The sequence below is a fragment of the Electrona antarctica genome (assembly GCF_951216825.1).
Source record: "Electrona antarctica genome assembly, chromosome: 17".
NCBI classification, from domain to species: Eukaryota; Metazoa; Chordata; class Actinopteri; order Myctophiformes; family Myctophidae; genus Electrona; species Electrona antarctica.
Window position 1 is genome coordinate 40,907,158 of NC_136798.1, and position 72,089 is coordinate 40,979,246.

At 44.3% G+C, this 72,089-nt stretch overlaps 1 protein-coding gene and 1 pseudogene across 2 annotated transcripts; one reads left to right on the plus strand and one right to left on the minus strand.

Moving 5' to 3' along the window:
* Window positions 1-18,060: 18,060 nt before the first annotated feature.
* Window positions 18,061-39,166, plus strand: LOC306941129 (high-affinity choline transporter 1-like; annotated as a pseudogene). Its single transcript, XR_013792574.1, has 8 exons — window positions 18,061-18,243; window positions 19,216-19,329; window positions 21,236-21,391; window positions 24,838-24,986; window positions 26,782-26,949; window positions 28,501-28,654; window positions 29,838-30,055; window positions 38,606-39,166. The product of XR_013792574.1 is annotated as a high-affinity choline transporter 1-like (transcript).
* Window positions 39,167-42,276: 3,110 nt separating this feature from the next.
* On the minus strand, window positions 42,277-59,815 carry LOC306941130 (high affinity choline transporter 1-like; the record flags this gene model as incomplete). The annotated part of the gene is made up of 9 exons (XM_079526443.1): window positions 42,277-42,294; window positions 42,684-43,151; window positions 44,867-45,084; window positions 45,486-45,639; window positions 45,759-45,905; window positions 51,588-51,736; window positions 52,414-52,569; window positions 53,135-53,248; window positions 59,632-59,815. 9 exons carry the CDS (start codon window positions 59,813-59,815, stop codon window positions 42,277-42,279), a joined length of 1,608 nt encoding a protein of 535 aa, XP_079382569.1.
* Between the last annotated feature and the right edge of the window lie 12,274 nt (window positions 59,816-72,089).

Consider the following 72,089-nt stretch of genomic DNA (forward strand, 5'->3'; position numbering starts at 1 on the left):
TAGGCGTGTGCATCCCTGGCGAATAACGCACCTGTTTCTTTGGGGTCCAGGGTTTTGCAGGAGAATTATCCGAAGTAGGCCTATAACTGTTACTGCAAGCCTGGGGCTGCTGCTCCGCCTTTGGCTCTTTGGCGGGCATGGTTCTGGGGCAAAGGTTGGCCGAGTGGTTAAAGGAACCGCAAATTTGGCAGGCTAGCATCTTATGGCCGGTGAAATGTCTACTAATTAGAGCCAAATCAACAACTGCCCAGTCCACGCGCTGGTTAAATTTCTGGATATGCATGGCTGCTTTGGCGGAGAAAGATTTGTGGTATTCGTAAAACAGAGACCCGCCGTATGTTAATGCTAGATCTGAAATAATGGCCAGATAGGTATCCAGCTCCTCTCTGCGCTGGGGAAATACATCGCATATACAGTCTCTATAGACACCAAAGGCAGAAACAAATTCGGCTAGGGTGAGGGACTTGGTCAGCCTGGGATCCGATTCTTTTAACAGAAAGGAGATATCTCCACATTCCACCAGTCTCCTATCAGAAGCATCCGCGTTAATCAGGATCTTGACCAGGTTAACGTCAAGCCCTGTCGAAAAGCGGACAATTAGAGGCGCGCTTTAATACACAAAAAGCTTATGCAGCTAAAATAACGCTCAGCTCAATGCTTTACCTGCGAGTATATGGCTCCTGAGGCCCTCGGGGATAGCGGCAGCTGGAGGGATGAAAGGAGAGCCTGCGAAGGGGGCCGGAACGGCTGTTCCCCAGGTTTTTGTGTGGACACACGCCGGTGAACGAGCTATGAGTTGGAGCAGCAGGACTGACGGGTTGGAACAAAAAAGGCGTGGAGATGCTAGCGGCTGCCGGGGAAGCTGTAGCCGCTGGGAGGGAGCCTGCGGGCGGCATAGGTGGCCCGGACAGCCCTGGGCTGATGTTGGCATTCTCGAGTGTGCTGATCCTGGTGTTCACTAGATCTAGCGACGATTTTAGGCTTAACAGGGTGGCAACGATGATGTCATCATTATTCCTGCTGGTCACTGGAGCCGACACGGATGGAAAACTTTTGCTCTTTTTTGCCGCGGCAGCGGGACCGGGGGGGCGGCCTGCTGAGCGTTTTTTCACGGGGCCTTTCCCTTTGCCAGCATACGTGGCGGTGGGTGCCGTGGCTTGCTCGCCGGCAAGGTTCTCCTGGACCTGATCCTCTTCTGCGATGACCAGAACCTGCAGGAGGTCTTCGTGGCTCAGGCCTATGGGGGCGGGAACGCTACGGGCGTAAAGGCTTTCCAAAATCCGTTCGACCGGCCAGTCGGCTAATTTCTTTTGCACCAAGCGGGAGCTGCGTCTTGGAGCCGGTTCTACTATTTCGACCGCCGTTGCCGTGACTAGCGACGGCGTTGAGGTTAATTCGTTACCGGCATCTTGATCTTGGCCATCAAAAATAGCGTCGGGATCAGGATCGATTATTACGCCGTCGTCGTCCGACTCGGAATGAGCGGAGGACATGACGACGATAAGGATAACTAGAGCTGTAGACAACAGGCGCATGCCAACAGACCGGGGACAATGACAGCAGGAAGATGACAGCAGGAAGAACAGAGACTGAGGTGAGCTTAAATAACATAGCAATTGGTCAGCTGACTGCCACGTCAACGTATAGCAGTAGGAATGAGCATGAGTGTAGTACCTTAGTAATACACGTGTATATGCGCCCGTGGACGTGGCAAGAACCCCCTTGAGTGTATCTGCCTGAACTAACTCCGCGAGCTACGTCTCATTTATGTGTATAATGTTCCACTGAGCATAATAATGCATTATGACCAGCACTTATGATATGTTATAAACGTGGTTATAAGTTGTTATACATGATTACAAACATTTATAACGAGCGTTTTAATGCCTTATAAGCGCATTATAATGCATTATAAATTAGCTTATAATGCATTATAAAGGCGACCTTAATATAAAGTGTTACCGAAGATGCTTCTGAACATTTATTCCACTCTTTAATCTTGGCTTGTCAGGGGGCACCACCGCAGCAGAGGGGTGCGGCAGCCCCAGCCCATTATGATGATCTCCATGTTGAAAATGTCTGGAACATGTCTGTCCTGTGTCCTGGCTCCCTGGGACACAGCAAATGGTCTCTATTGGCACCCAAAGTACTGTCCTACAATGCACAAATCCACAATGCATATACTGTATTAATTAATATATACTTTATATATTTACACAACACAAAAACACATACTGAATTAATATTTATTTACATAACCTTTTAATTTCAAGGACCCCCAGATTGGTATGCATTAAGTTCTATTTGTACACCCTCTACGTTCTACACCTGTAAGAGTTTATTTTATTTTATTTCTATTCCCAACTATCAATAATTTAGCTGGGGGGACCTCCTGGAACCACCTCAAGGACCCCACTTTGAGAACCACTGATTTATTCCTGAGGAGAACTTTAGCCGAAAATAGCAGAGCTTGTAGATCTGCTATTTTCGACAAAGAGGTTTTGGTGTGGAGGAGGAGGAGGAGGGGGACAGACCAAGTACAGAGCTGGTTAAATGTCTGAGAATACACATTCATCCATTCCAACATACACTGATGATAGTACTGTCAAACAGGACCTAGTCTGAAGCCATCTATGAAATCTAAAGTGCTAAGTGGACTAAAGTATTTCTAAACACACAGTGTCTCAAGATAGAATAATGGGTATAAGTCTGTAACTGACTGTATATATAATACGTATACAACTACAACAGGTCCATTTGGTTCCATTTATGTAGTTTGTATCCTGACTGTATGCAAATGGAACCAAATGGACCTACATTTTTATACATGCAGTCAAGAGTAACAGGGAGAATATTACTATAGGCCTACTTTCATGATCGTAGACCATCCTTAATTTCATTACTTTCTGCCTAGTAAAAAATAAATGATCTTGTTATGATGTGGTTTAAGCTTTTATAACATGTAACAATGCAATGTGACTTAACTCTGTTTACAAAATGCCGTTTTTATTATATTTTGAGTTTTTGACACTTGCTTTGGCAATGTAAACGTATGTTTTGAATTGAAATGATTATGAATAGGGGTAGACTTATATAAGCAGAAATTATGTAGTTATTTTCGAACTGTATCTTCAAACATAATTATTCTCACTCTTTATCTGGCACTGGCATTGTTTCATGCTACAGTTATAAAGTTCTGATAATTACAAACTGTGTTGCTTTTTGGATATAGCTGTCTTACAGTGAACAAGTCCCCATTTATGCCTAATGATCTTATCACAGCATCACAGTGCATATTATGCACTGTTTAACAAACGTGACTGACTGAAATAATCAATGAATAGCATGCTAGAAACATGTCTATGATACTAATGTTATCTAGCCTGGCCATATAATTTAGCTGAACTACCATTAATCAGATGGACTTACTGGTTGAACATAAGTTGAACAATAAAGCTAATAATATAAACATTTTATTTATGCCAAAGAAAACAGAAAGCTGGAGAACGGCCACGGGTCAAAGCAATGTTGATCAGGCTGGATGTAACACTGCTAACCACTGCATCACTATCAACACAGGCTATTTTCTTACAATAAACATGAACTAAAGCTAGTTATATAACAAATCACTATTCACAAAATGCTGTAATTTCATCAATTTACCTGCAAACGTGCGTCTGAAAAAAAGCTGTGAATGGAGTGGGACGAGCGAGCAGTGGAATGTTTAGACTAGAGCTTCAGGACCCTCCTTCGGGCTAAATTGTGACGTCCGCTTTTCAGCCTTACAATGGGAGTCAATGGGAGTGTCATTACTCTCTTACTAGGTCTCGACCATCATCCTCGTCCCCAAGAAGGCCAAGGTGTCGGGCCTTAATGACTACAGACCCGTCGCCCTGACCTCTGTGGTCATGAAGGTCCTGGAGTGCCTTGTCCTGGCTCACCTGAAGAGCATCACAGATCCGGTGCTGGACCCACTGCAGTTCGCATACAGAGCCAACAGATCCACGGAGGATGCCGTGAACATGGCTCTACACTACACCCTACAACATCTGGACACTGCAGGCGACTACGCCAGGATCCTGTTCGTGGACTTCAGCTCGGCCTTCAATACCATCCTGCCATCCATCCTGGAGCACCAGCTGTCCCTGCTGCAAGTGCCGGACTCCACTCGGAGGTGGATTACGAGCTTCCTCACCAACAGGTCACAGCGGGTGAAGCTGGGGAAGAGCATTTCCAGCTCTAGGTCCACCAACACCGGTTCCCCGCAGGGCTGTGTCCTGTCCCCACTCCTGTTCTCCCTGTACACAAACAGCTGTGTTTCCCTCCACCCATCCGTCAAGCTCCTGAAGTTTGCGGATGACACCACCCTGGTGGGCCTCATCTCCAAAGGGGATGAGTCAGCCTACAGGAGGGAGATCGAGCGGCTGCGGAGTTGGTGCAGCAACAACAACTTAGAGCTCAATGCTCTAAAGACAGTGGAGATGGTGGTGGACTTCAGGATGAACGCAGCCCCGCCCCCTCCCATCATGCTGGGAGGCACCCAGGTGACCCCAGTAGAGTCATGTCAGTTCCTAGGCATGATCCTCTCTCGGGACCTGAAGTGGGAACTCAACATCATGGCCCTCCTGAAGAAGGCCCAGAAGAGGCTGTACTTCCTCAGGCAGCTGAGGAAGTTCAGACTATCAAGGACCATGATGGCTCAGTTTTACACAGCCATCACACACTCCATCATCACCTGGTTCCCCGCTGCAGCTGCAAAAGATCTCGCCAAGCTGCAACGGGTGATACGCTCTGCGGAGAGGGTGATTGGCCGTCCTCTGCCCTCCCTCAAGTCCCTGCATGACTCCAGGGCATTGAGGAGAGGGAGAAAGATTATGGCCGACCCCTCCCACCCTGGCCACGGCCTCCTCACCCTGCTCCCCTCTGGGAGACGGTTGCGGCTGCCGAAGGCCACAAAAAGTCCACCACAGACTGAGCTTTTTCCCCTCAGCTGCCAGGCTGCTAAATGACTCTGGTTTCCCTCCCACTTCCCTTGCACTATGTTCCATAAACTCTGCACTTTATATTTATACTTCCTGCACAGTGTTGTTTTTGTGTTGTTGTTATTTTTGTTATATGTGAAAAAATAAATAAGGAATGCACACACGCAATGTCAAAACAAATTCCTATGTGTTTTACACAATGGGAAATAAAGGTATCTGAATCTGAATCTAGATTACTCTGGTCATGCAGTGTTCCACTGTTGATAATGGAACGTGAACGATTGAATGACTAGCTTGCTGTGCAGGGGACATCCTATTTTTTAGACGTACTGTATTTTTGGGTAATCTGGGTAATCAAAGTTCGTTCTGTACTTGTATGGAATGACAATAACACTCCTTGAACCTTGAATACAGGTAGGCTACATGGTGGTTTTGATTCTTATCTTTCTTTTACCAAACAAAATAGTTTTGGTTTAAACTGGTAGAACTTGATCTCCTGACGTCAAATCTGCCAGTGAAAAAAAAAAAAAAAAACAGCCCTCAGCCCTGTATGCAAATACAGTATGGGGCAGGTTTATCTCCAGAGGCATGGCTCTGGCTCCCCCCTATTGAAGCTATAAAAGAAGTGGACCCCAGAGCCGTGTCAGTCGATCTTCATATTCATTCAATGCTAGTGTTTATCAACAGACTAAGGACATAATCTACAGGATTTATACAATACTCTGTCTCTCCAGACCTTTTTTAGGATTTCTACATTGAAGCAGGTAAGATGCTCAGACCTCTTGTATTTTAGCCATATTTTCAAGTTAAAGTTCATGTGAATTAAGCTCTTCATATAAGCTCTTTATTTGCTCTACAATTCGAGTGCTGATGAAGTTACTGTAAAAACAAAGAGGAGCGCACACCAATAGTGGGGGAGGTGCTGACCACAGGAGACAAACTTGAAAAAAGGACAGGTCGCATAGCTCGTAGTCACGATGCAAAAATACTTTTAAATTTACATTTTGAATTAAAATGTATTTTTGTATTGGTGGAAATAAAAGTAGACTGTGTGTGAAGGAGTTGTCTCCACTATCATCTCCACTCCAATAAATTAACCCTCTGAAGTTGGCAGAGGGAGAGTAGCGCCCAGGCAACTGGCACCTGGTGAAAAATGGGTTACAAAATAAATGAAGTTGAATGAATTACATAAGCGGCACATATTGATATACTTTACTAATAGGCTATGTCATTTTTATTTATTTACTGTTTATTAAATTCTTATAAATGTTTTTTTTTTTTTTTTTTTTTTACATATTCAGGTATACATTTACAAATGTTTTCTTATAGAAATCAAGATGAGATCACAGATCCATAGATGCTCTGGATGCATGGTACTCAGTTGACCAACAGTTGAATTATTTTCTATCCTACTAAACATGAGATTTGACGTTGGTTTGGTTATACATCAGACTTCATACAGACTGTATATTTTTATTGAGGCATATCCACATGCAGCCAGCCAGCCACAGCTAAACACAATCATTGATTCATTTAACATTCATAATGTCTTGTTTTTTATTCAGAATCATATTTCAAATGAGGGACTAGTCCTCCCAGGGCCCTGTGAAGAAAAAGTCCCACGAGATGTCTATCCCTCACCATTTACTAATCCTTTGTAATAATATAGACTAATATAAAATAATTATTTGTCAGGTTTTGAATTGTTTTTTTATATTTTTTGTGCAAGGATAAAAAGTAAAACATGTCAATAATGGTTCAAATACGATATTACATGCCCGCATGAGCATGCACTCATGAGGAAGAATATTTTCTGTATATTGCCGTATGCCTTCGTCAACTATAGGCTGCATAGTTTGAGGCTATTTATACTGAGGTTAGGGTTATTGATGCCAATTACTATCCTGGAGGACATTGCATGCGTTTAGCAACTTTATAATTAACTAATGATGTGCCCTCTACTACATATTTCGGTGCACAATGTTGTTGAGCAGTGAACATTGCCAATCAATGAGCTCAGATGCAGATGTGATGTGCTGGGAGGTTGTAGATCGTGACACTGGAGCATAATTCTGACTTAAAAAAGCACTTGTCTTACAGCCTCACAAATGTTAATATTTTGCCATTGCTGGGTTTGAGATATCCCTAGTGTCACTAAACCTAACCTTAACCCTCTCCCAACCCTTAACGCACCCCTCACCAACCTTAATCCGGTCGTCTTCACGCACCCCTCACCAACCTTAATCCGGTCGTCTACACGCACCCCTCACCAACCTTAATCCGGTCGTCTTCACGCACCCCTCACCAACCTTAATCGAGTCGGACCAATGCTATGTCTAACCAATGGTATGTCTAACCAAAGTATGCCTCCCCAGGTGGAGTGGGTGAAATCATCCACATTTTGGTAAAAAAAATTAAATAGTTCTTCAACCGTTCTTAAACATTGATCAGAAGTGTCAAAGTGATCATCTAAAATAGTCTCCTAATTGATTTACATTGCATGGTGAAACAGCTTTCAATGTATCTTTAGCACATAAACAACAATTCTGATTATCATAAAACCCTGCAGTAACGAGTAATAATAATAATAATAAACACTATTTTAATATAATCAATACATTTAGAAAAATAAGCGTACATTTGCTTTGAGTAGTTTTGAGTATTTTTCTTTTTCTGTACTTTTACTTTTACTTCGTTACATTTACAAGGAAAAAATCTTACTTTTAATCTGCTACATTAAAATTGGACACCTTTCGTTACAAATTAAAATCGTGTGCGCGCACTGCGCGCACAACATGCAAAATATACAGGGCTCGCTTGATTTCAGTCATTTCACAATCCCCACATTTTCAGCATAACGTTTATAAAGTCGACCTCACTCATTCGTTCACATTCACACAGAGAAGCATGGTGGTGTGGTGAAAAGCTGGACAGGAGCGCCCGTCTCTCTCTCTCTCTCTGGTGCGGTGAATAAACAGCGTGCGGTGTGTGTGTGTGTGTGTGTGTGACTGTGTGTGTGTGTGCGTGTACGCCCACGCTGCTTCTGCATCGGCTCTGTTTTCGCCAGCTCGACAGCTCGTCATCATAGCTGTTATTGTGCATGGATGTGTTGTGGAACATACCGGTACAACACGACTCGGTCACCCACCCAGGTGATGGAAATACTAATCACTGTAGTCTTACCGTAGATTGCAGCAAAACGTCTGTCGAACGGGACGGTCGTTAAAGTTGATAGCTGTTTCAACTTTCTCCCTCGTATTTCTACTTTTGCAATGGCTCTCTCCACTAGGACCTTAGAGTATATATGAAGACTAGGACCCCTAAATTAATATGTATTTGACTGTGAAATATATTTTTTGTGAGCTTGCACCCTGAGGGTGCGTGTATGTAAAGACAAACATTGTCCTAACACAAACATTAAATGCCATTGATAATGAATGGCAAGCCAAAAGCTACTTTTATACTTTTACTTAAGTAATTTTCTAATTGGTTACTTTTACTTTTACTTAAGTAACATTCAAGTAGAATAACTACTTTTACTTAAGTAAAATATGTTTGTACTTTTTCCACCACTGACTTTAAGTATAATTTGTGATGCCAATACCTTTGTACTTCAAGTACGATTCTTAATAGAGTACTTTTACCTGTACTACTTTGTGGTATTGGTACTTTTAGTAAAAAACAACTACTGCTGTACAAGGACTTCTTCCACCACTGGAGACTACCATCAAACATTATGTGAAATGGAATTAAATCAACAGATTATGATGATTAAGCTTTTCTTGTATAAAATGCTGTTGTACTATGACTACTGTACTTGCTCCCTCACCAAAGTGAAATAAGAAATGGTTTATTAAAATAATAGAAATAAAAACAGAAGAACAATGCTATTATGCATTAACTGTTTTACATAACAACTTAAAGTACTGATGTCAAAGTAGTGGATAAGGCCCAGGCTACACGTATATGGATCTTTTGCAAAACTAATATTTTCGTCCTGTTTTAGAAAAAATCCCTACCCATACGACAGAGATATCTGAGTCCACACAAACGCATTGAACACAGGATGAAATCACTGCAGTAGCAGGTTTCAATTGTAGGCTATATTATATTTGATTGTATATTTACACTTCAATCATATTTTTTAATGAAGGAATAAGTACCGCATTAAAAGCCACCTAAATTGTGAGTGGAAGTGGAACATGTTTCTTTCATTTTTCTGTCAGCATGTCACACTATGTGCGTAAATCTCCAAATCCCGACTCTCGACTTTTCTCTCCATATCATTTAAAAATGATAGACACTTTACCATTGCTCTGGCGACTTGGCAAGTCTTGCACAGAAAATAATAGCAGAGTCAGACCTATAGAAGTGTCCACAACCACTTGTGAGCTTGTAGAGTGGCTATATTTTCGAGGTGTATAATAAACGTTATAATGTAGGCTAATAAAAGTTCACACGCGCACATTGTCGGCATGCAGGCACAGTGACAAATGCAGTCAAGGGTGCGCCCTAAACAGGAGAGAGCCATATATGTGCACGGCGACCCACTGTATACTTTCTTCTCACCATTCACACCTTTCTCTCTCTCTCTCTGCACCCCCTCTCTCTCTCGCCCCTCCATGACCATGAAATGGAGAGCAAAATACAGCACGAGATTATAGTTTTACATGGCTATGCACACACCACGCATAGGCCCTCATTTATCAATTAAGTGTAAAATCTGCCCCAAATTCGAGTGTAGGTTTTGTAGTACACTCATGTCGCCACAGCATTTATAAAGTGATCGCAAACAGCTGATCCTTCCTTAATTTCATTCCTAGCAGTGATAAATGTGACGGCTGAAATCAATCTGGCACACCCCATGAAATCAAGCCTCGCCCTCGTTTTTGCGACATGAACAACTGCAATACGACCACACAACGTATGGTAACCAGGGTTACATGATGTTAAAAGCCAATAAAAAGGTTTCCCCCGCTTGCCTTGCTGCCCGCCACCCCCCCCCCCCCCCCCCCCCCCCCTCTCATACGCTCAAACACACACACAGACGCACGCACGCACACGCAACTTGCAAGCCCAACTGGTGTGTTGTATCTTAAATAAATAAAGAACAAACACCTGCATGAATTAAATAATAGCTGTAGGCCTACCCTACACTGTTTCCCTCTCGCCTCGCTTGTCTGGCTGTCATGTCCAGTTGTCCACGCACGCACGCACGCACACACTCACATACTTGACAACTGTCAATGTGTGTTGTTAGTTGTATAGAGTACCACAGACGAAAAACAGTCTAAGTCCAAATTTCATTCTGACCCCTCCACGAAAAGGCCTCGTTGTCCTGATAGTCCGTGAGCCAGGGGGGTTGGTCTGTACCATCTGGCCGAATAAGGCTCATAGTGATTTTTGTGAAGGTATACATGTCTAGAGTTAGAAAATATGTGATAGCATTGCACCCGTGGTAGCTTTATGAGTGTTATCATGCATTTTATTTTATAACACTAGGCGAAAATTGCATGGATCAATATGAAAAAAAAATAGTAATACACCCCCCAAAAATGATAGAAAAGGTTTTTCCAATTGGTTCTGGTACCTCTAGGCATGCTTAAGAATATACTGAAAATATAGGAAATATATGTTCTGGAAAGGCGTCATTTTCAAGATGGCGTCCAATATGGCTGCCAGGAGCTTAAAATGGCTATAACTAATACTAATTCATCATTATTTGGGGGTTTAGGACTAAAGGAATGTGGCTGAATCAGTGAAAGTGATCAGTTAATTATAGGGATGTGCCGATGAGACATTTTGGCCGATATCGATATCCGATATAATTAATTGCTGTTATGGCCGATAACCAATATTACCAATGTCGATCTCATTCTGTATTGAAAGATTATAATTTTGTCTATTCTGAAAAATACATGTAACAGGGTGTCTGCACTGCAGGCTTAGGCAAGTCACATCTAACTTAAATACCTTTATAATATTGTGAGCTTGTAGATCTGTTCAAACTGTTACTTTGGGCTTGTTTATCTGTAAAGACAGACCGATTAATTAATTTCATTTCATTTTTTTCATTTTTTTATTTATTCCAAACATGTTAAAATATAAATGAGAAAAGACAAAGGAAATAAACGTCCAAAAATAATAATAATAATGATCTTTCATAATCCTTAACTTATGTTTATGCTCGAAAGTCGGGCAGATACTGGCACTGAGGAGGATATTGGAAGGGGTATGGGAGCGCAACCTGTCAGCGGTGATCACATTCATTGACTTCCAAAAGGCTTTCGACACCATCCACCGGGGGAAACTCATGAGTATTCTACGTGCCTACGAAGTTCCAGAAAAGTTGGTCCAGATGATAGAGTCAAGCTACAGCCAGACTCGAGCCAAGGTCCAAGTTTGGCCTCAAGCTCAATACCAAGAAAACAAAGGTAATGACAGTCAACACAGAGGACAAAACCATTGCCACTGCAGACGGGACGGTGCTCGAGCGAGTCGAGGACTTCAAGTACCTCGGGGCCTGGACTGCCTCAACTGAAAAGGATCTGAAGGTTCGGAGAGCACTTGCCTGGAAAGCCTTGCACGGGATGAGAAGAGTGTGGAAATCAGACATGGGAGAAGACCTTAAGAGGCGGCTGTTCATAGATACTGTCGAGACATGGACCCTCACAGTACAACAGGAAAAATCTACACAAGAATGCTACGAATGGCACTAGGTGTCACATCAGAAATGTGGACCTCTATGGGGACCTACCACGGGTCACGGACAAAGTCAGAGAGAGAAGGATGAGGCTGGCAGGGCACTGCGTCAGTTACGGCAGAACTTGAGGCAAGTAAATTGACTATGGGAGCCAAACCCAGGGCAAAGCCAAGGGGGGGAAAGAAGCGTACCACCTATGTAGACGTGCTGCGGCGCGACAGCTTGGCTAACAACACTGCAGAGCTCAATAACCTGATGTTGGATAGGACATTGTGGAGGGCAGCGATCCAGGAATCCCGAGTTGGTGTTGGCTAGACCTCACTCTCGCAGTTACTATGTTCGAAAAAGGAGTAGGGAAAAGTTTATTGAAAAACGTAATCGGTCTGATTAATCAAACCGATGCCGATTAATCTAAAAACAACTCAAATCGTCCGATACCGATGTGTTTGCCGATTATTCTCCCATCACTAGTTAATTATGTATTGCCAAATCCAAAATGGTGTCCATACCACACCCAAAGTGATGTTCTATTGTACTGCATTATGTAAAAACAATACAATTACAAAATGAACAGAATAACTGTCACATAAAATCAATGTATTATAAGTAGGTCAATCTTATGTGCTAAAGGTCAGGTCAATGTCTGTCTCATAAGCAGGTGTGTCCAAGCATGCAGCAGATACAGTATGGTCACTGGTTGACATGCACAGCATTCACCTAATATTGATATGCAGCTGTTTGTTGTTGTAACCTACAGCAGGGGTATTCAACTAGATTGAACTGTAGAATGATGGTGTGTGGGGGCCGCACAGCGTGCACGCTTTACTGAAAATGTGGGGGTTCTCAAAATGCATTGTGCTCAAACACAAAGATGTATACATTTGTGCACAGTAATGAGCAGGATAATATGACTATACAGCTATATGTTACCATAGAATAGATGTAGACCTATTTGACAGTGCATAAACATAATTGCCTTGACATTAACGACCTTCAATGGGACAGTCCTGTGCAACCTCATATCCATGTGCAAAGGCAAGATCAGAGCACAAAATACTTTGCTGGCAGGGAACTTCCCAGACTACCCTGATGTGCTGGGTGAGTTGGGTGTCACAATGTAACAATCTGTTGCTGCTGTTGTACCACGACAGTTGTACTCATATACAAGTGGAATGTGGCAGACCACCAAGCTCAATTTGAAAGTTCAGGTGATGTCACACAATTTGGATGGGAGATCCACATTTTGCTAAGGGTGACCTGACACCTGATGAGATGTTGAAGCTACAAATGAGAAGTGATGTTGATAATAAAGAGGATATACTTTTGACGATGAGGTAGATCAGGATTTGGGTAAGATATTGCTGCCAATCAGGAGGGCTAGGGGGATGTGGTGGGTTGATTTTATGTTCCTGATTATGAGTTGAAGCTTACAGATATTGAATGTAGTTGCAAAAGATAAATATTATCATATTTTCTTATGCTATTATTACAAATGTATAAGTATAAGTTGTAATAGAAATAGAAATAGTTGTTTCTGTTTCATTGACCAGACCTTTAACATGTGAGATTGACCTGATATAAAGGCCTTTTTTGATTATGCCAATTACCAAAGTTTGGGCAACCAAGCTAAAATTGTCCCCAAATACAAATCAACAACAAAAACGTAATATGAAACAGCATTATTAAGTTTGGTATTGAACAGATAGAAGTGTCAAATGGACTAAAAGGTGATGTAATGGTGAACGGAAAGTTATCTTATGCATTACTTACACTGTACACTTACACTATATTTAGTTTATTGAATTTCATAAAACATTTCATTAGAATGTATGTTCTAAGATGGTTTTAAATATTTACAGTTATTTACAGAGGGAACCTTTGTGCTGCATCTTTCATGAAAACAGAAGTACGTCTCATGTAATATATAGTCCCTATATGTTGTCTCTCCTGTAATAGATAACATTTCTAGATGTGCTAATTTTAACAACTTTTCAGAGAAATATATAGTCTGAGCTGTATCCCAACCATTCTTCAAAGATATATGATCAATAATAGGAGAGAACCATCAGTTTGAAGTAGAATGCTCCATTCGGATTTTGAAAATTGTGTTTTGGCATGTGGTTATAAATGGAGTGATAACACACAGAAAGCTACCACAGATGCAATGCTATCACATTTTTCCTAGCACTAGGGATGTATACCTTCCCAAAAATCACTATGAGACTTATTCACCCCATCGGTACAGATGACCCCAGATTTGGGGTCCTGGCTCACGGCCTATGACCCCTTATCTATCATTTATACATTATGGATAAATAGTGTGGACTTAGACTGTTTTTCGTCTGTGGCATTCGTTATTCATTTAATATACAACAAGATTAGTGAACGAAAACCTGAACCTGTGTTTCTGTGAAGCATGAATTAAATAACATTGCTCACGTCATTGGAATGAGTTTGGACGCGCACAGCCCGTGACAAATGCTGTTTTGCAAATAGCTGCAAATAGCTGCATCTCCTCCTCCTCCTGTTCTGTCTGTCAATGTCACTGTCCTGACCATGCACGTTTATGTCTACTGTAAATTAGACTGCCTCCCTGCGCAGCCTAAACCTTATGTGGTACTGGTGGTAGGCTACTGGTGGTGGTGGGCTGGCTGGGTTAGCCTACCTATAGATGCGGATGTGGTCCCCACTTGCCCTGGCTCCTCAGTCACATTTACCTACCGGTATGCGCTCATGCAAAACACTGTTTAAATGGCTTAAGCATCTAACTTGCAACATTGTTTTTAATTGCGATTTTATTTGCTTGGACACATGGAAATATCCTACCAATTTCATATGACATGCCATTACAATTATTTTCTTTTCACATGTATTATTAGTTTTATACATTTTAGGAGTGAAAACATATGTTTAGATGCCTGTGACAGCATGTCAGCAGTTCAGACAATGCTGCTCCGCTTCTGTACGACAGAAAAACAGGTGAGGACAAAGCCTACGACAGCTCCCGACCAGACGTGATTTTTGTCCTGGCACACGTTTAAGTTCAAGGTTTTGCGGAAATTGTAAATGCCGAAAATTGCGGTAATTTCGGCGTGCACCCATATTTTGGCGTACGCCGAGTTGATAAATGAGGGCCATAGACTTGTTGTTGCAGGTGTACTGCAATGGCATTTGGCCAGGGTCCTTATTGGTAGGTTAATATCCACAGTTTATCTGTAGCGGTCTGCAATTCACCTATTGTTCAAGCTTCGCACTCGACACCAATACAAATTAAATCACCAGTCCGCACTGGACTAGTAGGCTGATATATGTATTATTGGATGCAGCAGAGCAGAGCCTTTGCTCGCTGCAGTTGATGCAACATATGATAAGTTTTAAAGTTGTTAACAGTGATGTATAAACTGGGTCATCCCTATGTTCCCCAGGTTCTATGTTCCCCACTTACCTTAGGGTTTAGGGTTGGGAACTGCCCATAGATCCGAAGTCCCGTTAGTCCGAACATGCATTAAGGTTGGACGGCACCTTAGGGTTAGCGTTAGGTTTCTGGTTTAAGGACTTCAGTGTTTTGTACTATACAATTGTATGTATAAGTACAGTACAAAGAATGTTTGTTTTTGCCATCTTTGTTGAAGAGTCTGAGCAATTATGTTTTAGTTTATTGTATGCCAGTGTTAATTTTTAGTTGGCTAAGACTAGATAGTTTAAGTAGCCTAGGCAGGCCTAAAGTTCAATGGATTGTTCAAAGACTGAGTTTAAATCAGAATTTGGTCTTACTAGAATTACAACAATTACTAGGTTAGGTTTCTGGTTTAGGTTTAGGTTTATTCTAAGTGGGGAACAACAAAGAACCTTTTTTGCATGGTGGGGAACATAGAACCTGGGGAACATAGGTACGCTCCCTCAACATGAACAATTGGAGATATCCATGCAGGCACAAGCTGCATTTCTCACCTAATTATAACCAAAAATATACCAAAAACGTTTTGCATTCAAAAATACTATTTACCAAAATAATTTTGAACAATAATACTAAGCTAAAGACAAAAATGTAATGATCTGGAGCCCCAAAAACGTAGTCTTCCCTTATTTTCACCAAAACACAGCACCATTCTGGAACACATGGGGAAAACAACACATTATACTTGGCCACAAAACCACTCAAAATGACATTTAGCCTCACCAAAAACGAATTCAAATGTAAAATAAGCTTAGAGAAGGAATAAGTGTCATGGTCACGTGACTGTGCTGCGCCATGACACTTTCATAGGAGCCAAATCTTGCACCGGAAGTTACATGAATACAAAGCAGTAAATGGAGCAAGCTTGACCAGCTCATAACAAACATTATTCATGAACCATTGAGACCTGCGTCATATAATCGGTTCAGGAATATAAAAGAAGACATATAACACATTATTGTCTGCTGTGTTGCTTTTCGATGTGCACAGAGTGCACAGTACATTGTGATATCTGGGAATCAATAATTCTCTTGGACATAGGCTATGTGAACAAATGTACTCGACAACTGTTATTCAGTAGGTCTGACTATAGTAATTACGCAAGCCACTAGTCAGTTCGTCTCCAAGGTCTGTCTTTGATATTTAAGGCCAGGGGTGTCGATGGTTTGTTTTTACTGTGCCTTTTGTCTTGAGTTTAGTTCCTGGGACACACCTAGGGACATTTACATGTGACAGTGGTTCAAAGTGGCCACTTGGAGCAAATGGTTGATCAATGCGTAAGCTTGGGTTGTCTTCAAAGGAACAGTGAACACGCCTCTATTCTCACCTCTGTCTGTGAAACTGTACTTAATGCCATGCAATTGAATGTAACTTGGTCAGTCTAACGGGCGGTGTCATGCCGTCCGGAGGTGTATGCTGTATGCTGTGTTGCGAAATAAACATCTCTGAGGAACATCTTACTCTGCTGTCGTGCCGTCTCACAATTCTCTTCTCCAGCTTTTTGGTTAAGTGTCTCTGTAAAGTATTTTTGTATGGTGAATGGTATATAATTTACCACACATCATTTTACAGCAGCAGGTATCATTAGGGCTCCGTTAAAAGACCCCTGCTTCCCTATCGCGCTAGCTTACTGGCTAGTAGCAATACGGTCGCGTGAGTGGACCTTCTGCTTCCTTGCCGAGCTAGCCTAGTGGCTAGCGACAGCTGGGTTGCGTTTGGTGGATTAATTTCATGATAACCTGGTGGTCACCATCGGCAGGTCGTGCTAGCAGCTCAATACTGCCGCGTAGCAAGCTATGACGCCCTATGCACACACGCCTAAGGTAGGCTCAAGCGTCTGCTGTTCTACGCGAACAGATGGCTTGGACTAGGGACCCAAGGAGCTGGTTCCCACAGCACCAGTTTGCTGGCTGGGAGCTCTTGGTGTCTTTGGCAGTGTCCTGCGGCATACAGATTCTCGTTGGTAACATGTGTACTCTTGCTGATGTTGAGCACTACACGTAACATTCTGGTGTAGCACCCGTCTAGAGCCTTCTGCAGAGTTGGCTTCAGGGTTCAGCATTCATTGCCAACCCAGAGAGCCCAGGTGCTGGTTATCTCGGAACCCCACTCCCTAAACTTGTGGCCACGAGCCACACACTCGTAGCCTCAACTGCTGCCCGCAGGCTCCAGACTAGACAGCTCTGGAGCTGGGTTTTAGGTCTCAGATGGTTGCTCTGGTATAATGGGATACTACGGTACTCAACAGGGCACCGTTCACAGTAGTGCCTATCCCGCATTAGGCCGGGGCGCACTACGACCAACAGGTCAGAGGCCTAACGATGCGGCAGCTGGTGATTCCCTCAGGCCAAGACCTGAGGACTCAGAGCTAACTCACCTGTCATGGTGATGGTTAGAAAGAACAAGTACCTCACCCTGCCTTTAGGTCGGGGTAGACTTGACTGCATCTCCACCTGGGAGGTGAAGGCTTGGGTCAGCTCAATATGACCTAAGGCTGATGTATCGTCCCTGACGAGGGTCCATTGTGACCCGGAGTTTAAGACGCCTGTGGTGTCCTTGTAACGGTACCCGGGCGGACGAGTATAGTTTGAGTCCTGGACTAACCCCTCACCTCATGGTCCGGGGGTCCTCTAGTCCCAGAGGGAGAGAGGTAGATGGCAACGATATGAACGCCCAATGGAGGACGTTCTCTGGTCGTGCCTGCCAGTTGTAGTATTTGCACTCTGTCCGTGTGTCCGTCCGTCCGTCTGTGTACAGCTAATCTCCGGCACCGTTAACCCGGTCGATGTCAAACTTTGCACACACTCCCTAGATGCCAACGATGCACCTCTGCCCCAAATTTTCCAGAACGGCCTGTTATATGCTCAATGTAATTTCAATGTGTTAACACATCCTGTCTGCTTGCATTTAGTTTCACGATGGCTCTAAACATAGCTGGGCTGGTAGCAACGTTGGTCTTCTATGCCTTGATCCTGGGGATGGGGTCTGGGCTTCTAAGAAAGCCAGGAGGGAGGAGAAGAAATGTGTGGGATCCAGAAGTGAAGTCACCATGATAGGAGGACGCAACATCAACATTTGGATTGGCATCTTCACAATGACAGGTGAGAAAATTTGTATTTGTGGACGTGGACCCTCAATCCGAAAAGATGTTCCAGGGAATTAAACGTTTCACAATTATTTTAATTTCTTCACAATTGTTCATGATTTTTGCAAATATTTCAAAAGCAGCAGATATACAAGCCCAAAAATATCCGAAGAAACACAATTATCTGAAAAACTTGGAGTGATATAACCTTCCGAAGTTCAGAGAAAATCGTTTAATGAAGACTGGTGGCAACATCAGTACGGTATACATTAGCCTACAGTACTGCAAGTTAAAACTGACAGTGTCATTTTTTGTATTTGTAACAGATTTTTGTAACCAACATCCCATTGTCAGCTTTAGGTAGAGCAACAATTCTCTATCTCCGTTTCATCTTTTAACTCATTTACCATCAACAGCGCCATCTGGTGGTGGCTCAGAGCGTCGGAAACCGAGAATCAGGAAGTAAATTATCGCTATGTACGGGTGCCGCGTTTGACATTTAATTCACCCAAAACATACATTTTGTAACCGAGTATCATACCGTGTAGAGAAATGAGGCGCAAATCGACGGTTAAGACTCACCCGTGGCTTCCGCGTGCAGTTAGGTTTAGGTTAGGGTTTGGGGTAGTGTGTCGGACGATTGCGTGTTGAACTGTTAGGACGTCGGACCAAAGATATGCACCCATGAACTTGTAGATTTGCTACTTTCGAAAATGTGCGATTTATTTTGCCTAGTGACGTCCAAAAATAGGGACGCCAGGTTGAAAGTGGTTTAGTCTTCCATGTGGGTTTTCTGCAGTAAATATCTAACCAATAAAAAAGTATTAAGAGCTTGTGGCTAATACTACATTGGATATTTGGAACACAGGTTCTGCACATGCAGTACAAGGTTTCTTCCCGACAGCAACACTTTGTGTTGTGTGCAAGACGTGTGTCAATGTAACTATTCTAAGTGTGTGTGACTGTGTTAACTTAACTTAACTATCAGCCACCTGGGTTGGAGGAGGTTACATCATGGGTACTGCCGAGGCCGTCTACACTCCCTCCCGTGGTGTCATCTGGGCCATGGGGCCTCCTTCATATGTTCTGCTCTTCCTCGTAGGTAAGAAGCAGCATGTACTGTATCTTTCCAATATTCTTTCAACGATATTGACTGATATTTATTGACCGATATTTCACCAGTATTGACCGATCATTGAGCTCAATCTATACTGTATATAACTAGATAAAGTGCCCCTCTGTGCACAGGTCTCCACCAGGGCAGGTCAGGTTGTGGCCTTCTGGTGGCACTATAATAGGCCAATGTGAAAAGGGTGCCTTCTTATGCCTTGGCTGGGAATTAGCCCTTCACTAAATCCCACCCCAAAAAGCGATTGTCCAATGCCAATCCAAATGGTTTATATATATATATATATATATATATATATATATATATATATATATATATATAAAATACAGAATAACTCATAATCATATCATCATCATACTATAATAATAATAATAATAATAATTAACTCAATGTCTGAATGAATGAATGTGTGTCAGAAACACTGCCGTAGCTCCTCACTGCCTGCACCAATCACTCCCACTTTTCACACAGGCATTGACCATAATAATATGGAGGTCTTAACGAAGCGCTTTTTTCCATTTTACAAATTATTGATTAATAATTAATTTATTAGTGCATTAAAATTACCCATCCACTTACATGGGAAAATGCGAAAACTCACATCAAGTATTTTTCTCTCAGAAACCGTCCGAGCTACAGTCACAACACTTGGAGGGGAGGTTCATAATAATTATTAAAATTAATGTAATGAATAATTACATCAGTCAGCCTCATGGTGGCGCTATAACAGCCCACTTTACATTTCGCTTGAACCGTAGGTCGTAAAACACTTTATTTTTAGTTAAAGTGCGCTCCGGCAAAAACAGCTAATCTAAAAGCTCAGAATTGTGCACATTTTGGACGCAAATGCACCTACAATTTCATCTGTGCGACTCACAAAATACATGCATGTCAAACAGGGGGGCCTTCATCCTTTTCAAATGGGAGTCTGTGGGCTAATAAGTGTAAATGTTGCGGTCCTTGCCATGAACATATTTCCCTACCATGCATTTGTACGAATACTTTCATGTTATAGTGCTGTTTTTATTCATTAAAAAAACACTCAAATATATTATACAAGTTAAAATGAACAGCAATTAAAGATATTTATGGGGGGGCAATATCTCACAACGGGTAAGGACTAGTACTACTAATTAATCAGAAACACACACGACCATAGTCGTGACAAATATTATATTTTGAAAACAAAACAATACCGTAGCCTCGGCTGGGAGGCGAACCCGGGACCTCGTGTCAACAAGCCGCGTACGTTACCAATCGGCTATAGAGCCAAGGCCCAATAGGCAAGTAGTAACGCAGCCACCTATAGCCTACAATACTGCCTCATCAAAGTAGGTGTGACTTTATATTGTCAATTACCATGAGAGGGGGAGGCAGCTGTTTATTTTAGACAGTTTGAGGGTCCAATAGAGATAAGAGGTTTTGTCCCAAGCACTTTTTACTAATTTTCATTGGTTCAATATTTTCGAAACAACACACAGACATAAAGGGTGTTCAATAGCATTGACTTATGAAAAACAAAACAAACAAAACTATCTAAAACCTCAAAAATAGAGTTAGGTGGTTTCCTCCCGACAGCAACGATATTTTTTTTTGCATGAAATCCTACCTTTGACTGAATATGTTTTACCAGAATGCAGATGTGGAAATAACTCACTCTTAATTATTTTCTTGCCATCTACGTTTATAAACGTAGGAGGACATAGGAGTCAATGAGAGGCAGGGAAGCGGTCAAACTTTCTGAACACTAGGTGGCAGCAAAGGAGTTTTAATCATGGGATTAGTTGCACATTATTCATCTGGGGACCAACCTGGGGTCCCAATCCCCAGGTTGTGAACCTGTGGTCTAATGCATCACCTTCCTGTTGTGTCCCAACAGGAGGCTTGTTCTTTGCTAAACAAATGAGGTCGAAGTGCTACGTGACGATGATGGATCCATTTCAGCAACGCTACGGCAACGCATTCACCACAGCCCTTCTGCTTCCCAGTCTGCTCGGTGACATTCTGTGGGTGGCCGCCACCTTGGGTGCCTTGGGTCAGTCATACTTTATTTTTCATTCATTAATTCAAACCTTTATTTATTCTCGAAAGACATTGAGGTCACCCTCATTTGCAGTGTCGTCGAGGCTATGGTCACTAACTCCCAGATCAAAGATCCCTACTTAACACGAGGCCCGCCAGGAACATAGACACGTAGAATAGCGTACCGTGCCTCACCCGGAAAAGCCGTTTTAACAGCGATGTATTATTTAATGCATGTTTTAATACGATCGTATCAAAAGCTACCGTTCGTTAGCTCTGTTATGCTTCTGAGACAATGGCCGCGGCCATTTTGAAGATGCGCGCGCATCCACTTACATTGCCTGCTCTGTTTTCAGACGGCTGTATCTCCCGAAGCGACATTGCAGGGGTCGCTTTGTCCCAGACAAGCGTTTTCAACGGCCTGTAGCAGGCGCTGTGATACTCGCGGTCCACTTTTTGGTTAGAGTGGGTGACAATGTTATCACACGTAAAGATGAAATTACCTACCTAGGTTCCATCCTGGAGGCTAATCTTTCCGGTGATAAAATGGCCACCAACGTAATCAAAAAAGTCAACCAAAGAACAAGATTCCTTTACAGGATCTCCTCACTGGTCGACAAAAACACCTTGAAGACCTTAACAGGAGCCCTTGTACAAGGCTTCTTTGACTATGCATGCACCTCCTGGTACCACAGCACCTCAAAGGCCCTTAAAACTAGGCTCCAGACCTCCCAAAACAAACTGGTCAGGCTCCTACTTGGCCTCACCCCCCGAACCCACCTCACCCCTGCCCACTTTGACAGACTGGCATGGCTTAGGGTCGGCGACAGAGTACAGCATCTTGCGATGGGTCTGGTCCACAAGATTCGATACTCCACCAAGATACCCATGTACCTGTGTAGATACTTCCTTAATGTTAACGAAGTCCACACCCACAACACCAGAGGGAGTGCAACGAACCATGTTCAACCCAGATTCGGCACAAACAAGGGACTAAATTATTTTCGCTCCTATGCCACCAAAATGTGGAACGCCCTACCAACAGTCATTAAGACATGCGAATCCCTTGACTCCTTCAAAACCGCTCTCAAAGGGCACCTACGGATGGCTGCAATTCGAAACTGGACCCCGTAAAATCTGAATCCCCCCCCCACCGCCCCCCCTTTTCCCCTCACTGTATATGTTTCTTTTCCCTTTTTACCTCCATTATGATGAATTCCTGTACTGTTCTTTGTCTATATAGAAGTGTCTATTTGTACGTCTCTAAATGTTTTGATGAATTGAACATGGTGGACCCTGTTGTAAACAAGTGTAATGCTTAATTGGGTCGTCCACTCACAGTTAACAGCCTTTGTATTGAGTTTGTGCTTGAAATGTACTGTAATTCTGCAAACTGTTAATAACATTTTCAATCAATCAATCAATCAATCCACCACCGACCGAGAGAACAAGCACCAGCTTCGTCAACACACACGGAATGGTTTCATAGTAAAATGCGATTACGGATATTTGGCTCTTCAAAGTAAGTGTCACGCGCGATAAAACCCTGGCAGAACGCGACGGAGGGATTAAATAATGGTAGCGGTCAAACGGTTAAGATTAAATCTAATAGGGTTGACCATGACATATCTATCAGGTTTAGTCTGGTATATTCAGTAATCAACTGGACTATATTTAGGTTTCCACATACTGTACCTCCTTCAGATTATCTGAAGTATGTAATAAGGGCCTTTCTCAGCTCCACCCCTCATTGTGTTTAAGATCCAAGATGGCCGCAGCACCAGGAGGGGGGTGGATAAAATGTGTACGAGTAATCTACAGAAATGTGTTTTGCCTAAATCGGCCTCATGGTGGCGCTATAACAGGCCGTTGAAGAATATTTGGGGCAGAGGTTCGTCGTTGGCATCCAGGGAGTGTGTGTGCAAAGTTTGGCATGGATCGGGCCAACGGTGGCGGAGATTAGCTGGTAACGGACGGACGGACGGACGGAAGGAAGGAAGGAAGGACGGACACACACACGGACGGAGTGCAAAACATACTCTCTCCCCATGCCTTCGGCCTGGTGGGGACAATTAGAAGATGAATAGAAGTATTCATAACAACAACATCATACTATAATAACGTCATGGTGAAACGTTGCTGTTGGGCGTCCTGCAACAGCGTGGCTTTTTTTATTCCCTTTCCCGTGGGTGCGCACAACGGTAACGGGGGAGGGGCGGGAGCGGGGTGGTGATTACCGAAAGGTCCATTGTTCCAAACTGAAATTTGGCATCTCCATTACTGGTTAAACTAGAAAGGTCGCAATTTAAAAAAATTGCAAAGTGTGGTTGCCGCAGTGGCTTACATATGCCCCTCCCACTGATATTGCCAGCCAATTACAATGTCATGTCACCCCTGCGATCATGTGTAAGTAATTCGGAGGGGATTTATCCCCCAAAAATCATGTTTTTGCACCATACGGTTACATTTTTGGCATTTGCGGCGCCCCCTATGGATGAAAATAGAATTGCTTTTGGCTTTTGGTTGATTAAACCACCCGCGACATGTGATTCAAATTTGGGATGGATCGAACATTTTGTTCGTGATTTATGGCATTTTTTATAAAATAGGCCCCTCCTACTATCTTCGGACGACGATTACGGCCGAACGATACGCACTACCAAAATTCTGCCGATGGTGTTTTAATCGTATAGGTCCAGAGATCATGTGTGCTGATTTTTGTGAGATTTGGACAAAATTTGTAGGAGGAGCAAAAAGTGTTTTGGAGAAAATTCTAAATGGCGGAAAATCTATCATGACGCAAATGGGCGTGGCCTATATGGGGAGATGCGTCATGACCCAAGGAATATTTTTGATTTTACGACCTACGGTTCAAGAGTTATAAGCCAAAACGTAAAGTGGGCTGTTATAGCGCCACCATGAGGCCGACCGATAACATTATACGTTGATTAATTTTAGTAATTATTATGAACCTACCCTCCAAGTTTTGTAACTATAGTGCTTACAGTCTCTGAGGAAAGAATACTTGAATTTGAGAAAATGCGATCGCATTTTCCCATTCATGTCAATGGGGAAATTTAATTCACTAATAAATTAATATCAATTAAACTATACAACATTTCTCTTAAAAAAATACAAGCACATCCTTCCCGATGAAGCCGGTCAATTTGACATATGGCTCAAGTAAGTACAGTCAAAACTGTGGGAGGAGTAGCACATCAAAAAAAAGACTACTCCAGTAAAATAATAAAGTGTTACAGTTACAATAGTCTGACCTTAATAATGTGATGTTTTCCTTCATACAATATCCTAACAATTACAAAAGTGCGCTCCGTGGAAGGCATGTGAGCTTGTACGTCTGCTAGGTTCACCGAGTATGTCATGTGCAGAGTAGGGACACTATAGGGTTCAACTGGCTTATAGACACGTGTGCATTGTGTGTATTGTGTGTTTTTGCAGGTGGGACAGTCAGTGTGATTCTTGATCTTCATTCGTCCTACGCCATCGTCCTGTCTGCAGGTGTTGCCATCACCTACACACTGCTGGGAGGCCTGTACTCAGTGGCCTACACCGATGTCATCCAGCTGTTGATCATCTTCATCAGTCTGGTGAGAGCAGACATGAATGTCTGGGGTGGCATAGCTGAATGGGTAGAGAGCCTGGCTCAGAAGCAGTGTCTTGGGTTCGATTCCCGGCCTTGGCAATATGTATGTCGAGGTGCCCTGCTGGCTGAGTAAGATCATGCAAATATTTTGGAAAATGTTGATTATTTCTCTCTTTTCTTTTCTTTTCTTTTCTTTTCTTTTCTTTTGAGTGTGGCAAGTTTTGGTACATCCTATTATACATATCCGTCTGCCTGCCGCGTTCACGCTCTGATGCCAACATAATGTTGCTCATGCTAACACATGTTGCCATGCTCATTCACAACTGCTGTTGAGCAGTGCTGTATCCATTTCCTCTTCCACTGTTTCCATTTCCGCACGCACGCACGCACGCACGCACGCACGCACGCACGCACGCACGCTCACGCGCACACACACACACACACACACACACACACACACACACATAGCCAAGTACAGTAAGAGCACAGTACAGTATGAGTACAGTAAGAGTACAGTATGAATACAGTATACAGTAAAAGTACAGTATACAGTAAGAGTACAGTATACAGTACAGTAATAGTACAGTAAGATTACAGTATAAAGTAAGAGTACAGTACAGTTTTAGTAAAATTACAGTACTTGTACAGTAAGAGTGCAGTATGAATACAGTATGAGTACAGTAAGAGTACATTATACAGTAAGATTACAGTTAGAGTACAGTACGAGCACTGTACAGTACCAGTACAGTAGAGTAAATTACGAGTACAGTACAGTAAGAGTACAGTAAAGTACAGTAAGAGTACAGTAATACAGGAAGAGTACAGTACGAGTACAGCACAGTACAGTAAGAGTACAGTACATTAATAGTACAGTACAGTGATAGTACAGTATGAGTACAGTAAGAGTACAGTATACAGGAAGAGTACAGTACGAGTACAGCACAGTACAAGTACAGTAAGGTACAGTTCATACGAGTACAGTACAGTAAGAGTACAGTACAACTACAGTACGAGTACAGTATACAGAAGTACGAGTACAGTATACAGTAAGGGTACAGTACGAGTACAGTACAGTATCACTCAGACACACCACACTCAGACACACCACAGTCACAGACAAACAACAACAGCAACAACGTGTGGCACCTAGAGGTGAGGGCCGCGAAGGGGCCCGGACTTCTAGTTTCTTTTTATGTTTTTTCGCCTTTATTTTTATTTTTTATGGAGGGATAGACAGTAGGCTGACAGGAAATGGGGAGAGAAATGGGGGGGTGACATGCAGTAAAGGCCGTCGGGATCGGGAGTCGAACCCGCGGCACACTTCCAGACTGGATTACCAGCCAAGGTGCCTGGACCGCTGAGCCACGGCCCAGGCCCCGAACTTCTAGTTTTGATACATTTTGGAAAGTGGTTAAAGACGTAGTTTTATTCTCATTCAAGATGACACCCAGACAGTGTTACTCGTTTCAAACTTAATCAGCATGCTAAAATAATGTATCTTAAAACATTATAGGTTAGAAATAAACACTGTAGCAGCAAACTGGTAGGGCTGGCCGACTGTCTGGCTTGTAAACAAACAAACTCCATCCCATCGCCTGAATTGGCATGCAGCGCTCCGATTGGTCCAGAAACGTACAGCTTTCCGTTTCAGACTCAAACTTCAAAATAAAATGACCGAAATAGCCATTGCACTACGTCTTTAATGCAACCTCCATCCCTGATAGCATTAGCACGTCTTCACTGGCGGTGAATATGTTTTTGTTGACCTATTTTCTTGTTCTGTATCTTTCTTTTCCCAGTGGATGTGTGTTCCCTTTGTAATTCTCCACCCATCATCATCATCATCATCATCATCATCATCATCATCATCATCTAATGTGACTCTCACACCTGTAAACTCACCACCCTGGCTGGAGTTGATCAAGACGGAGGATGTTGGAAAATGGATCGATGAATTCCTCTTAATTGTTAGTTTTTGTTTCCCACCAAATCCTATTCATGTACAGTATGCATATATGTGTTTACTAGGGATGTGCCGATGAGACATTTTGGCCGATATCGATATCCGATATAATTAATAGCTGTTATGGCCGATAACCGATATTACCGATGTCGATATGATCTCATTCTGTATTGAAAAATTATAATAATTTTGTCCATTCTGAAAAATACATGTAACAGGGTATCTGCACTGCAGGCTTAGGCAAGTCAGATTTATATTATATTATTATATTAATCTTTATATTTAATATTGTGAGCTTGTAGATCTGTTCAAGCTGTTACTTTGGGCTTGTTTATCTGTAAAGACAGACCGATTAATCGGACCGATTCATTAATTGGTCTGATTGATTAATCGAACCGATGCAACAACAGTCCGACAGATGCGTGGCTGGTTAAGACTCACCCGTGGCTCGGCTCCCGACATGCGGTTCCGGTTAAGACACATGCGTCGCTGATTAAGACTCACCCATGGCTCCCGACATGCAGGGAATACTGAGGTGGCTGAAGAGAAGCTTCTGCGGGAACTGGGGCATTTGGCTCGGCGGGTTGCTGCACTGCGGGGTTGACTACAGCCAGTGGAGGAAATAGGATGGCCTGGGGAGCCGGGCGCGAGGGAGGAGTGGTGACAGGCGAGCGTTGATGGCGTTTAGGTTGGCGAGAATGGCTTGCATGTCGCTTGGGTCCTCGCTGCTGGAACTGAAAGCAGCTTCCACTAGGAGTAGGGTGGCACTACTTTGCTGGAGGTTCTTGCTGCTGCTGAGGTGGCGGAGAGGCCTTTCTGGCAGCAAGAGCGAAATGGAAATAGCGGCCGACTACGTCCGTCGCTAGCTCCCGTCCTCCCGTCGCTGGATTCGGACCGCCGGTCGCTCGTGTTACTACCGCCGGTCGCTAAGTCCGACCGCCCGGCGTTGGAGTTAGGACCGCCGGTCGCTGGTGTCGGACCGCCCGTCGCTGAGTCCGACCGTCGCTAAGTCCCGTCCGTCGTACATGGAGAGGTGTCTGTCAACACTGTTAACACCATAGACATATACACCTCTATGGTCAACACTGTTAACACCATAGACATATATACCTGTATATCTATGGTCAACACTGTTAACACCATAGACATATACACCTCTATGGTCAACACTTCACAGGGGGGGATGTCGTGTGGGTGGTTAATCAGCCTGTCTGTGATTTATCTATAAAGAATGACCACTCAGCCATACATTATCCCTTACTTCATGAGATGTGGTACCTCCAATATACAACACCATACTGTATATACAGTACATACATGCATACGGACAGACAGTCAACAGTCAAACACACGTTCAAATGTAGAGCAGCTGGTAGCTATAATGTTGCCATCCTGTGTGTGTGTGTGTGTGTGTGTGTGTGTGTGTGTGTGTGTGTGTGTGTGTGTGTGTGTGTGTGTGTGTGTGTGTGTGTGTGTGTGTGTGTGCGTGCGTGCGTGCGTGCGTGCGTGCGTGCGTGCGTGCGTGCGTGCGTGCGTGTGCGCGTGCACGCTGCAGACCTTCGGAGGACTGTCCTGCCAGGCATTCTATCAGAGGGTCCTTTCTGCTGCATCACCTGCTCAGGCCCAAATCACGTGCTTGGCATCATCGATCGTCGTCTTCATCTTGGGCATTCCCTCAGTCATTATAGGAGCGGTGGCTGTTTCTGCAGGTACTTCACAAACACACGCCTTGCGCACGCTGTTAAAGCTGCAATCCACAACTTTTGTCCTACCCAGGGTTCTAACCGTGAACTCCCAATTTCTAGCGATGTGCTAAGACAAATCAGCCTCATGGTGGCGCTATAAGAGGCCCAGTCGCATCTTTACCCATTCAGTATTTTAGCCGTGACGTGAGCGTCCCCTCCAGAGATACTTCCGGGTCCTACTTTTGTGTCGCTTTTGTGTCCCATATAGTTATATTGTGACGCTCCGTCAGACTAAATCTGAGACGAAAACAACCACGAAAGTCTCATTTTACCGCTTTCTACGCAACAACAAAGCTGCTGCTCTCCCAAATCTGGCTGTGACAGGCCGTCTGCCCCACACTGGATACTATCCCCATTTTAACCCTCAATGGCTTCCTTTATGAAAAATAACGTAATTGTAAAAAGATTCACGTGTTTAGAAATTCTATTTACAATGAGATGCGGACGGGAGCTGGTGCCACTTGGATCCGGACGTAACGTAGCACTACAAAATGACGTCGGACTTAAATACAGACTAAGTGCACCGATCTGCAAGTTTGTATCCACAGTCCCTTGAGGCTAAGGAAAACTAGGTCAAATAAATGGCTCAGGACATGTCCAGGACACTCACAAGAGAAACATGTTCTTTGTTTTGAGGTCACACAATGATCTTAAACAGATGGCATAACAGAATGTTGACCAGCTAATCATCCTCCTGACCCTGCAGGAGCTCAGATCAACTGACACAGATTAACTCTCTCTTATTCAATTGTGAGATTTTTTTTTTTTTTTTTTACATCTGTTCTAGAATATGAAAAGTTAGTCCATGCAATGTTGTTGTTATATCCCTTCTGCAAAAATGAGAGCCAGTGAGATTACTTTATTTAGTTTATTGTCTGCTAATGCCAGGCGATATGCGTCCACCATATTGTCCTAAACTGGATCATTATTACAGAACACTGGGATGTGTACTAATTTGATGTGGCCACTAGACACCATACTAGTGTAGCCAAACTACCAAAGAGAATATCTCACACGAGAATGTTTTGCTGTCTTGCTGCTCAATGATGAAACATTTGTGATTGGGCTGCCCTCTGCTGGTCCACTGACAAAAAAACATGTTCAATTCATCTTCTTATCACTTTGGATGTCTGATTCCCCCTCTTAGACTGGAACCAGACAGAGTATGGTCTTCCACCTCCGTTTGAGCGTGGGGAGGCAGGGAATGTGCTTCCACTGGTCCTGCAAAACCTCGCCCCGTCCTGGGTGTCGGTGTTGGGCATCGGGGCATTGGCTGCAGCCGTCATGTCCTCCGTGGACTCTGCCCTGCTCTCTTCTGCATCCATGTTCACTCAGAATATCTACAAGAGCTACCTCAGGAAACAGGTTGGAAACTTTGCTGTATGTGTACTATAACTACAGTATATGTAGGCTAAATATGTGTCTCTGCATGTGTGCGCTTGTGTTTGTGTCTTCATGCAGCAGTAAGAGAAAGTCATAGAAATCTTAATTTTTTCTCACTTTGCTTCCTGCTAATGAATGCTAAAGTGTTGTTGTGTCTAAGCACAGAGGACCTGTAGGGCTTTCAGCAACGCAAAATATGTTTTTGTGTGATAGCAGATAGGTGCTCTATTAAAGCTGCAATCCATATTTGTTTGTGAGTAAAACGTTATTTTGACAATTCCATATGTGAGTCAAGTGTGTTAATATAATAGAAATAGCACAGTTGCAGTGGTTGGATCTGCTCTTCTATTGAGACACTGTGATTGGTACATACAGACCTGAAAACATGTTTTACCAAACCTCTATGAAGCTATGAAGTGTAAGAGACCTCTCAATCTTAGAAATATGAAGCTAAGAGCAGACTTGCCACCTCGTCCCTTCACCCTTTCTGAATAAATAAGGGTCTTCTTGGCAACTATATATACAGTGCATGTGGTAACTATAATGCAACTTTAGATTCAACACACATACTTTCAAACACTCAGGTAAAAAGCTGAGTGAAATGCGCAACATAAGCAAAGAAGAAGAGCCTCATCTGCCAGACCCGGAAGTGATAGCCCTCCATATCTGTAGTCTAGCCTCACTCTAGGCTGTGTAGGCCTACCAACGCGCGGTGGATTAATTTTCTTAGCACAAGCACGGATTCATCTTTTATAACTATAAATATATATAGATTTTTGGTGGATGGTAATAATAGCTTTCCTCGAGATATCTCGTGGATGGCTTGGATTGGCATAATAGCCGATAATGATTATCAATAAATACATATATATTTTCGTACCGCAATTGATTCCTCTCCTACCGCCACTTGTTTTATTATAAATAAAATTAATAAAATAATTGCAAATAAGTGATCTGTAGATCTGTAGCTTCGAGATGCGCCAGGCGAGGCAGAGAAGAAAAGAGAGGGGGAAACAAAAGTACATTTGTACGAGTTGTTTTCTTTCGCTGGTTCAATTTCTGCCTCATCTGAGCGCTCAGTGAGCTGGAGCGCATGCATGCAGATGCAGTGCGCGTGCACATACGTGTGCATGTGCGCTCAATAACGAGCCTGTGCAATGCATTATGGGGTAGATGCACTTCGCTAGTGACAGTCATAGATATATATAAACTCTAGATAGCTCACCCGCGCTGTTGGCCAATGGAGAGCGACGTCGTTACATGGCGGCCATCTTACCTCGGGACACATAACATTGTGTTTATGGGGCATGTACACTTAAATGACCATAACTTGCTCAATTTTCAACCGATTTTCAAACGGTTTGGTATGGAGTTGGAACAACAGATGTTCAGGGGGAGGAGAAACGCACCTTGGCCCTGCCCTTCAGGCCACTCTCCGCCCCCCACGTCAATCTACCTGTCCCTATTTATACCTGCCCAGTACCACCCAGAATCCTCCATGTTTCGCCCGCGTCGCTGCGTCGCACACTAGCCGCCTTCCTACAGGCTTCTCGCAATTTCGATTAATACCATTTCTTTACTTACCGTCGTCCACGGAACCAGCATTCTACGTCCTTCGTTCGTCATAACTCCCGCCGCCATATAGCCACGGCGTCCCCGTCCTCCACCCTCCAGCAACAACAACATCCTCCATCCACGGCTTCCAACTTCGCCCCCCGTTCGCCAGCGCTCCCGTTCCCGGTTCTGTACTTCCAACGCCACCCAGGCTTACCAACACGTTTGCTGCGGACACACAGACAGACGCCTCCCGCCCCAACTTTCGAAACCGGCACACCGCCACGACACGGGACCCTCGCCGATCAGATGACGTCTCCCACATGTCCAGAGTCACGCTGTTCGAGCCAAGCAGAATGATCCATCCGCCACACCACCGCAACAATTCACAAAGCTAAGTTTTTCATTCAACTGTCCTTCATTAAGCCACAGCGTAGCCCAGGGTTTCCATTCATGCCCGAAGTTTCACAACCTGACGCAGCCTGTCACGTCATCACTCCGTGACAGCTGCAACTAGGAGCAGTTCTTGCTGAAACCACACGGGGTCGCTGAAAGCCAGCTAACGGATTGCACTTCATAGTGCATTTCCCTGCGGCCATGCCTACACGCAGCATTTCATTAATGTTAACAGATTGCACTTTCACAGTGCTTTCCCTGTAGCCAGGCTTCTTGCAGTCTTTCATTCAGGCCTCAGCCTTTCATTCAGCTTTTTGTCCGTCAGATAGCCATGCTCCCCCCGTCCCCCCTCCTTCTCTCAGCTCGTACTCAGCTCGTACTCAGCGTGTACTCAGCTCGTACTCAGCTCGTACTCAGCATATACTCAGCTCGTACTCAGCATATACTCAGCTCATACTCAGCTCGTACTCAGCATGTACTCAGCATGTACTCAGCTCGTACTCCGCATATACTCAGCTCGTACTCAGCATATACTCAGCTCGTACTCAGCTCGTACTCAGCATGTACTCAGCTCGTACTCAGCATGTACTCAGCTCGTACTCAGCTCGTACTCAGCATATACTCAGCTCGTACTCAGCATATACTCAGCTCGTACTCAGCTCGTACTCAGCATGTACTCAGCTCGTACTCAGCTCGTACTCAGCATGTACCCAGCTCGTACTCAGCACGTACTCCCCTGCGTTGGCCCCGCCCCCCCTCTTCCCAGCCTTCCATTCAGGCCCCAGCCTTTCTTTCAGCTTCATGCAGCCAGTCAGCCAGTCACGCCCCCAGCCTCCGCCATGCTCCCAGCGCCCCTTTCAGGCCCCAGCCTTCCTTTCAACAGACGTATAGCTTGTCATGTAGACAGCACAATAATTGCTTTGCATGTAGTCATAGCATAGTACTGTATATATGCTAGTTTCCATGTATAGTGTCTTATATAGTTATGTTCTAGTTACGTTCTTAGCTTACGCATGTTTCATGATAAATGCTTTTTATACGTGATGTATGCCCTTGCTTGTTCCTGCCTAATGTAAGTTGTTCCGGATTAAGAGCGTCTGCTAAATGCCTAAATTGTTTTCAGCCATTTCATTCAGACAGTCAGCCAGTCACGCCCTCAGCCGCGCCTCCCTCAGGCCCCAGCCATTCTTCCAGCCCTACCTCCTCCCTCCCCTCCACCCCTTCCCTTCCACACTTCTCCCCACCACCCCTCCCCCACATGGCACATTTCTTCCGAACAGCGCAAACAGCGCAACCCTCCAAAGCTCCCCCCCTCCACCAGCACAATCCCCACAATCAGTGAAACCCCTCCAAACCCCCCCACCTCAGCGCCTGCCCCCACACCCTCACGTCCATCCTGTCCCTCTTTTCCTCCTCCGCCTCGCAGGCTGCTCCACCCCCCACCGCCCCCCCCCGATCTAGGTTCTGCCCGCCTCGCCCTCCCCACTCAAACTTCCCCCGCCCCCCCATCCCTCGCCACCGGGTTGGCTGCATTGATCTAGGTTCTGCCCGCCTCGCCCCCCCTGGCTCCGCCCGCCTTCCCTCAGGTTCTGCCCGCCTGTCCCCAGGTTCTGCCCGCCTACCCCCCCTTCCTGGCCCCTCTCCACCCTACGCTGGATCTCCCCAGCGTTCACACTACGCTGGTACCCCCCAGCGTCTTTTCCGACCCCTCCTACCCCCCCCCCCCCCCCCCCGCCCCCCTCCTTCTCTCTCTCGCCAGTCAGACAGCCACGCTCCCGGCCTTACATCCAGGCCCCCGTCCCCCCTCCTTCTCTCCTCACAGCCTCCGGTGATGGCTCTGCCCACCGTCCCTTCACCCCCCCCCAGCCACCCCGCCACCTCCGCCGATGGCTCCACCCAACTCCCTTCCCTTCCCTCCCGTCATCCTACCCCTCCCACCCTCCTCACCCAGTTCTTTCAGCTTGGACACACTCTGTTTTACATTTCACCTTTCGATATTGCTGTATTTAGTGCACGTTGTTGATTTTGTGTTTTGTATTCCGGCTACATTGAACAAGGTTAGGACGACGACGACGACGATGATGATGATGATGATGATGCTGATCCTGACCCCTCCTCCCGGCGCCGTACGCCCCCCCGCTCAGTTTCCCCCGGACGGCACCGCTTGCCTCCCCCGTCCCCCTCCTATCCTTCCACAGCTAGTCCGGCGGCCGCCCCACCCAACCCCCCTCCGCCCCCTCCTAAAATCCCCCGCCCCCCTCCTTCTCTCCCTCCACAGCTAGTCCGGCGGCCGCCCCGCCCAACACCCTTCCGCCCCCCCCTAACCCCCCCCACCCCTCCCCGTCCCCCCTCCCTCTCTCCTATCCCCGTCCCCCCTCCCTCTATCCTATCCCCCCTCCCCCGTCCCCCCTCCCTCTCTCCTATCCCCCCCTCCCCCGCCCCCCCTCTCTTTCACAGCTAATCCGGCGATGGCTCCGCCCATCGTCCCTTCACCCCTCCCCTAACCCCACCCCCACCCCTCCGTTCTCTCCCATCCCCCTCCCCACGTAGCACGTACTGGTCTGGCAGCCCGTACTCTGGTCGGGCAGCCCACTTCCCCTTAGGCCCCGCCCACCTTCCCTCGGCGCTGCCCGCTTTCCCTCAGGCTCTGCCCGCCTGCCCCCAGGCCCCGCCCACCTTCCCCCAGGCTCTGCCCGCTTTTCCTCAGGCTCTGCCAGCCTGCCCCGCCCACCTTCCCTCGGCGCCGCTCGCCTTCCTTCAGGCTCTGCCCGCATCCCCTTAGGCCCCGCCCACCTTCCCTCGGCGCTGCCCGCCTTCCCTCAGGTTCTGCCCGCCTGCCCCCAGGCCCCGCCCACCTTCCCTCGGCGCCGCCCGCCTTCCCTCAGGCTCTGCCCGCCTGCCCCTCCCCCTCCCGGCCCGCCCTCCCGGCCCCCTCCCACCCTACGCTGGCTCTCCCCAGCATCCCCCCCTCCCTCTCTCTCTTCACAGCTAGTCCTCCCTCTCTCTCTTCACAGCTATTCCGGTGGCCGCCCCGCCCAATTCCCCTCCGCCCCCTCCTACCCCCCTCCCATCCACCCCCTCCCCCGTCTCCCCTCCTTCTCTCTTCTCACAGCTAGTCCCGCCCCGAGAGTGCCTGCCCCAGGAGTTTCAGCTAGACCACTTCCCCCACGCTCGATCCGCCTTCCTCCCGACTCACTCCCACCCCCAGTTCTAGACCTTGTTTTTTTTTTTTTTTGGGGGTCCTAGAATGCCTACTACGCACAGACACGGGTTCCTCACTCAGACCCGTATCCTGCCCCAGACCCTCAATCTCCGGTCACCATTCTCCCCCGGAACTCCCTCTCGACACTTCTCCGTAGCAGCCCTCCACCCTCCTACGTGGTCGGCTCGGACCGTCCGCCCCCTCAACTCTCCCTTCCCCAGACCTTGCCACGCCCTCCGTTTTCACTACGCCCTCCGCCCTCACTAGTCACTTTCACTAGCCACGGCCACTTCACTCCTCCGCCCCTGCAACTCTCCCTTCCCTAGACCTCGCCACGCCCTCCGCCTTCATTAGCCACTTCCGCTAGCCATGGCCACTTCACTCCTCCGCCCCTACAACTCTCCCTACCCTAGACCTCGCCACGCCCTCCGCCTTCACTAGCCACTTCCGCTAGCCACGGCCACTTCACTCCTCCGCCCCTACAACTCTCCCTTCCCTAGACTTCGCCACACCCTCCGCCTTCACTAGCCACTTTCACTAGGCACGGCCACTTCGCTCCTCCGCCCCCACAACTCTCCCTTCCCTAGACCTCGCCACGCCCTCGGCCTTCACTAGCCTTTCCTAGCCACGGCCACTCCACTCCTCATGCCTCCACGACCAGAGCTTGCTCCCCGTCAGTCCTCGGAACCCCGGTTAACAACGTCCGCACCAGACGCTGCCACGACCCCCAGACCTCTTTTCGCCCACGCAACCGGAACCACTGCCTCGCAGCTCGGTTTCCATCGCACACGGTCAAATCCCCAACACCCTAGCGACTCCCGCAGACAACTTCCCGCAGACAACTTCCACGCCACTCCTTCCACATCGGCGCCAGCCGAGGCCCCCAGGACCACGCCGTCCACCTGCTTGGCAGATGGGCTTCCCAAGCCTACCAGTCCCACCCGTACGAACCTCCTCTGCCTTAGAACAGCCCTTCCCCTAATTAGTAGTCGCTCCCCGTTGTTCCTTTTGGGGATATCGTCCATGCGCACCGTAAGACGAACGCCTTACGACGAACGCCACACGACGAGTGCCATTCGACCACCTCCCCAAAGACTCAGGGTCGGCGACCCCCCTGGAACCTACACATCCGTATTCATTCATCCCTCCTGCATCCCTCCATTACTTCACTGTCAATAAATCACTTAAACCTACCCAATGGTGTGTTTATTCCTACCAGTGAAATGGAGTTGGAACAACAGATGTTCAGGGGGAGGAGAAACGCACCTTGGCCCTGCCCTTCAGGCCACTCTCCGCCCCCCACGTCAATCTACCTGTCCCTATTTATACCTGCCCAGTACCACCCAGAATCCTCCATGTTTCGCCCGCGTCGCTGCGTCGCACACTAGCCGCCTTCCTACAGGCTTCTCGCAACCCACCCCCACCCCTTCACCACCTATTAAACAAAACTCTCTCCTCTCCTTCTCAGGTTCTTGCGGGGGATATCGTCCATGCGCACCGTAAGACGAACGCCTTACGACGAACGCCACACGACGAGTGCCATTCGACCACCTCCCCAAAGACTCAGGGTCGGCGACCCCCCCGGAACCTACACATCCGTATTCATTCATCCCTCCTGCATCCCTCCATTACTTCACTGTCAATAAATCACTTAAACCTACCCAATGGTGTGTTTATTCCTACCAGTGAATTGTTATAAACGTCAGAGACGTCCGCATACTTATATGCTTTTATACGACGTTCATATAAAAAAGAAAATAAAGAAGAAAGTTAAGCAGATACGCGTCCTGAATCATAGCCACGTTGACAACGTTTGTAATAAACCAATCATTGACCATCCGTCAAGATTTGAGTGAGTTATGACTGTGTTTGTTGTCTGCCATTGAACATACTGTACTGTAGCCCCGAAGTAAGATGGCTGCCGGGTGAACGACGTCAGAAACTCCGCCTTGAGCCATCTAGAGTTTATATATATCTATGGTGACAGTGACCATAGCTTCTTCCCTACAAATCCAGATGCATTTTGGGATACTTGAGTCCACTACATTAGGTAGTCCCCACAGGAATCCGCGGAAAAAAGTCTTGATTCCGCGGCGAACATTCCTAATTCAGCGGACAACAATCCTTGATTCTGCGGCTTAGTTAATATTCGGCGGACATTAACTTATTTAACCTAAAATGACCAGTTATCTCAGTTCTATTAATTTTTTTTAATAATAAGTAGAATCTTTCATGAAATAGATGAGTCATAATAATCAAAGATTCCAATAATCGTTTTTGGGGATCGATTATTATTATTATTATTATTATTATTATTATTATTATTATTATTATTATTATTATTGTCTCCACCAGGCCGAAGGCATGGGGAGAGAGTATGTTTTGCACTCCGTCCGTGTGTGTGTGTGTGCGTCCGTCTGTCCTTCCTTCCTTCCTTCCTTCCGTCCGTCTGTTACCAGCTAATCTCCGGCACCGTTGGCCCGATCCATGCCAAACTTTGCACACACACTCCCTGGATGCCAACGACGAACCTCTGCCCCAAATATTCCTCAATTACCTGTCATAGTACAAAATGCTGCGTCCTACTCATCCAGAATTCTATCCTCAGAGATGCTATGAGTGATCTGACTCTGCATTTCCTCAACACAATGAAGAAAATTGTTGCAAAAAACAAACAAACATGTTTATATCACTCCTAAACATTGTGCCAAACATCACACACACTCCTATCCTCCTGGTGGAGACCTGTGCCCAGAAGGGCACTTTTTCTAGTTATTCATGTTTTGTATTTGTTTTGGCTGCAAAGATTGTCATTCAAACCCTGCACACAGTACCTACAGTTTAGACTAGAGGATACTTAATGTGGGTGTAATATTTATTATTTTCTGCTTTAGCATTGTCAATTTGTCATTGTCAGGACTCAGGACATGGATTCCTTTTCAGTAGAAACCATTTACACAGATTCCGTTTAAGAAGGAACCTTTTAGAGGGTGGACCGTCGTTTCGGTCCGCTCCGGAGTCCGGACATAAATAAACACTTAAATAAAGTGTTGTCAGACACCTCACCATGTACAAATCCCTATTATAGTACCTAGACTACCTGACCCGTTTTTCCTCCCGGAATTTCCCCCACTATCGGGGGCGTCCGACTATATTCCACGGACATTCTATTCCGCGGATGGTCGAGAATTCCAAGGACGGCTTTGAAATCAGCGGTAAATTCCGTGATCGCGGATTCCTGTGGGGACTAATTAGAATAATGCTAATGTAATCACTAATACAACATAGCGGAACCCCCAAATATGCACTATATGGGCCATAGGGGATGAGCATCTATGTTGTCATTCTGTAATAACACGATTTTTCCACTCTCTCTCAAGGCATCAGAGACGGAGTGTGCATGGGTGATCCGGCTAAGTGTGCTGCTAGTGGGCCTGGCTGGCACCGGCCTGACCTTTGCTGGGGAAGGCATCATGGCGTTGTGGCTGATGAGTGCAGACCTGATGTACTGCATAGTCTTCCCACAGATCATCTGTGTCCTGCATTGTCCCTTCGCTAACGGATACGGTGCGACCACTGGCTTCGTCCTGGGGACCTTTCTCAGATTTCTGAGCGGGGAGCCTGCACTCCACCTCCCTGTCCTGATGTTTCCCGGTTGGAGGGAGGATGAGTTAACAGGGGACATCCACCAGTATTTTCCCTTCAGGTCTTTGATAACGTTGCTAACCGTGCTCATCATTCCCTCAGCCTCCTTGCTGGCACGTCTGGTGTTCACCCGCCACATGCTGCCTCCTTCCTGGGACGTCTTTGGTGTCTTGATGGAGACTAGGGATACTGTAAAGAGTGTAAGTGGAGTGGGGAGAGCAGAAGTAATCTTACCTGCTGCTACTGAGTCTGAGACTACTGAGAAACTGCTGGTTACCTCCACCTCCAGCTGCTAGGAGATCGGTAGCCCAACCGATTAAATATACTGTAGGTTTTATTCTAATCCCGATTCTGGAGACTACTAGACCACAGATTACCGATGTGATGATGTGCCTGATGTCTGCATTGTATTGCATTTTGACTGTTGTTTTTCGTTTGAAAAATATTTGTAATTACTTGTTCTTGGTGTTTCCTGTTTCAGTGGACACTTGTGTCCTTTGGGCGTTTTGTAGTACACTAAATGGTATAATTTTCTCTCACTGAAATGTTTGACACAGGTGTTGACACATTTACTAATCAAGTTAGCGATAAGACGGGGGCCAGGCAATAAGAAAAATCACTCCTGTGTGAACTGAGCGGTGCAGGCTGCTCAACAACACAGCTGGCTGGCTGGCTGCAGTTATGGTTATAGTGTGAATGGCCCTTTTAGGCTGCTCAACAGTGCCACTGTGGGTTCTCCGGCGGTATTGCAGCTGTTCGCACCCCAAACAGACCGGCTTATTGTGCGTATTGCATATAGTCTTTTTCGTATTCCTTTGCCCCTCGGATCGCTGTACAAAGTGACAGATGTGTTCCGCATGAGTCAAGCCACATGTGTTTGGCTTTTGGCCAAACGAGGCATGAGTTTTCACGTACAAACTTCTCTTCAACTGGGATTTCAGATAATGGTCTATAGATTGTGGGCTCTATCGTATGCCATGCCTTACCCGCAAGCATTAACTAGTATCCGTGAATTACGCATTTAGGAGCTTCCACTATGCGTAAACTGTATTTTGCGGCCACACTACCCACAATACATTAATTATGCCGACACCTTTATTTGCGGGTGGAAGTGTCTGTAGGCGTTTTGATGCGCTTTCCCTATAATTGCTATCTTATGCACATATGTTTAGGACTCCTCAAATCACCCGTAATGCAAATTTATGTTGCAGTACATTCACAGCTCAGAGGTCCTGTTCTGTCTTAATTCTCCACAATTCTCTGTGATTGTAATTTTCCTATATAATCAGCAGTGGCAATTCCTTATGTCAATTGTGTTTAATAAGTTATTTGAGTTGTGCCATGGCGCATTGTGCGTGATTCACTCTGCTCGTTCAGTTGCATCACCCCATTGCGCAGCAAATATTAAATGTATTACAATAATATCAGCAACACGTAGCTGATACTTGGGTCAACCAAATGTGGTTTAATTGAAAGGCAATTAAAAGCTAGATGGTAATGAAGCAACGGGTGTCATTTCCATTCATGTTATTTGCCTCAGTTCAGTGCAAGTCTGTTTAATTAATCCGACTTACAGAACATTCCTTTTCGCTTGATACCATTTCGTAGATAGACAATACAATCAAGGAGTTTTATATATTACACAGAATTAAAAACAAAGTGTTCTTGGCTGTTCTTGAGTGTTCCATATGGTTCTGTGCGGCGGACCCCCCCCCCCCCCCCCCCCCCCCCCCCTCCCCACCAAACCTCTTTGCCGAAAATATCCGATCTACAACATCACGCCTCACAACATTCCCTCCAGAATACACATAAACATGTGGTGGGCCCCCCTGTAGTAATTTGAAGAGGGTAACCAACCCCTTGTTGAAGAGCCCTGATCCCACACTAAATAGTTGTCAAAGTATATTCGTAACATCGAAATATGTTTATGCACTACCCTATTGGCTATATTAAATTAAATGTATGGGGGGGTCACTGGGAAAAAATATTTTCACATCCATGGCCAAATACATTTTGGGTTCCTTGACATCAGAAAAAGAAGAAGAAAGAGCCCACACACTCATCTTCTCCAATTATTTATTTATTGACAACGTTTTGAGATGACGGTCAAAGTTGACCAGATGAAGAGCCTTGCCTTGAAACGTCGTCAATAAATTAATAATTGGAGCAGATAGTGTGCGGGTTCTTCCTTCTTCTGATGTTACTTTTGAACCCAGCACCTCTCCTAAGTGATGTGCATATTCTATTCGTTTCTGTAGGGTTCCTTGACATGAAAAACTTTGAGAACCACAGCACCCCGATTATAGTAGTAATGATGATTATGATCATTGACACCATGATTCGTTCTCAGCAACTGTGAAGAATCTCCTCCAGATTATTCAACACCTTGGTCTTGTGGCTCCATTAGCGCCCATTCCAGAACCAGTTGTGTCTGTGTAGGTTATTGGCTTGGACATGCAAGCAATGAACATTGCATTTTGTTAATTTGATACAGTACTCTGTGCAGTTGAAACTAAATGCAATTTAAACCAAGGACATTTGTCAACAGTACAGATATGCAAAGCGAATAATGACATTCAATAAAACATTTTATTCACAAAGTAGCATCTGCAAAAAGACGTGTGTGTGTGTGTGTGTGTGTGTGTGTGTGTGTGTGTGTCTCTCTCTCTCTCTCTCTCTCTCTCTATATATATATCTATATATATATATATATATATATATATACACACACACACACACACACACACACACACACACACACACACAGTGCTATACAAGCAGCGATAAGAGGGGCCAAGGAATACAGCAATAAGAAATGACTATATGCAATTTGTGCAATAAGCCGGTCTATTTTAGGTACGGACAGCTGCAATACCGTGGTGACCCAAAGTGGCACTGTTGAGCAGCCTAAAAGGCCGATTCACACTGAGCACTATAACTAGGCTATAACTCCAGCCAGCCAGTTCACACAGGTGTGATTTTTCTTATTGCCTGGCCTGGCCCCCATCTTATCACCAACTTGATTAGTGTTTCAACACCTGTGCCAAACATATCAAAGAGAAAATTCTACCATTTAGTAGAATACAAATGATATGACGCAAGTGTCCACTGAAACAGGAAACACGAAGGACAAGTAATTACAATTATTTTTCAAATGAAAAAAAAAAAAAACAACAGACAAAATGCAATACAATGCAGACATCAGGCACATAGCCATCATAAAGCAAGGACAAAATGGAATCTATGATTTGTTACACACTCGTTTTAAACTTTTTATGGTATGGTTCCCGCACAGCTCTCTCTGGCTTTCTTTCTTACAAAACAATGGTCACATCGGTATTCTGTGGTCTAGTAGTCTCCAGAATCGGGATTAGAATAAAACCTACAGTATGTATCATCGGTTGGGCTACCGAACTCCTAGCAGCTGGAGGTGGAGGTAACCAGCAGATTCTCAGTAGTCTCACAGTGCGTTTTAACAGTGGGCGACAGCCAGTCAGCCAGACATATTTTCCAGAAGTCCGTTATTTGTCTATGGGACCCGGCAACTACTGGCGATAGCAGACGAAGAGGCGATGGTCGAAAAGTGGAACGTCGCCTGAAAACATGAAAATATTGGCGATAGCCAATCAAATGATGTGTTGCTTTGTTTAACCTCCATACCACCTAAGGACATAGGTGATGACAGCAGGAACGCCCACTAGGAGATTTGTATCGCCCAGAGTTGCCGTTGTTCTCCCGCTGTTAAAACGCTGTCACTCTGTCAGACTCGGTAGCAGCAGATAAGATTACTTCTGCTCTCCCCACTCCACTTACACTCTTTACAGCATCCCCAGTCTGCCTCAAGACACCAAAGACGTCCCAGGAAGGAGGCAGCATGTGGCGGGTGAACACCAGACGTGCCAGCAAGGAGGCTGAGGGAATGATGAGCACGGTTAGCAACGTTATCAAAGACCTGAAGGGAAAATACTGGTGGATGTCCCCTGTTAACTCATCCTCCCTCCAACCGGGAAACATCAGGACAGGGGGGATGTGGAGTGCAGGCTCCCCGCTCAGACATCTGAGAAAGGTCCCCAGGACGAAGCCAGTGGTCGCACCGTATCCGTTAGCGAAGGGACAATGCAGGACACAGATGATCTGCGGGAAGACTATGCAGTACATCAGGTCTGAACTCAACAGCCAGAACGCCATGACGCCTTCCCCAGTGAAGGTCAGGCCGGCACCAGCCAAGCCCACTAGTAGCACACTTAGCCGGATCACCCATACACACTCCCTCTCTGATGCCTTGAGAGAGAACGGAAAAATAGTGTTATTACAGAATGACAACAATATCCTAATGTAGTAGTCTCAAGTATCTCAAAATGCATCTGGATCACCGTCACTAGCGAAGTGCATCTACTCCATAAATCTACCCCATGATGCATTGTGGAGACACACTCTGGAGCGCACATCAGAGTCCTGCAACAACAGTGGCTGCAACACTTTTATTTATTTATACTTTTTATTTGCATGGGGGATTTTCGGCTATAGTGCTGTGTGTGTGTGTGTGTGTGTGTGTGTGTGTGTGTGTGTGTGTGTGTGTGTGTGTGTGTGTGTGTGTGTGTGTGTGTGTGTGTGTGTGTGTCACGTATCAAACACCATCAAACAAATGTTTGGTCATGTTTTTGTTTTTTTAGGCCACCACAATGCTTTTCCAATGGGAGTCACATGGTTTGACCAAACATTTGTGTTTGATTGCCGATTGCTGGTGGTGTTCTGCCCCTCCACCCCCCCCCCCCCAACAATTGTGTGTGTGTGTGTGTGTGTGTGTGTGTGTGTGTGTGTGTGTGTGTGTGTGTGTGTGTGTGTGTGTGTGTGTGTGTGTGTGTGTGTGAGCACGTGCGCTCGCAGAGAGAGGGGAGAGGGAACGAGAGAGAGAGACGAGAAAGAATACCGCCTCATCGCACTGCCAAACAAGCTAGGTTTAAGCAACAGAAATTGTCCGACGATTTGCACATCAAATCGTCGGACAATTTCTGTTGCTTAAACCTAGCTTGTTTGGCAACGTTTTAACCCGATTAGAAAGTGACATGTAAACATGGCTACTGATAAAGCATTACACTTGTTTACAACAGGGTCCACCTTTTTCAATTCATCAGAACATTTAGAGATGTACAAATATACACCTCTATATAAAAAAACAGGAAATCATGTAAGGAGGTAAAAAGGGAAAATAAACATATACAGTAAGGGGGGAAAGGGTGTGTCCGTACGGTTTTGAAAACCGAAAGCTATGTATCATCAGAGTAGACAGCTAGACTGGACTGGATGCATCATATAGCATTCCTGTGTTCAGTGATCCTGCTATTCAAAACTGTCAAGGTTACAGAGACGTTTCAGCATATAATATGTATATATTTTTGGTTTTATAATGATGCACCTTTTACTTGAGTGTGGATGTTTGAAATTATTTGTGTTGAATCTAAAGTTGCATTGCAGTTACCACATCTACTGTATAGTTACCAAAAGGACCCTTATTTATTCAGAAAGGGTGAAAGGATGAGGTTGCAAACTGTATAGCTTCATACTTCTAAGATTGAGAGGTCCTTTACACTTCATAAGGGAGGTTTGGTAAAACATGCATTCGGGTCTCACAATGTCTCCATAGAAGAGCAGATCTAACCACTGAAACTGTGCTACAGTAGTTATATTATATTAACACGCTCTACTCATATGGAATTGTCAAATAAAGTTTTACTCACAAAAACACATGGATTGCAGCTATAATAGAGCACCTATCTGCTATCACACAAAAACCTCTTGCGTAGCTGAAAACCCTAAGTCCTCTGGGCTTAGACACAACAACGCTTTAGCATGTATTGGCAGGAAGCAAAGTGAGAAAAAAATAAAGATTTCTATGACTTTCTGCATACATGAAGACAAACACAAGCATGCACACACATGCAGAGACACATTTACATATAGTTATAGTACACTACACATACAGCAAAGTTTCCAACCTGTTTCCTGAGGTAGCTCTTGTAGATATTCTGAGTGAACATGGATGCAAAAGAAAGCAGGGCAGAGTCCAGGGAGGACATGACGGCTGCAGCCAATGCCCCGATGCCCAACACCGACACCCAGGACGGGGCGAGGTTTTGCAGGACCAGTGGAAGCACATTCCCTGCCTCCCCGCGCTCAAACGGAGGTGGAAGACCATACTCTGTCTGGTTCCAGTCTGAGAGGGGTAACCAGACATCCAAAGTGATGAGAAGATGAACTTAAACATGTTTTTTGTCAGTGGACCAGCAGAGGGCAGCCCAATGAAAAATGTTTCATCATTGAGCAGCAGTGCCCACTAGACAGTAGACACCATAAGTGGTAGTTGACACCTTATGGTGTCTAGTGGCCACATCAAATGTGATTTAATTTAGTATAAATCCCAGTGTTCTGTAAAAATGATCCCGGTCAATAGGACATTCAGGACGTAATATTTATATTATAACTTATTCCTTGGTTATTAAATTATCAATAAATATCACATTTTTGATTTTATTTATTTTGGAATGACCCTGGGAACCCTGGGTAGGACAAAAGTTGTGAATTGCAGCATGCGCAAAGTGTGTCTTTGTGAAGTACCTGCAGAAACAGCCACCGCTCCTATAATGACTGGGGGAATGCCCAAGATGAAGATGATGATCGATGATGCAAAGCTTGTGATTTGGGCCTGAGCAGGTGATGCAGCAGAGAGGACCCTCTGATAGAATGCCTGGTAGGACAGTCCTCCAAGGGCCTACAGCACGTAACATAAAAAGATGAAATATGGATATTGAAGGTTTCTGCCTGACAATGCAGATATGTAAACACATATCTGCATACTGTACATGAATAGGATTTGGCGGGACAACTCACAACTAAGAGGAATTCATCGATCCATTTTCCAACATCTTCCGTCTTGAGCTCCCCCAGCCAGGGTGGTGAGTTTACAGGTGTGAGAGTCACATTAGATGATGATGATGATGATGATGGGTGGAGAATTACAAAGGGAACACACATCCACTGGGAAAGGAAAGAAACAACAGAACAAGAAAGTAGGTCAACAAAAACATCACTATATTCACTGCCAGTGAAGAAGGGCTAATGCTATCAGGGATGGGGGGGGTGGAGGTTGCATTAACCACTTTCCGAAAAGAAAAGAAAAGAGAAATAATCAACATTTTCCAAAATATTTCCAACATAAATCATAGAAATGAGCATTTGCGCCTGTCGTAGACATGCGCAGAGCAAGTTCAGTCAGGGAACCTCAGTACCGCCTCGGCATCACGCTCCCATTCACATGATTCACTCAGCCAATCACACACTCACTCCATCTTCATACCGGCTACTTTAACCGGAGGTTTGCATTCCCCCTTCTGCTTGCTTGCTCGCTGCTGCTACCGTATACATGCGCGCTGCAGTATACAACTTGCTTGCTGCTACTGTATCAGCGTGCCGCTGTATACAAACCTTCTGCTCAATTCTACTGCTGCTGACGTTGCTTTCACGGTTTTCCACGCAAACCTGGTAAGTCAGGGGGTTTGAATTGGTGGGAAGAACGTGCACTGCTTTGTTCACCGACGGAACCTAGATCAAGTTGAAGCTGCTGCTTAAATGTTCTCTTCTGTTGCCATTTTATCGTTGTGCCTCAAACACCGAGATCGCATTTGTTAGCCAATGAATGTCACGTTGGGTCTGTCCTGCTCACAACACTAGTCAAGGAAGCAGCCTTACCTGCTATCGAGTTGCTCTGCTTCTCCGCCGTTCTTCACATGTAAATCCAGGCAATGTTTTATAATCACTCAGACAGCGGTCACGTTTAGTGCATATTCTTGTCTTGACTGCGTAGTAGTAGTATGTAAAAGTATACACTAGTCTGCGACTAGTTTGTCCAGAGGTAAAGTAGGAGGAGAGTGGCGACACTCTTTGATCTCCAGTTCCAACATCGTTCCTATGGCTGGAACTATCCCGTTGAGATAGAATGAGCACTTTCGCATTCCATTGTTGCCACGGAAGTCGCCTATTACTAGATTACTCTGAGTATGTCCGCATCGCGTCTGTCAGGCATGTTGCCACGTCTGGTCATTATAAGCGTCTGGGCTTGTTTTATTTAAGTCACTTGCCGGGTAAACGTCGTTGTTAAACCCACGGTGCATTTGAAGCACCCTCAGTTTAATATGTTGTTAAAAATTATTGACGTTGTTTGGACTGTTTTCATAAGGATTCAAGATTGTTTTTTGTGGCTAGTTTTCGCGGACCTGGCTGCTTGTCTCTTCCAATATGGCAACACAAGTTATCTGATCAGAATGAAATGTCCAATGCAGCGTCAGTCAGAAGTAAATGGAGTTGACCAGAGCAACTGAGGGAGTAGAGGTTGCTAGTTTGCATAGGCCCACATGGCTGCTGGGTCCCAAGGAATATTTCAGTGTGAATTGTACCATATCATGGGCCTAGGGTGGGCAGAGCCATGCTGGATATCTTTGGCCGGAGGAATCAATATAATGCCAAATGATTCATGCTAACTATATAAACTAAATGATCCTGCTGTTTAAAGTAAAGGATTTACTTGGCTATAAGGTGGATGCTTGCACATTCAGGAATCACAACACCTTTTTCATTAGTATTATGAGGTCTTTAGGAGGCTTGATAGGGGATTAATGATCAGGAAGATCTATTGCAAACTATTACCAGTTGTCAAAGCGCAGTTCAATATAAGTGGTCTGCAGCTAGAGGATTTTAAAAATGCCCAGAAAAGCACTTTGGCTTGGTTACGTTGGTCCTTCTTTTCAATTAATCAGATGCAGAAGTGCTCGCGGATGGTCATAATTGGAGAAACAAGTCTATGGTACAGACGCACGGGATATAGGCCTATGCGGGCGCTAAAGTTCTTATAACGACAGTGGGTGCCAGTGATGACTAAAGTCTCTAATGTGTTTGTCGTATGGTTACTACAAACCATCTAACATATAGGGATTTAAGATCACTAAAGCTGGGCTGTTGCATGGGTCCATGCATTTCTGCCTACTTCGGTCCCTCTACCCATTTGTAGAAGAGCCGCGCCATTCTTACCGTCTTACTCTATGGCTCTGTTTTTCAGGTAAGTGCATATGGCGCGCCAGGGAAGTGTTTAACATTAAAATAAACGTCTTTAAAGACAGGAATTGGCTCATTGCTAACATTTCTGCTATGCTTAGCCCAGAAACAGGTGTGGTGTTTCTCCTATGCTCAGCCCAGGAAAAGAGGTATGGTATAACCGCGTTGCTAACACTGCTGCTAAATGATGATGATTTTAATTCTATTAGCGTTACGGCTTAGATGATGCTACACTATGACTGAAGCTAACTTGCTTTTAACGTCAACTTTAGCTATATCCATGTCATTTTAAAGTGATATTCATTCATAGCCTGACCTCATACTGCTTCTGTTTTCCATTTCCTGAGCAACAGGCTTTATGGTGATCATACTGATGGGATGAACCTTGGGAAGGTCCTTCCTGTGGGTTGCCGCATACAGTCTTCATCGCAGCTGCGGCCATTACCGGATAGGCTCACATTGGCGGTATTCGTGGATTTGCTGCTACCGAAACCATGAGGTTTGTCAACGTAGAGATGCTTGTCCTGTTTAATTTCATGTTCTAGCCCAGAGGCCATGCTGATGGGTTCGAAGTAGCCTGGTAACTTTCAATCAAACCATGCTAAACTATTCCTGCCTTCTCTTAAACAGCTGCAAGCTTCAGCCAAATCGGCTTAAAACCTATGACTCTGCAGGGTCCTATTCATCTTTCCAAGTTGCTTTCTGTGTATCCTATTTTGTAGTGCTTTAGTTAACTGTTTTAATCTCAAAGGCATTATAGCTGACGTTCAGCTTTACTCCAGATCATTCAGTGAGTAATCTACTGGCAATCCTATTACTCTTTCAATACTTTCAACTGGTTCTCAAACTCCAAGGGTTTCAGTCTTACCTTACATAGATCTCATACAATCAGATGTCTCACTTCCTTCTATGGGTTTCTAAGATGTGGTGAATCCTATGCATGATATTTCCACTTCTGACTTTGCTTGGATGCCCACCATAAAATCACTCAAAACAACTCATTTCATTAAGGTATTTCTGTGACAGCAACTAACACTGGTCTTTGTCCTTTCTCTTCCATGCCTCGTTTCTGCCATGCTGTCCATCCGCAAATGTCATGAGCCCCTGTTCATGAAGGATTCCGGGAAGCCATATCCGGTCCTTGGTTCTGCAAAAGCTGCATCTTCTGTGTCAAGGCCGTGGGCTGCCTCCTGATCGCTACACGTCACACTCTTCAGGATCGGCGCAGCTACCACAGCAGCACCAAAAGTTCCAAATGCTACACACATGCTACATATATTCATTATTTAGCTCCCTATGCTGCAGGGTGTTATAATACTCTTAAACTGCTTCTGCATGCTTGCTATATGTGCTGTGGCAGGTAGCATAGTTTACTTGCTGCCGCCTTTATGATCATGCTTATATGCACTGTGCCAGGCGGCATAGTTACTGCTGCCGCTTTATGATCATGCTTATATGCACTGTGCCAGGCGGCATAGTTACTGCTGCCGCTTCATGATCATGCTTATATGCACTGTGCCAGGCGGCATAGTTACTGCTGCCACTTTATGATCATGCTTATATGCACGGTGCCAGGCGGCATAGTTTACTGCTGCCGCTTTATGATCATGCTTATATGCACTATGCCAGGCGGCATAGTTTACTGCTGCCGCTTATGATCATGCTTATATGCACTATGCCAGGCGGCATAGTTTACTGCTGCGCTTTATGATCATGCTTATATGCACTGTGCCAGGCGGCATAGTTACTGCTGCGCTCATGATCATGCTTATATGCACTGTGCCAGGCGGCATAGTTTACTGCTGCTGCTCTATGATCATGCTTATATGCGCTGCGCCAGGCGGCATAGTTTACTGCTGCTGCTTTATGATCATGCTATATGCGCTGCGCCAGGCGGCATAGTTTACTGCTGCTGCTCTATGATCATGCTATATGCGCCGCGCCAGGCGGCATAGTTTACTGCTGCTGCTCTATGATCATGCTATATGCGCCGCGCCAGGCGGCATAGTTTACTGCTGCTGCTCTATGATCATGCTATATGCGCCGCGCCAGGCGGCATAGTTTACTGCTGCTGCTCTATGATCATGCTATATGCGCCGCGCCAGGCGGCATAGTTTACTGCTGCTGCTCTATGATCATGCTATATGCGCCGCGCCAGGCGGCATAGTTGCGCCGCGCCAGGCGGCATAGTTGCGCCGCGCCAGGCGGCATAGTTGCGCCGCGCCAGGCGGCATAGTTGCGCCGCGCCAGGCTGCATAGTTGCGCCGCGCCAGGCGGCATAGTTGCGCCGCGCCAGGCGGCATAGTTTACTGCTGCTGCTCTATGATCATGCTATATGCGCCGCGCCAGGCGGCATAGTTGCGCCGCGCCAGGCGGCATAGTTGCGCCGCGCCAGGCGGCATAGTTGCGCCGCGCCAGGCGGCATAGTTGCGCCGCGCCAGGCGGCATAGTTTACTGCTGCTGCTCTATGATCATGCTATATGCGCTGCGCTTTCTGCAAGGCTCGCTAACTCTCAGCTCCAGGTGGTAGGCTACTGGGTACTGATTTCAGATTAATTATAATGATAGAATGTTGATCCCTGAATTTCGGGGATCAACAGGCGCTCTGTTGAACACATTGACCTAGTCATCACATAATGTTAGCATGACCTATGTCTGATCCAAGCCCACACTTTTAATTTTTTTTTCTGTCTCTGCGTGGAATGGATATCGGTTTGGTCTTCCTGTTTCAGGAAACAACAGGTGCTCTGTTGTACACATGTATAGCTTAAGGTTGGTGTTGGATGATCTGCTTTTTGGGGGATTCGGATGTTTTGTGCTGTGTTTGGGGGATTCAGAGTCCCTATGGTCGGGACTGATGCGCTTGATCTAAGTACCTAAAAAGCAGATCCAATACATCGCCAAACCATAATAAATATACTGTTTTGCTCATCTATATTCAATAAATATATATTACATCCTTCTTGAGTTGTCTGACTGAAATGAGCATTTGCGCCTGTCGTAGACATGCGCAGAGCAAGTTATGTCAGGGAACCTCAGTACCGCCTCGGCATCACGCTCCCATTCACATGATTCACTCAGCCAATCACACACTCACTCCATCTTCATACCGGCTACTTTAACCGGAGGTTTGCATTCCTCCTTCTGCTTGCTTGCTCGCTGCTGCTACCGTATACATGCGCGCTGCAGTATACAACTTGCTTGCTGCTACTGTATCAGCGTGCCGCTGTATACAAACCTTCTGCGCACCCACCTCCACCCCAGCTACCACCTGTCGTTTTGGATCTACTGTTTAGGAACGGGGGATTCAGAGTCCCTATGGTCGGGACTGATGCGCTTGATCTAAGTACCTAAAAAGCAGATCCAATACATCGCCAAACCATAATAAATATACTGTTTTGCTCATCTATATTCAATAAATATATATTACATCCTTCTTGAGTTGTCTGACTGAAATTGTGAATACCTGAGATCCGAGTGCATGATGTTAGTCAGCCAGGGCACCTCAACATTATTGCCAAGGCCAGGAATCAAACCCAAGACACTCTACTTCCCAGCCAGGCTCTCTACCCATTCATCTATGCCACCCCTGACGTTCATGCCTGCTCTCACCAGACTGATGAAGATGATCAACAGCTGGATGACATCGGTGTAGGCCACTGAGTACAGGCCTCCCAGCAGTGTGTATGTGATGGCAACACCTGCAGACAGGACGATGGCGTAGGACGAATGAAGATCAAGAATCACACTGACTGTCCCACCTGCAGAAACACACAATACACACAATGCACACGTGTGTCTATTGACCGATTCCGTAACGGGTCTCATGGTCGCAGCCTACGTATTTCCTGTAGGCGGAGACGACACATCTGCGGTTTCCCCGCACCAAGTTTCTACTACAGTGAATGGAAAAGTGACTGATGTTAGTCTCCCTCAAACGTTACTCTTTTACCTGCTTTTTACTAACACTAACATTACAAAGATGCCCAGAACATCGGGATGAACCTGTGTAGTTTATGGCTGCTCCAACAGTAGTTGCAACATTAAAACAAAAAAAAAACGGAATGTCAAAATATCTACCGCGGTGGCTGAGACCAGAGCCATTGAGTAATGGTTGAGACAATGCAGTGAAAGGTCCTGAAAGATACATAACATCAGTCTTACTCAATACCCAATCTTTCTGTTTTAGGAACACAAGGCTGCTGTAAGTTCAGCCTTGTGTTCATAAAACAGAGGGCAGATCAACTTAAGTCATTTCATGACTAGTCAGATCTGGCCCAGAATAAGCTATATTAGGTGAAGACGTCCTGGAAATGATAAAGATCATCCCAATATGGGCTGTGATCTGGCCTAATCCTGAACGTTACTGGAGTTGAGTGACCCAGGTGGTCCCTGGAGGACCTGATGTTGATAAGCAGAGCTGTAAAGTATGACTGACCCAAGGCAGCCAGGGTTCCGGCCACCCACATAATGTCACCGAGCAGACTGGGAAGCAGAAGGGCTGTGGTGAATGTGTTGCCATAGCGTTGCTGAAATGGATCCATCATCGTCACGTAGCGCTTCGACCTCATTTGTTTAGCAAAGAACAAGCCTCCTGTTGGGACACAACAGGAAGGTGATGCTTTAGACCACGGGTTCACAACCTGGGGATCGAGACCCCAGGTGGGTCCCCAGATGAATAATGTGTAACACTGTTTTAGTGATAAGTAATCATTTTCACATCCGCATTCTGGTAAAACATATTCAGTCAAAGGTAGGATTTCATATATTATTTTGCATAAATCAGTGCTATTGAACACCCTTTTTGTGTGTTGTTTCGAAAATATTGAACCAATGAAAAGTAGTAAAAAGTGCTTGGGACAAAACCTCTTAACTCCATTGGACCCTCAACTCCACCACCTCTCCCCCTCTCATGCAAGTAATTGACAATAATTATATAAAGTCACAACGCCAACGTTGATGAGGCAGTATGTGATGTGATGTCTTCTTATGCACCCCCCCCCCCCCCCCCCCCCCAACCAATATATTACATTATTATATTATATATATTGAGCTTATTGGTGAACTTTTGTTTTCATTTTCAAAGCCATTTACGGTCAGTCGGTCACATTACATTATCATTGCGTCAATATCGGAAAGATACAAATGCTGCTTCTTACCTACGAGGAAGAGCAGAACAAAGGAAGGAGGCCCCATGGCCCAGATGACACCACGGGAGGGAGTGTAGACGGCCTCGGCAGTACCCATTATGTAGGATCCTCCAACAAAGGTGCCTGATAGTGAAGATAAAGCAGTTAACACACATACATACACACGCACGCACGCACGCACGCACGCACGCACGCACGCACGCACACACACACACACACACACTTAGAATAGATAGAAGACACATGTCTTGCACACAACAGACATAACCAACCATCCACCGAACATTTCCCACAAAAATAGGGTTATGATAGCCTATTTTCATGCAAAGTTACTTAAAGGCAGAGTATCACGCTGGCATCTATACTTTGTCTGAGTTTAATTATGACAAAGTTGTGATAATAATCGAAAAATGCAACTATAAGGCTCTATACAGCCTGTTCAATGCTGTGTGAAGTCGGGGCGGCCTCCAAAACAGCGTGTCATCGATAGTATCTCCCCTACGTCATCCCATTGGATCCCATGTTAAAAGCCCCTTGGGATTGCACTATTTTAGTGTCTTAAAACACATTTTGTGCCCAAGACGTCCACAGACGTCCTGGGAATTACCGCTATGCGGTGCCCAAGACGTCTGTGGACGTCTTTAAAAAAAAACAAAAAACAAAACCTATGAATATGTCAAAAACAATTAATGTAAAACGTGGGCACCCTGGTTTTTTTTTAAAGTGTTGTGTGGGCACACAAAGCCCAAAGTTAATAATGAAATAAATAAATAAGTTTTTTGATTACTAATGACATGTCTGCTGTACACTCGAGATGTTTTGTAAATAATGCGCCGGCTGTCTATTCTGTGTTTGTGTGTGGCTGGAACAACAGCGACACTACATTCGATTAGTAGTGGACAGGACAGGTAGAGGTAGACTATTAGCCTATGTTTTTAATTTCATTTTTAATGGAATGAGAGTCAGCGAAAGAAAAACGTTACGCCGTGCAGCACGCAGACTGCAGTGACAGCCTGATTCGCGACGGTCGGACAGCAGCACAATGTGTGACGATGATGATGACATGACGTTTGTTTTCTGTCTGCTGCTCGACGAAAAGCAGAATAAAATACAGAATGGTATCGCAGACTGTTACTGTTTTATTGACGTGACATCATGATCCAAGCGGGGAGGATTGTGTGAAGTGGGCTACTGTCTGTCACCCCCGCGGCCGGTTGTGTGTTGAAGGATGATCAACGAACGCTGATCATCAGCGCGGCCAAAGTGAATCGACAGAAGAGGGTGTGGGTCAAGAATGAAAGTGAAATGACATGCTCTGTTTTGTGTGCATACTGTTTAGTTTTTATGCAGTGTAGAGTCGCAAATGGATATAAATGGAATAAAAAAAGGGGGGAAAAAACGACAAAAAAACAAAAACGAGATTTGATCGTGCCTCCCCCTGCTTTAGGCTTTATTTCTTCTACTACACAGTAATGCTTTGCAAACGTTTTGTTTCTAGGCTATAATAGCTGCGGAGCTATTATAGCCTAGAAACAAAACGTTTGCAAAGCATTACGCATCAATTTATATGCCTAAACAAGCTTGATACAACGCTGTCACTTCCGAGAAGCAGACATGTGTTTGTATGGATGGATCATGGATGGATTGATTAGTAGGCTAATAGTAGGCTACTCTACTCAGAATTAGATAATTCCGAGCAGAATAATTCATACATGTAGCCTAAACATACAACATAAATAGTCTTGTTGCATCAAACTCAAAGCATCGTTAGGCTATATTAGCCTACTTACATGCACAAAGTTATTGTCTCCACCAGGCCGAAGGCATGGGGAGAGAGTATGTTTTGCACTCCGTCCGTGTGTGTGTGTGTCCGTCCGTCCGTCCTTCCGTCCGTCTGTTACCAGCTAATCTCCGGCACCGTTAACCCGGTCGATGCCAAACTTTTCACACACACTCCCTGGATGCCAACGATGAACCTCTGCCCCACATTTTCCAGAACGGCCTGTTATAGCGCCACCATGAGGCAGCTTTTCACATGTTTTACCTAAAACTGCACCGATCTGCGTGAAACGTTGCATGCACACTCCCTAGAGGCTAAGGACAAACCTTTGACCTGCATTTTCCGCATCTGCCTTTTATAGCGCCACCAGGAGGCCGACTTTTGTAAAACACATTTTTTGATATTACTCCTCCAGATTCTGTCCAAAAATCTCACAAATCGTTACACAGTATCTTGATGGTCATGTGCTCAAGTCGGATCTGTCCGATATTTCATATTCCATCCTAATTGGCTATAATTGGCTTTCACAGTTTGCAAGATTGCCCCGTTTTGAACAAAAGCCTCAAATCATGAACGCAGCATGCAATTTACGTGAAATCTTTCACACATTTTCTTACTAGGCTGAGGAATATATCCCACCCTTTTCACATTGGCCTGTTATAGCGCCACCAACAGGTTGATTTTTGCAAAACACATTTTTGGAACAAAATGCCTCAAATCATCCAATTGCCATCAAAGGCGTATGAAGAAATGGCACCCTTTTCACATTGGCCTATTATAGCGCCACCAGGAGGCCACAACCTGACCTGCCCTGGTGGAGACCTGTGCCCAGAAGGGCACTTTTTCTAGTTCTGCCTGTTTTTTTCCTGTACATTTTCCAGCCATGCAGAGACCAACCATGGCAACCAATCATCATCAAAGTGTTATGTTGATTTTCCTGTCGATCTGAATATGAATTGATTTACACTACAGCCTACCCAAAATATATGTATGACTGAGCTGTCGTCGTTTCCTGATAAATTGAAAATGGAGAACCTAGGTTCTCCATTTTCATTTTCATTTACATCAAGCTTGATGTAGTCTTAGTGCTTTTTCTGGTTTTAACCTCAGAGCAGTTTTTGTATTGACCTGTAGCCTACCTTCTAACCGTACCCATTCTGTGAATAAAAATGTCAATCAATCTTGACCTGAACATTGTCCATACCGGGGCGTTGTGAAAGCTGAGCTGTGTTCACATACTATTTCTAACGTCGTCAACATGGTGAAATGGCGCCATCTACTGGCTAACCTACTTTGACTGCAAATGTGGCTAAATATTTTTTTTTTTTGTTGTTTTAACTGGACATCCTTAGGGTTTTCTTTTATAGATATGCATCATTATTTTTTAAAGTAAATTTCCCTGCTTCCCACCCTTTAAATCCAAACCATCAAATTTACTTTTTCCAAGATGTATTCATACATGTGGTCATGTTCAATGTTTTGAACTGACAGAGTACTTTAACCCCATTAAATAATACAGATCTATAGAACACAAATATTATTCCACCAAAATGAATAAACATACTAAAAAAAGTAGCATTTTTAAATCATTATTAAATATTCTTACAGGTATGAATATTACCAATTCATTGCTGTAGGCTATAATAACCACAATTCATACATTCGTACTTTTTCCTGCTATGCATGCCTTGATGATTTTGATATATATACAGCTGTAGGCCTACAGTAGGTTCACTGTTAGCTGGAAGTGGGCTTTCTGGTGTTCTGTGACTGTCAGATGTTTTTGCCAACATGTTGAATGGGAAAGAAGTTCCTTCAGTATGTGTGTGTGTGTGTGTGTGTGCGTGCGTGCGTGCGTGCGTGATGTTATGGCCTCTAGGCTACTACATGAAAAGCTACCTCTACAAGGTATTTTTATGTGACACCACCCATTGCTGGAGCATGGAATGGTTCATAGAGTTCACCTTCATGAGGTACGGCCACAGTGCAGGATGGGTTATTTATTTGAATAATATATAACCCTGACGACCTTGGACCTGAGTTGTTACATCTGCTCCAAGATTGAGACAGACATGGAAGAGATGGAACAGGGATACTGCAAAGTCTTCTCCCATGTCTGATTTCCACACTCTCCTCATCTTGTGCTTCTGGACCTTCAGGTCCTGTTCCGTTAAGGAAGCTATGGAGGAAACTAGACTACTAGCCTATATGGGAGAAAAGAATGGGAAAGGACATGCATCTACTTCAAACCTATAGCTGCACTACTACCACCAACACATCAATCATTCATTGAGAACGTTAACCCAATTTGTGCCCAAGACAAGACGTCCTAGGAATTATGAGGGTCCACTTTTAAGCAGCTTTGTGGCAAAATGTATGGGCATCTTCCACCAGCATGGGACCCAGGGTAGTTTGAATGGAAATACAGATCATGTCATTGAGCCCTACCAATGTACCTGAATATTATAAACCTTCCCCAGATGACATGTGTGCAATTATAAAGTGTGGCTGTAAGTAAGAGTGAAAACCTGTGTACATAGTTTGTCATTCACATAATGTTCTGTTCATGTTGGTGTAGAATGTTCATGACAGGCCTGAAATAATTAATTCATAAGAAAGGAGATGTGGTCGACATGACCACTTCCAAATAAGCATTTTTTTTTTTAGAATGCAACTTTGTTGCATTTGCCTTGATTATTGTATTTTATGGGATTTTGCCGTTTTAAGCATGAAGGGGCTAATATAAAAAAATCCATATTCTGAAATCAAATATTGTACATACACATTCATGCGGATAAACACTCTAGAAAGTAAATTTGAAGCATTTAAATCTCAAAAGATATATATTGTATGGGATTTGAGGGTTTCCGGGCATGAAGGGGTTAATATGCATTAATTAATAATGCATTAATCATAAATGAAATACCCTGTGCATATCCACATTCATAAACACTGTAGAAAGCTAATTTGATGCATTCAGACCAAGTATCTTGCATGAAATACCATAAAACTCTATTTTGGGTGGTATTAAATTGCTCGAACCAGTGCTGATTATTTAGTTAGGACCCGCTACAGTGGTGTTCGATACGAACTTAACCGGGATGTAGAAACCTCTATTTCAATGCTCTATACAAGTTGCTTAGCCATTAGCCATATATTCTGTCTCATCTAGACGACTCGTGCCAAAGGTAATAGAAGCTATTCAGGGTATCTGGGTTGTAAAGCCAGACACCTTGGTTCGTATGTGTTGACACGTTCTTGGTCTTGGATCTTGCTTGAGTGCTGTAGATTCTATAGGATTTGGGATCGTTGGACATACCGCGTGCGTTGTGTGATATCTGAGGTTTAGAAGCCATGGGAGCCGCCTTTTATGCTGTGCAAGTCTAGTGTCACGATGATGTCACCACTGTGTATAATCCATTTTTGGAGTTTCTACATTAATCTTGCGCTTGTCAGCGCTGGATATCGCCGTTGTCTCCATATATGGGACTCTAGGTTATCCCCATATATGGAGCTCTAAGTGAAAGCCTTCGCAACAGGTGGATTTTTAGTGTTTTGGACATTAAGTGGTTAACACCTTAGTAGCCCGGAACTATTTAATCCATTTCATCCATGTGCCCATCATTTATAGCGCACGGACCACTTTTACCGGCGCACCGGAAGTTGGTGTGCATGTCTGTGTAGCAGCTAACAATAGCCACACCACTCTAGAGTCGATCGACAACAACGGGAGACAAGAATAAATCTATCGCGACTAGCGACTGGACCGCGGAAGGCCGTCAAACACAGGATCTTTTTTCAGAATTAGACAGGATGATTTAGATCGGGAGTTATGATCGTTTTAAGATTTTCGTTTTCGTCCGCTAAGGGACCGGTCGAAATTTAAATAGGGGTACCCCTGGAGGAAATGTATGTGTCCTGATATAAAATACCATCACCCTCCCTGTGAATGAAAATAAAAATCCAGTCCCCTCCCCAGGTGATTAAACAAAAAGGAATCACCCTCCCCTATTAATTATTATCACATTTACCTGAGTATTATTTATTCCTAACTTTAATCTGCTAGCGTTTTTAATATGTGAGAAAATAAAGTGACCGCAAAAATCGTGGAAAAATACTGTCCACTGCAAGGTTTGAACTCACAGCCAACACGGACAATGGTCTCATAGTCTAACACCTAACACAGCAAGCTATGGAAGCTATTGAAAAGTGGGGGTTGTAGTGTGTACTTACACACTTGGATAGGCCAAGCACAATGATTGACGGGGAACAATGAAAACCGGTCCTGTTGGGAAGAACCAAGTGAAAGCAACAGAGGGGTATTGTTGACCAAAGTTGTACTTTAATTCAGAAAAGCTGTAGTATTAGATATATATATAAAACCCGGACTATTTTATTATCAAAATTGGATCACCCTCCCTTGGACTCGAAATAAAATTAGCTCACCCTCCCTCTGACTAAAATTAAAAATACATGGCCCTCCCCTATTTTCCTCCAGGGCCCCCTTTTCTAAATTTCGACTGGTCCCTAAACAGGCAGGGAACATTTTCGATGACGTGTCACTTTTTGACACGTCATCGGATCGGGCAACAAGCGCTCCTAGGAGCTAAAAGTTTGGGAAAAGTTTAAGATTGAGGGTCCACGTCAGTTTGGGGGTCCTTGACATGAAAATGGTTCTGTGAGTCCCTGATTTATGCCATATGCATCGTCATGCCAATTTTCTCACCTGTCATTGTGAAGATGCCAATCCAAGTGTTGATGTTGCGTCCTCCTATCATGGTGACTTCACTTCTGGATCCCACACATTTCTTCTCCTCCCTCCTGGATTTCTTAGAAGCCCAGACCCCCATCCCCAGGATCAAGGCATAGAAGACCAACAATGCTACCAACCCAGCTATGTTTAGAGCCATCGTGAAACTGTAACACACAAATGCAAGCAGACAGGATGTGTTAACATATTGAAATGTCCTTGAGCAAGATATTGAATCCATACTGCTCCTGTTGCTGCCATGCATGGCTGCCGCTGCCACCAGTTACTATTCAGTGTAATGATAAAATTGATTATTTATCTCTGAAATGTTATAAGTAATACTGATGAAAGCAGTACATTCCATGTATATTCACTGTTTCTTTTCCCCTGATAGTCAGGGAATATTATCAGTATAATGTCAAATCTGGGAATACATTTCTTACCAGTTTTGCACGAAAAACACTCTGTGGCTATGGCCAAATTACAGTATATGGGGTCTATGGCTAAACAGGGAGATTCTGAACTCATTCCAAGCATTTGTTTTGCACGAAAAACAATCCTTGGGCTATGGCCAAATTTAGCCCACAAGGAGTGTTTTTCTTGCTAAACTAATGCTTGTAATGGGTTCAGAATCATGAAAACCCCCTAGTTTGAATCCTAGTTTGGCAATTAGACCCCCTACTTTGGCCATAGGCACTGCTACAATAACCTTAATAATAGAGACAATACACCATAAATAAATACTGAAACCAGATTAGGGAAGGTGTATGCATGTACTATGTATTATGTAAACTCTTCATTTCCATTTTCCAGCCATTCAGTTGCAAAAAATAAATAAATGCTGATGTCATGTCACCGGGTGAGAACCCCTGATCTAGTGGTTGCTTTGAAGACTGCTGTCAGCTAAATGTGTTCTAAATCTAGGTTCCCTGTGTTATTCAAGGAAAAATAAAGAGGAATGTGCACGGAGGTGTGGCCCGGTCTCCTGCTGGAGGTTTGCACATGTGCAGTGTAAACAGGAACTGCAATGATTGAGTGTTCCAGCAGAGGTACTAGAGGTGCATGAAAACTGAAATAATAAAAAGGATATCAAAAAAAGAGAATAGTTGATTTTGTTTTTATTTTAAAAAGTAAATCAATTTCATAACTGTTGTGTTTAACAGACTGAAAGACGAAGGACAAGTACATTTACTAATGTTAATGTTTTTGTATATTTTTATTTTGAGGATTTTCCATGTTATTTTGATGCTCTCTTTGATTGTAGTACATGTGTTAAACTTTTATTTTTGTGAAATGACAAAGGAACATGGATACTGTTCATTCAAGTGCTGTGGATGATATAAAACATTTGAAAAGGGAAGGGTGACTGCTGTTTAATTCTCAACTGTTCTGGATCTCATTATTTACATCACAAGTTATGAGCTTTCTATCTAGCACCTCTGCTGGAACACTCCATCATCGCAGTTCCTGTTTACACTGCACATGTGCAAACCTCCCGCAGGAGACCGGGCCACACCTCCGTGCACATTCCTCTTTATTTTTCCTAGGTGTTCTTATTGGTAGTTGTGATCACATGTCACAAGGGCTTACTTCCTGGTCATCTTTTGTTTTGAGAAAACACACATTATGCTCTGTCTACACAGTATGCTCCAGAATATTGAATCGCTTGCCATCCACCTGTTTTGAGCCTTGGAGAAGCTTTGTCTGTGAGTTTATACTACATGTTTCATCTTTAAGAATATAAGTAATGATGCATAGTTTTGCTGTTTTATTTTAAATTTGGTCAATTGCCTACCATGCCATTTACTTAGCCCCTCTCGGGACACTCTTATGTTCTCCTATAGCCGATATATGCTTCTTTTGAAACATCTCACCACCACCAAAAGGCCGCAGCAACAGCTTTTCCCGAGGGTATATACGTCTGTATACCATATCACGTGGGATAAATGCAGAGGGACCCTACGTAAAGTAAACATCCAAATGTCAGAAACTTTACAGCGGGTCCCGGGAGGGGCTACCATTTACTATGACTTGTCATTTGTAGAGCAAGTGTTCTTGTCAAGCTGTACGTAGAATTTAGGCATTACATTTATGTCTTATTAAGAGCTTTTATTTATTTTCAGTTTCACAAATTGCTGGAAAAGCAATTTGTGGTTCTGGCTGTTGTATTGTCGCCAGATATGCTGCATTAATTGCTGACTGCATGGGTTTGTCAGTTTCTGTCTGGGTTGTTTTAATAAAACTCAGTTCCTAGGCTAGCCCCTCTCGGAACCCTCGTAAAAGGTTTCTGACATTTGGATGTTTACCTTTTACGGAGGGTCCCTTGACAGTTGTCGCCCGCAACATGGCGATTCTGGGATACAGGCGGACTTGGCCTCGCATGTCCTTGCTGCGCTGTTTCAGTGATGGTTATATGTCTCTAAAGAAGCATATATCGGCAATAGGAGACAACGGAGACAGCGGAAACCTCAGCGAACGGCGCAGAAGCCGTTAAGTATTTTTAATCTTTGTTAGACCGTTTTGGCAGCTCTGAAATTCTCTCTTCCTCACTTCCCATGTCCCGCCTCCCGAGCGGTGGCTGGCTAGCTGCACGTCCTAGTTACTGCCTCTGATTGGCCGACCGCATACATGCAGGATGTTTTTCAGAGCTGCCAAAACGGTCTAACAAAGATTAAAAATACTTAACGGCTTCTGCGCCGTTCGCTGAGGTTTCCGTTGGCTCCGTTGTCTCCTATTGCCGATATATGCTTCTTTAGAGACATATAACCATCACTGAAACAGCGCAGCAAGGACATATGCGAGGCCAAGTCCGCCTGTATCCCAGAATCGCCATGTTGCGGGCGACAACTGTCAAGGGACCCTCCGTAAAAGGTAAACATCCAAATGTCAGAAACCTTTTACGAGGGTTCCGAGAGGGGCTATTTCTAGGCTGACCCTCTCACCGTCCTCAACCTACCAACGAAACTGATTTAACTTGTTCCAGGAGGATACTGTTTTTAACTACACCCCACTATGGGGTATGCTGTGTAGGCCTTGTATATTTATACTTCCCGTGATATTAAGTACATTTTATCCCCCATAGAATGCTTTTATTTATTCTGATTGCTGAAATGTTTTAATGAATTGCTAATTAAATCAATGTTGTACTTTTGTAAACACATTTCTGCCTGCCTTTTATCTATTGTATAACTAATCTGTGTGAGGAGTCATTATGTACTCAGGGTATTCATGTTTTAGAACTTTATAAATATATCTTGGGGCGAAATTCCCCTCGTGGTGTAGTACGGCTACAGTTTAACTCATACCATCCTGTCACACTTAGTACCTTTTCTGTTTTAGCTATCTGTCACTTCGTGGAGTCACACACGCAGGGGACGGAATACTAATGCTTGGAATGGATTCAGAATCAAAATTGACACGTCATAATATGAAATTTAACCCCTCCAGCATCTAATTTTCAGACATGACTTCATGTGGCAGCCAAGTCTATGGACATGTAATGTTTCTCTTATTCATGCTCCCCCAAAAACCAGCAAGCCCCAAAAAAACATTTTGCAGCCAATTAACCCATTATACTGCCTCCTGCTGGAGACTGCCGAGCCTATTTCAATGCAGCACACACTGGACTGACATCCTGTCTCGAGCGTCCATCTTTAATTCTAAATAAATAGCGTCAATGCTAGCGAGCTAAAATGAAGCCATCCTTGCTCTAGAAAGCGCCAATGTTTCCATCTAAACCACTGGATAATCAGCAAAGACCTCCAAACATCGCGCATTTTATCCAAACCATGGAGAGCTCCGTAGATTTTGAGTTATTCAGCTTTTTAGTCAGCCTGTATAATGGGAGGTGGACGGCGCCAGCCCCTCCTATATACAGCTTTTCATCCCGTCACTTGTCACATTTGCCATTGACAATGAAAGGAGAATGTCTCTGAACAAATCGGCTTTTTGTGGCAACACAAACATTAGATGCCATTGACAATGAAAGGATAGTTAACGTCATATGTGGACGAGCAAATCGACTTCCTAAACACAGTACAACTGTTTTAATTCAGCTCGGGGGTTATGTGTGTGTATGTGTATATGCTTTCCGACCGGCCCTGGCACTGATAAGCCAATAGCAGGCAGACAATACATTGGCTGCTTAGACTTCACTGTCTTTCCACAAGCAAGGCAGTTTGTATGAAGACTTGTTGCAAACCCCCCTTTCTGTAAGAGGAGATGCTGCCTCACACGTTCCTTATGAGATTCCTTCATCAGGGAGACAGTTGCAGGCCACTTTTATAGAGGGCCCCTCACTTCACACGGGTGTGATTCTTTTGTATAAACTTCTATCAGTTACACCCCCTTAGCCCCTTTTATACCCCTGCCCAGCTTTGTCAAAGTCATACGATTAGTCACACACGTTACCGTAGTGAAATTTGTTCTCCGCCTTTGACCCATCTCTTGGAGCGGTGAGCCATTAGAGAGTTGACCCCCAATCCAACCCATTGATGCTGAGTGCCAGGCAGGGAGGCATTGGGTCCCATTTTTACAGTCTTTGGTATGACCCGGCCGGGGATCGAACCCCTGACCTCCCCGTTTCAGGGCGGACACTCTAACCACACTGTCTGTGTGTCTGTGTGTACCCCATAGCGATGATTTGATTGGTTGAGCAATGTGTGTACCTACCCCATAGCCTACCAATGTTTTGATTGACTGAGCCTGGAATGTGACGTATGATAATGTAAGATGATGCATGCGAGTGTGATTTTTATGTCCAACATGGGTACAACTTGTTTTGACATATGTTAAAGAGAAGTTTGTACGTGGAAATGTGAACAAAAATATAGCTGCAAGCCATAACAGGCACTTTGAACAGGCATAACTCATGCCTCATCTGTCTGTCTGTCTGGGGTACGAACAGCTGCAATAACGCTGAGTGACCTAAAGTGGCGCTGTTGAGCAGCCTAAAAGGGCTTATTGCTTGGTCCCGTCTTATCGCTGCTTGCAGCTATATTTCTTGTTTTTCAATTTACCATAAAAAATATAAAGAATAACTATTAAAAACCTGACAATTTTTTGTGGTTATTAGTCTATATTATTACAAAGGATTAGTACATGGTGAGGGATAGACATATCATGGGACCTTTTCTTCAAAGGACCCTGGAGGACTAATTTTAAATATGATTCTGAAAAAAAAACAAGACGTTATGAATGTTAAATGAATCAATGTTTGTGTTTAGCTGTGGCTGCATGTGGATATACCACAAATACACAGCCTGTATGAAGTCTGATGTACAGTAAGACCAAATCAATGTCAGATCTCATGTTTAGTAGGATAGAACATAATTCAACTGCTGGTCAACTGAGTACCATGCATCCAGAGTATCTACAGATCTGTGATCTCATCTTTCTATAAGAAAACATTTGTAAAAAGAAAAAAATAATCATTCAAATTCATTTATTTTCACATTTTGTATCCCGCAATATTGTGTAACCCAACCAGGTGCCAGTGGGTGCTACCCTCATGCCAAGTTGCCAAACTCAGAGGGTTAATTTATTGGAGGGGACATGATAGTGGAGACAACTCCTTCATACAGATAAGTCTACTATATTTCTACATTTGTCTACCTGGCAGTAGGTTTCATTTAGCTGGGGAGCAATTTGTCCAAAATCAACAAGATCGTGCATGGTGTGAGGTATGGGCATAATGTTTTCAAAAACCATTGCAAACGAGTTGGGCTCGCCCCCTAGTGGTCCGTTTGTAATGAATCCAATCTTAAATATATTTAACAATGGTTTTTGAAAACATTATGCCCATACCGAACATGCCAAAAATCTAAAACTTGTCACCAAGTGCATAATTGTTATGATTTTTTTATGTATGAAATCCCAGTCAGCGTAAGCCCCCAACATCCATCGTGGATGCCATCTTGAAAATTATTTTTCCTACATGTTTTTTTAGCATGCCCAATACTAATAGAATCCATTGAAAATCTCTTTTATAACTGGCCCATTTCATATTAGATGAAACGGACCACTAGGGGGCGAGCCAACTCGTTTGCGATGGTTTTTGAAAACCTTATGCCCATACCTAACACCATGCCAAAAATCAAAAACTTGTCACAACGTGCACAATTTTAACGAATTCTGTCTCAGTTAATTGAGACACGGGTGTTACAGAAAAAACACCTCCATTACAGGTACCATACCCTTTAAGAGATCTATTATCCATAATCCATTATGCCCTGGATCTTGCCTTATGGAAGAGCAACGCTGCTGCCTTGGAATACATTTATTTTAGATACAGAGCGTTGTTTTGTGTCCAGTATCTGACTATTCTGCCATCTACTCCCCCCCCCCCCCCCCCCCCCCCCCGTGTTGTTTCTTTTTATTTTTGAGTGGTGCAACCACTCCCTTACGGAGCTATGTGTGTGTGTGGGTGGGTGGGTGTGTGGCTGGGTAGCTGAGCTAAAGCTGGGGAACACTAGACTGTAAGGGGGGGAAGAAGAAAAATGGAGGGGGGAGAAGAAAAAGAGAAGAAAGAAGAGAAAAGGAGAGAAATCTTGAGAAAAATCAAGGGAATGGATGCAATTCTAATTCAGTATTTAAGTCCGACGTCATTTTGTAGTGCTACGTTACGTCCGGGTCCAAGTGGCACCAGCTCCCGTCCGCATCTCATTGTAAATAGAATATCTAAACGCGTGAATCTTTTTACAATCAATGACGTTATTTTCAGAAAGGAAGCCATTGAGGGTTAAAATGGGTCTTAATGCTTCCAACTCGAGTAGAATTATTAATGTGTTGTTCAAGTGTCCATGACAAAAAAAAATATGATGTGGAGACAATAAAGACTATTATTATCATTATTATTGAAGGTGGTAACAGTCCATTTGCTCAGTAAAATATTTCGGGGGCATATTTAGAATGTTTGCAGGCTTGAGTATGTTGAATCTAGTTTGCATTAATGAGGATTTAGTTGACACAATGAAATAAAATGGCGATAGTATTCCGTGTGGGGCAGACGGCCTGTCACAGCCAGATTTGTGAGAGCAGCGCAGCTTTGTTGTTGCGAGGAAAGCGGTAAAATTAGAGTTTCGTGGTTGTTTTCGTCTCAGATTTAGAGACGGAGCGTCACAGTATAACTCTATGGGGACACAAAAGCGACACAAAAGTAGGACCCGGAAGTATCTCAGGAGGGGGCGCTCACGTCACAGCTAAAATACTGAATTCAGCTTCATGTAAAATCCTGCTGGAAGCGATCATTTATGCAAATAGTTTCAAAAAGCACTGAAATGTTTAAAACTGTCGTTTCTGGGAAGGGGAAGTATGGACCACAAGGTCGCCAGTTCAAGCCCCGCTTTGACCAAGGCCGCCAGTTCGAGCCCCGCTTCGTCCAAAAGTAACCTGACCATAAGAGGTGCTCATGCTGTGTTTTCGATTATTTTACACAAATGACAAGTTTGATGTAAAGTGTAGAGGCCTGTCCCTCCACACCAAGAACGATAACTGTATGTTTTTCTATGGCAGAGATATACCACAACTAATGGTAATGACAGTAGACATTGACAGTGGTGAACGGCAGTCGCTGGCATCTGTTTCAGAGTAATTAGATTAATGCAAACTCTTAACAGGCAATCAAATTCTGTATTGTGTAGGGCCTGTAGGCCATTCTGTAGCTCATTATTAAATGTGCCAATTGTTATTGAGTCATAACAAATCTTTCAAATATCACTTAATCAAATTAAAGTAGCCTACCACCATTATGACTTACACTAGGAGGCAAATCAATTCGAATTACTATATAAAATATATGAACCATGTTATTATTAATACAAGTAAACTGTATATGGACAGGGTTTGAGCCACTGCAATTCCCTGACATTTGGACATTTAAACATCACCCTCTATAGTCTAGTCCTAGAGTGTCCTAGGAGGAGGTGAAGACATGGTGGAAGACCATCTAGAGGTCCTTTGTTGTCTATTCTGACACCTGCCACACAGCCTCTTTGGACAGTTTTTTTGTTTGTTTAATGGACAGTGTGACAATGAATTTAGACAGACAGCAGCACAGGGATGTGACCCTGATTCTAGCTATGTAGAATGTACCAACTACCACTGCTTGTTTTCTGACATCAGGACCGTACTTCATGTCAATACAGAAAATATTAAAATAGGGAGGAGTAACCTGTGTTGCAATTAAATAATGGACCGCAATACTATACAATCCTAACTCTAAGAGTATACAAATGGAACCAAATTGATCTGCCCTATCTTCTACAGAGCATAGGAGCAATACATAAAGAAATCAGGTACAGTAAACATATCTGCAATGCATAGGCATATTGTCTAAAATCATCAATTTCTCATTTGATTTCTAACTGTTGTAGCATTTGGCCTATATACAGCATCAAACTCATTTTTACCCATTATAAAATGTTGCCTAGTTTGCCATTATCTAGGTGAATGGCCCATGCACCTGTCATTAATTAACAGGCAAGTGTCCTGTCAGCCTACTGTCTGTCCCTCCATAAAAATATAAAATAAAGGCGAAAGCCACAAAAAAAAACATTTAAAAAAAAAAGAAAAAGAAAAAAGAACATGACCTGTATAGTTGCCCGATGGGCAAGTGCCTCTGAGACCTTAGTGTCAACCCCTGCTGGGTCCATTTGGTTTCATTTTGTTGTCTGCATCTGCATTACTTTAATTTACAAGAAGTCGTGTGATTAGAGAATGTGGACGAATTATTATTTTGATCCTTTGCCTGTTCTCTCTCATAGTGGTACCAACATCACTGAGGATACGTCCCAGTTGCATCCAGGCGATTTTCGTTCAAACATAGCAGATCTATAAGCACACAACAGACCTACAAGGACACAATGCGTCGTGAGCTTGTAGATCAGGTATTTTCAGTACTACTTTTCACCACAAATAGTTGACACCCTGTTGTTGTTGTAACATTCTGTGTAAACTCTTCTTATGAAATCAGTGGTTCTCAAGGTGTGGTCCGGGGACCCCCAGGGGTCCTTGAGGGCAGTTCCTGGGGGTCCCCAGCTTTGGTTGATTGATTGAACATTTCATTCACAGTTTGTAGAATGTGTACATTTCAAAAGAGAGTACAGGACAAAATCTGCTACGAGAATGGAACCATAAAAAGCATCCTCCATTTTCAATTCATCAGAAAATTTAAAGACGTACAAATATACAATTAAAGTACACTAAATTAGCTTTTCATATAACATCAGTTAAACCACCCTATACATTGCAGATCTACAAGCTCACAATGAGTTGTGGTGTGACCCGTTGTGAGCTTGTAGATCTGCAATATTGTGGAACGTGTAGTTCAATGCATTGGTGGAAAAAGTACTCGCATGTTTTACTTAAGTAAAAGTATCAATACTGCAATGTAAAAATACTATTTTTTTAGTAGTCCGGGCGGTACTCAAAATGTACTCAAGTAAAATTAAAAAAGTATCGGCATCAAAATATACTTAAAGTACCAAAAGTAAAAAGTACTCAGAATGCCCCCATTTCACAAGTTCTCGGTTGCGTATTAAAACAAATGAAAATAGCCGGATCTACAAGCTGATGCGACACATTGTGAGCTTGTACTGTATAGAACATCGGAGGTATATCTGACTGTTAATACTGATCAATGTCTGTAACTAACAATGTATAGAATTAATTAAAATGATCAATGGACTAGAATCATACAGTCTTTATTCATACAGGGGGTTCTGGGGTAGAGTGGCTGGATGGGAACCACAAGGTTCCCGGTTTGATCCCGGGCTCCCCCATGAGTTAGTGTCGAAGAGCCGTTGAGCAAGACTGAAGTCTGAACCCCTAATTGCTCCTGATGAGCAGGTTGCTGCCTTGCATGATCAGCTATTTTCACTAGTCTCGACCTGAAACCTTTGGGAAGCACTGGTCTATAGAATAATCTAATTTAAACTCACCTTTTAGTCGACGAAAATGTATTTTGGCGGGCCTTGATGCCGTTGTAATGGCTGATTTTACATTTGCTGAAAATAGCTGATCTACAAGCTCACAACACGTCACGCTGCAACGCGTTGTGAGCTTGAAGATCAAATATTTCCAGCATGCAACTCAACTGTAAAATGACTTATACTGGATCTCTTGTCCACTAGTCCCTCCCTGACATTTTAGTCTAGTTTTTATTTGTCGACGAAATTGTCAGTATATTTAGTCATAGTCATCATGGCTTAGTTTTTAATTTGTTTTATTCAGTTTTCCTCAGTGTGAAACGGTAGTCATAGTCTTAGTCGACAAAAACAACACTGCATACTAGTTTTTTTTAAACTGACCAACAGACTAGTAGTTCTTTATAAAATGTGTTAAACTCACCAACAGAAAAGCAGTATTCTCAGCAGACACAGCAGAGGTGAAGGCAGTAAGTTGTGGAGCGAGAGAGACACACACAGAGATGTCTTATCTCTTATCAAATATCCTTCAACCCTCCTCCTACTGTGTGTGTGTGTGTGTGTGTGTGTGTGTGTGTGTGTGTGTGTGTGTGTGTGTGTGTGTGTGTGTGTGTGTGTGTGTGTGTGTGTGTGTGTGTGTGTGTGTGTGTGTGTGTGTGTGTGTGTGTGTGCACATTTCCTTCTTTCCATTTATTGGTCAGCAATCAGTTACAGGTTACAAGGCCTTCGTCCCAGGCAGAGCGCCTATAGGTCCCCCCTTGTCTCTCTCTGCTGTCTCTCACTCACTCCCAGTTCTAACTGATTCTCTGTCCCATCTTATACATCTCTAACATGTGGGTGTCACCTTGTCCCTTTGTGTGTGTGTGTGTGTGTGTGTGTGTGTGTGTGTGTGTGTGTGTGTGTGTGTGTGTGTGTGTGTGTGTGTGTGTGTGTGTGTGTGTGTGTGTGTGTGTGTGTGTGTTCCCTTATCAAATATCCTTCAACCCTCCTCCTACTGTGTGTGTGTGTGCGTGCGTGTGTGTGCGCGTGCGAGCACGAGCGACATCCTACTACTGCTGGTAGCCACACCATACGAAAAATACCTCGTTCTCAACTAGTGGCCCGGGGACCACCAGTGGGCCTTGAGGGGGTTCCAGGTGGTCCCCAGCTAAAATGATGGATGATGGGAGAGTTGGAAACCGTTTTACGCTCACAAGAGTTAAATTATTGTTAGACATCAGCATCACTGGGGGCACGGTGGCGCTAGTAGTCCAGAGGCTTAGTGCACTTTTTTAGGAGAATAGTGCACTTGCGGATAAAAGCGCCACATTTTGTATGAGGCTTCTTTACATCATACTAAAGGATTTTAGCCTAGGAGCCCTTGTCAAATATCTATTTTAAATATCAAATTGCAAGACTATCAATATCAATGAAATATGTGAAAATCCGCCTAGTATTTTTCAGACTATATACATCATAAAATGATCAGATTACTTCCAAATGTGATAAAGTTGACTTATTTTGACATTATTAAAGTCACAGAACATGACATATCATCAATAACACCTTTATTGCAATGAAGAATACAAATTAATATGCATCATAGTGCGAAACATGTTATAGAGCTGTGCGCAATCTGCCTAGCTGTCGCAATTGCATTTGCAAAGTGGGGAACAGTCCAAATTTGCATTGCTGCATTTGCAGGTACATCACCTTTACAGGTACATCTGATCAGCTCTCTGCAAGCTCTGGGAACCTCTGGAATGGTCAGTCAAACTAGCACCCATGACCCTTCTTCCAGATGCCTGCTCGGTTAACTGCCCGTTTCACATGTGAGTGCACCCTGGGTGGGAGGTAATTTCTCTATCGTTCGATTTTGTTCACAGAAGAGTTATTTTCTTTTTTCGTTGATGGAGCTCAAAGGACTGGATTTGTCGTACAAAATTACTGTCAATTGTAATGGGAGATTTAGAATGCCAACTACAGTGCCAAATATATGCATTATTGTGTATTTATCTTCCTTCCATTAAGTCCCTTTGCTCACCAATGTGCTCAGTCTAATTCATGCAGCTGTCAACCTGACAGCTGTCATCTCCAAATCACTGTCGACAAGGAGGTCTCCAAGCCAGTATATCAAGCATGTGTGTTTCCTGTCTGTCAGTTAAGGTGTCACCAATAGTGTGTTGTCCTCGCAATAGAACAGATTAGAATAAGTTTGTTTCCTGCTCATTACACCTTAACTTCCCCACGCCAAAACAACCACTAACGACAGCTGTCAATAATGACAGCTGTAGGTCCCATGTTCACTTACTAATAGCTTTCATACATGTATTTGTGTAAATATCCCATTTAGAGTAGTCTCCTGTCAATCTGACAGCTGAAGTCTTCAAGCCCTACTGGCAAAGGTGACGATTACCTACTTGGGTGTGTTCTCAAATTAGTCTGGTTCCTGCTTGTCTCCAACTATCCCATTTAGACTATGTCTAAATGTCGCAAGCAAACACCATGAAAGGAGATGAGTGTGACCACCTG